The 72,089-nt window shown below is 36.3% G+C and overlaps 1 long non-coding RNA gene across 2 annotated transcripts; it reads right to left on the reverse strand.

Moving 5' to 3' along the window:
* Positions 1-8,560: 8,560 nt before the first annotated feature.
* On the reverse strand, positions 8,561-48,529 carry LOC140640337 (uncharacterized). Of its 2 annotated transcripts, XR_012037011.1 has the most exons (3): positions 48,230-48,529; positions 17,233-17,372; positions 12,990-16,632 (listed from the first exon to the last, which is right to left on the reverse strand). It is a non-coding gene; the product is annotated as an uncharacterized lncRNA (long non-coding RNA). The 2 variants fall into 2 exon arrangements; XR_012037010.1 differs by lacking the exons at positions 12,990-16,632; positions 17,233-17,372 and adding an exon at positions 8,561-11,191.
* Positions 48,530-72,089: the final 23,560 nt, after the last annotated feature.

Here is a 72,089-nt window from a genome sequence, read left to right on the forward strand (position 1 = left end):
TGATACACAAAATGACACTATAAGAATTCAGGTCAGGACGATGCTATCAGTAATAATCAAGTCAGTTGAAGGAATTTAGAAAATGTGAGATGCAAGAAAAATACTTCAATATAGCTTTGCTGCAAAATTCTCAGCTTTGCAGGGCTTTAAGGGATAAAGAGAATATAGAATGGTTAAAAAAAGAGGAATGGAAAGTCACCATTTAACAACGGGAAGTAAGGAGAATTATTTGGAATATATTTTACGATACAGGAAGGTGTAAATTGAATTCAGACTTCAAGGCTGAGCTGACGCATATAGCTGGCTATAAAGTACCTGTGTTTTTATTAATGTTCACTTCTTATAATCTAAATTAATAGTCTATATGTAGAGGAAACACTATGCAAAGGTGTTTCAGAATAGTTATCCTTTTTTTAATCTTTACAAAATCCTCTGGAATTGGAGAGATTTTAATGACTACCATTTTGCAGATGGGAAAACAGTTCAACTAAATTGACCAAGCTCTTTTGATATCACATGATGAGTTGTGACAGATCTGGAACTCAAATACAGATTTTCTGAATCTCAGATCAACACTATTCTTCTAGCACACTAGATATAATATGTTACAGACTGTCATTATTCAAAAGGAAATCAGAGGAAGGCAAAATCTTGTCAAGGTCCTAAGAGAATATTTTGCTCAATGTGCTTCATGATACAAATTAGTAGGTACACGACCTTGGCCAAGGTCCTTTATCATGGTTTTGAAACCCCAGCCCGGAGTGCACTTTTAAAATGTTTTTGCATGGAACACTATGGGGTTTTTTTGCTTTCATTTTTTAGGATATTAGATCTGAATGTATGGACACTCACACATATGAAACTGAAATGAGATGATGTATAGAAATTGCCTGGTATATGCACAGCACATATTAGGCACTTACTGTTTGAGAACATTCACAATTGTGATTATTTTCCGTTCCACAAAAAAGTGAATGCGCTATGCTTTCTAATGACCTCTTTGCTACAGTCAAATGTAATACACTTGAATAGCTGAAGTACCGCCTCCAAATCGGTGACATAGAGATACCTAACTTTCCCATTGGAATACTACAGTCAATCCAATGTTTGCTTTATTGTACATTATTTTTTCAAGGCACGATGATATGCAAAGGAACATAGATGCAACATACCTCCAGCACCCTGAAGCATGCAGCTTGGGAAAGAAATCACAAACAGAGAAGTCCCAGAGCACCATGGCTCTAGAGCAATTGTTAGGCCACAGAGAACATGTTTGGGCCAGACATAACTGGACAGAAGGCAGCACGGAATCACGGCAGCAGAGAGATTTCCCATGTTTCTAACATTCTTACTGCTTATAGCAAAGGGAAGGCAGGGGGAAGCTGATGCCTCTGACCCTTCCTGGTACAAGAAAGGTTCAGGTTAGAAAGGAAGCCCCCAGATCCCAGTCCATCTTCCTGTTCATCCCTGAGCTGAGATCCATTAAGCCTTTTCTTTGCTAGCTTCCAGAAAACAAACGAAATGAGCCTCTGAGGAGGCTCTCCTCTAGTGGTAAACTTCTAGGGCAATTTTATTTCACATTTTTTATGTTGTTAAAAGGAAAGTGTTTGCTAGGGAGACAGCAAAGCTTGTAGTCTTGTTTTTTTTTAAAAAGACCTTGAAGAATAATTAACCTACACTGTTATATGAGTTTCAGGTGTACTAATATAATGATTCAACATTCTTATATATCATTCAGTGCTCATCATGGTAAGTGTACTCTTAGTAGCCTTTATCTATGTCATCTAACCCCCACACAGCTCCCCTCTGGCCACCACCCATTTGTTCTCTGTAGTTAAGGGCCAGTTTTTTTGTGTCCTTTTTCTTTCTTTGTTTTGTTTCTTAAATTTTACATGTGAGGGAAATCATAGGGTATTTGTTTTTCTCTGACTTAATTCAGTTAACATTATATCCTCTAGATCCATCCATGTTTTCACAAATGGAAAGATCTCATTCTTTTTATGGCCAAGTAATATTCCATTATATATATATCCATAGATGTTTCATTACATATATCCATAGATGACTGGGTAAGGAAGAAGATGTGATTGATACATATATATATATCAATTATATTAAGATTATATGTATAATCTTAGTACAACATACTTTGGAATGAACACAGTGATATTCTGCTATTTCATCTCTTAGAGGCCAGATTTTTGGGATGTTAGAAGATCTAATTTGGAATGTTTACCAATTTTTATGCTGTAAACCACCTTCGTTTACTAATTTCACTATCCACATGATGTCACTGAATGTGACATTGGAAGGAGCTGCACATAATGAATTTGTGCTAGCTGAGAGGAGCTAGCTTTACCAGGCAACCTGGTAAACACATACTATGTAACCAAAACTGGTACAATTTTGATGGTTAAAGATATACTGTTAGGATTTAAAATGGGACAGCAGATGCAAATCGATATGGATCTAAACAAGAGGAGACATATAAATGCTACAGCTCCAATAGAACACAAGCATTTAGAAGGTATTCAAAGAACCTTCCCTTTAATATAACCTTCACCCCTAGGATTCCTTTGGTTTGGTTGGTGTGGGAACTCTGTTTAAGAATTTGATGATTTGTGGGACTCCTGGGTGGCTCAGTGGTTGAGCGTCTGCCTTCGACTCAGAGCATGACCCGGAGATCTGGGATTGAGTCCCACATCGGGCTCCTCTGCCTGTGTCTTTGCTTCTCTTTCTGTGTCTCTCATGCATAAATAAATAAAATCTTAAAAAAAAAGAATTTGATGATTTGTAATTTATTTTTCTTCCTGGATTTTGAATCTCAAGTGGACTTTCACATAACAAAAAAAGACTTGGCTTCCCCCCCCCCCCCAAAGTTCCCGATGAGATTTTCTTTTAATTTTAATACTTAGTTTCCCTGGAACCTCAAGGTCAGTAATTCTTACAATCTCTGGTTGTTCAATTTTGTTTCAAGCTGTGAAGTACCCTGTAAATTTCCAATACTGCTAAAAAAAATCCTCATTTTTTTTCTTTCCTTATATTTCCTAAAGTCTGTTTCTATGGCTAATCACCCCAAACATAATCGTGGTGTTGGGATGGAATAAAATGGAAGGAAGTATGTCTATACATTACTGACACACTGTGGTACACATATAGTAATGTAGGAAACACAACCCAAATAATCCCTCTAGAACTCCAAGCAGTTCTGGGAGCAAGAGTGTGGGTAGGAAGTTCTTCAAAGCAAACTTAGTTGCTTATTTGTGTAAATTGTTTTAAGCAGGCAAAACCAACAAATGTCCTTTCTGGGAATAATTTTTCAGACCAAGGTTAAGCTACAGATGTTTGAAGACATTTGTCAAAAGTTACAAGACTAGATGACAAAAGAGACAAAAGAACTTCAGACCTAATCTCTGTTCTGAGCTCATTCTTTTTTTTTAAGATTTATTTTTATTTATTTATGATAGAGAGAGAGAGAGAGAGAGGCAGAGACACAGGCAGAGGGAGAAGCAGGCTCCATGCCGGGAGCCTGACATGGGACTTGATCCTGGACTCCAGGATCATGCCCTGGGCCAAAGGCAGACGCCCAACCACTGAGCCACCCAGGGATCCCCTGAGCTCATTCTTCTGAACATTCTTGCACACACCTAATCACACTTCTTAAAGGTGCCTAGTAGGGCTTGCAAGTGGTAATGACAAGCTAATTTGTTTGGCAAATATATCTCATGGCCTTAAAAATCAAGCTCAATTATTTTCATTTTAATTTGTCTACTGTTTAGAAATCCACTTTTCTAAAACCGTATGAACAAAAATTCTGTGATCTTTTTTCTCAATGATATGCTCCAAACTTCAGCAAAAATGTAGTTAGGGAAGGAGTTAAGCTTTCGTATACACTCACTAATGTATTTAACAAGTATCTACTTATCTATTATTATTGTTATTACTATTATTATTAATTATTATTATTTTGGCTAGTACTTATCTTAAAAATTTGGACAAATCTATTAACAAATATTTGAGAATAGATTGTAGTGAGAATGTTTACCCCTTAGTAAGGAAAGTGGCTGACCTTTCATTTTCCTTTTGAAACTTCTTCAATACTTACTGGAGATCTTCCTGAATCAGGCAGATTAGAACAAACAAGTTGTCATTGGTAAACACAGCTCCATTCCAGATGTCCTTTCTGTGTTCACATGGACACACCTTATCCCTTCACTGTCCATGAGGAGGAGTTCTTCCTCAGTATTTCTGGTGGCCCTCCCTCTCTTGAACCAGGGAGAGAGGCTTGCCTAGTTGTGGGTGGCAGCTATTGATGGAATTGGTTAGATCCATCTAATAAAGTTCCTGAGCATGAGAAATTATTTCTATCTCTTTTCCCTCTTTGCTTATATAGTAAGAGGCAGCAACCACAGTAACTATGAACTGTGTTTGTTCTACAAAATCAAACTCTCACAAGTGGACTTCTACAAAAATCTAAGAAAAAGAGAAAAATCTGGGAACTTTGAAGCCCATTTTTGTTCTCAAGCCACATCTACTAACTTTCCACTAATACAACCATTATTTTCTCTATCGGCTGCTTCGTATGTCTTATTCTCAAGTTCAGAATTCCAATGAGGAACTAGTTATTTTCTCCATATACTAAGAATGCTTGTTTTTTATTGCAGTGGAGTTGTTGGACAAAGTTTAAAGTATGCACACATGGTGCTGGGTCTTAGAAGCAGACAACATTGCTGTATTTAATTACATTAGGAGCAATGCTAAACTGTACCCTTTGGGTTCTTTGGTGGCAGTGTTTCTGTTGCTGTGTTTGGAAGAATTGGTTTGAAAGGCTAACTTCTAACTCATATTGTTCTGCTGATCTTTTCAGACATACAAATCAAAGTGAAAAATAGACTGAAATGCATTACACAAAAGGGATGAGAAGAAAGCAGAGTATCAGCAGTATTATCTCATAAAAAGAATGCATTGAAAGTAAATTAGTTGAATTCTTTATATTATTTTTTAATTTATTTCCTCTATAATAAAGTTCAAATTGTCAATGAAGCCTTAGCATAGCTGATAAAAATGAGGGAGACAATAATTGAAGAAACAAAAGAATCTGATGACCTCTGTTACTTAAGTCCATACAAATCAAAAATAATCCATAGCAATTTGCTGTTTAGTTGTTTCCTCTGTGATCATTAGTTTCCAGAGATTACAGGTACAAAACACACTTTCAGATGTAAGCAGCATTTAAAATACAAGGCTAGAGTTCACATTCATAATGAAATCTCAAAACAGATATGTTCTTATCTCACATTCATGAACTTTTTCTTAGGATCACACAAAACAAGTTTCTCCTCATGGTCACAGGTAATGGGACTGAAATTGAAAAACTTTTTGATACCAAAAATTAATTTTATACTTTCAAGCTATGTTAGTATATTAAAAGGCAAATATGTTCTTTGTTTTTCTGAATAATAGTGATATTACTTTTTATTATTGTAATTATAATTAACATATGTATAAGTTATTAGACATTTTAAAAGACAGAAATGTATAAAAATTATCATCCTAATTCTCCTGAGTGTTTACAAAGGTATTTACATGTGTGATTTTAGTTTCTACTTATAAATAAATAAGACCTCTAAATTTGGTATAATGATCCTGAATTTGCTAGCAAAATCCTGAGCTTAGAGAAGTTTAGCAACTCTAATAATTTTACACATGTTGAGGACATTACAGCCAGGGTCAAATCAGTCATATTCTCATCAGCCAAACAAAATTGTTGTTTACATCTTAATGTGCTTCCTTCTTTGTGTGTGTGTGTGTGTGTTCTAAATTGAGGTAAGAATATATAGGGGTACTTGAGTGGCTCAGTCAGTTACGTGTCCGACTTTGATTTTGGTTCACATCATGATCTCAGGGTCATGAGATTGAGCATCACATCAGGCTCCACACTTGCCATGAAGCCTGCTTCAGATACTCTTTCCCTCTGCCCCCATTCCAGCACACACGTGTGTGTTCTTTCTCAAAAAATAATTAAACCAAAAGAATATATATACATTTATATATAACATAATGCTTATCTCTATAAATAAATATAAACTATTTTTAAAAGCAGATTGAAATTCCCTGGTGGTCTGAGCCATCATTTATTTGCCCACATCTTTATTATTAGTTGTTTCCTCATTATTTCTCATAAACAATACTGTGGTGAACATCTTTGCACTTTAACTATTGTTCAATTCTCTCAAATTGAAGTAGATGATTGGATCAACCAGCACCAAAAAAAAAACCAAAAAACAAAATATTTTAATATTTACTATAAAATGGATGATTATGAAAGATAATCACTGCCCTCCTATGCCTAATACAAAATACATACAATTATGAACTTGACCAAACTGGAGAGTAAGAAAATTCCCAGAAGCTAACTTGACAATGAATCATGAAACCAGGGAGATCAATGGGAACTTATTTTAGTGACTGTCAATCCCCTGTGGCCAATGGGGTAGGTTTTATGGACTGTAAACATAGAACAAAGGAAAAAGTTGAGGCCCCTTATAAGGCAGGAAGTTGTAACAAACATCTCTGTTTAAACATCAGACCACAGAGTGATACCCTCGTGACTCACCCTATTAGAGTCTGTGCACAATTTTCATGCTTCTGTGTGATTTAGAGAGGAGAATGTCTTTGCTGAGAATTCCTAACTATAAGCTAACCCTCATAAGGGTTTTAAAGGAACTATTCACACTGCTTGTATGGCCCAAATATTCACGTTGATACTTAAAATTAGTTTAGAATTGCCAGTGCTCCAAGGAAAGCAGTGGAGTGGAAGCTCTCAATCTCTCTGCTGGAATTACCTTATGGCAAGGCTCAAAGGAATTCTTGAAGAAAAATTTTCATAGGTCATGAGCTCAAAATTAAGTAGTACTGCATCAGAGAAAATAAGGCACCATAGAAAGAATCAGTAAGCGGTCTGATATGTTATATGTTATATATATATATATATAATATGTTATATGTTACTATAAATTAAGTATGTTTAGTATATTATGAAAAGGGAATCAAAAATGACTAAGCTCACAAAAAAGAATCACTAGTAAATAAAATATTGTGTAAAATAGATAGGCAGACTAAGAAAATATTCACTCGTAGAAGTGGCTTCAAAAGTAGGACATTTAGAAATGAAATTTTAATTAAAATTAAGAATTCAATGGAGACATTTAAAAACTAATTTGAAAAAAGCTGAAGAATGAGTAGATGAGAATTGGCCTAACAAAATACCTCTTACATGCAGTATGAAGACACAAAGATCTTGGCTGAGATCTCAAATCACAGAAGATAGTCAAAGTTAAAAAAACTTATTTTTTTGAGTACCAGAAATAGATAATACATATAGAGAGGGTCGTGAGACACTGGCGACTGGACTCAGAGATGGATCCCAGCCAAAGTGGAACACATCAAGTATCTCTAGAAATTTGGAATTGGAAAAGGATCCCAGTATTGATCTCTTGTTTCCCAGAGCATGGAAAGGTACATTTGGAAAGTGTTGATAGGTATTTCCTCCCTGTAAACTAAACAAACTCTTGTCTCAAGTGTGTTACTAACTAATCTAAACTTCAGTTTACTGAAATATATAACCAGGGTAACAATCAACCTCATAATGCTTTAAAGTGAATTAACAGGAGGGTATGTATAAATTACTTGGCATACAAAATGATATATTATAAGTAATCAGTACATCTTGGCTACTTTTGTGGCTGTTGATTGATTTGTTCTTTATGAAACGTTAGAGAGAATAGGAGATAGCAAAGCAACAGAGATAGAGAGGTTTTCCTAAGTTTCTTAGAGCAATCTAGACCTTTGGATTCTTTAGGACAACGAATCTTGTCCTATTTTATTTCCTTAAATGCACTCAGGTGAGCTTCTGTTACTGGTCATAGATATGCTCCAAATAATAATTATAAGTAACATTAAAAAGACTATAGTTTAAACCTCCCTGAAACACATGCTGTATTAGGAAGGTAATTTTCAACATCTAAATGAAAACACTGGGTACTCCAAACAAAGAAGCTTCAGCTCTGTGATTCACCCATATCAGGAGTTATTTTATTGTAAAATAATCTGGTAGTCCAGAGGACTGACTCAGAGTGGGTGCATCCCAGAGCACCACACCTAACCTTCCTAAGTCACCAAACAGGCATCTTGGTGCAGTCTACCATTAGTCTGAAGTCTAGACCAGTTGGTGGAAGCTACCCATACTCTTCCTATGCTTTCCTTTCCTATTCTAACTTGCTGAAAGAAACCATAAATTTAACGTAGAACTCAAGCACTTTCTAAACAAATGATGATTAAGCAAAATATGAATAGGCTATTGACATCTTGATTGACAGGATGCATAGGTATCGGAATTGTCGATTATATGATAAGTAACTTAGAAGGAAACTCAAGTGAGTAAGTGGGTAAAAACCAGATAGTGCCTCATTGGGGATTATAAGCATTACAATACATGAAAAAAAAAAAAAAACTAAGCACACTTCACATTAAAGAGATTTTTCATGCATTCACCATGGCAAGCATTGAAGTTTACCTTTATTGACACATAAAAAAGTTATTTAGACTGTTGCGACACATTATTTCTTGCTGCCTTTTTTTTCTTAACGACTTTCCTAAGACAATGTTATATAAATTGCTACTAGCAAAAAAACACATTTTTAGCAATAGATAAAAGATTCTTGGCTGCAAGAAGCAGATATTTCAACACCTGCTTTGGGCAGAATACATTGAATTTTATGCCCTCTATTGTGATGCTAGTAATGCTATCCCTATTGTTTCTCCTTGGGGGACTAAAATGCTAATATATTAATTTTTCAGACATCAATATTAGTTTAATGAGTGAGGCATATTTGCAAAACTCACTAACAAGGTCCAAACTGAAAACATCTTTATACAACCACAAAATCAGCAACTCAAAGCTTTAAGGAATTTTTGAACTTTACCATAACATAAATCATCAACTCTCTTTAGAATCAAAGTAAAAAAATATAAGGAGATGGGATTTTTTTTTCCACATTGGTTGTTTTGCAGTAGGCTCAAGGCCTAAGACTTCTACATAAGAAAATAATTCTATTAGAGAAAATAACATTTTCTTTTAGAATTTCATTGTAAAAAGTTATATTTTATTAATTAAAATATTAATAAATAATACTACGTGCTAGCTATTAAGCTAATTTCTGGAACTATAAAGAGAAATAATTCAACATTGCAGATCTCAAAGGCACTCTTCAAAGGAATCAGAGAGTATAGCTCATGTAAGAAGTGTTACGGGTAAGGTGGAAGTGTTCAGGAGGATACGGAGAATGAGGTGATGTGGGGTCAGCGAAGACTTCCCAGGGCAGTCAATGTCCAAACTGGTTGAATAGAAGTTATTCCTATGGTGTTGCAGAGAGTCAAAACTACAAAGGCTCCAGGTTGAGAGAGAACCTGGTGGACTCTGGGAGCTTCAAATACTCCTGCCTGGTTTGAATGTGGACATGTGGAAGAGAAGACAGGTAAAGGCCTGTCATGGAGCACATCCTGTACCATATTAAAGAGATAAGAGTTATTCTAAAAGCTACAGGGAGCTAACAAAGAAAAGCTTTAATGTGGGGAAAGGACATGTCCTGATTCGCGGAGTGACCCACTCCAGCAACGGTATCAAGAATATACTGGTGGGGGGAGTATGTGTGTGTGTGTGGGGGGGGCAGTGATAGATGTTACATTACTTGTGGCAACAAATAAGTACCCCAACTCAAAAAAGTATAAAGTGTCAATAGCAGTAGAATTTTTCTCTCTAGTATAATTCAACTTCCCAACCATGCTTAATAAATTTAACATATTGAATAATTTACAGATAATAAAGTGAATATCAAATAGAGTGCTGAAGATTCAGATCAATAATACATGCATTTATAAAGATATATTCTTTTTACTTCAAGGACAGAGTATCACTTTTACCCAAACCTATTACTATGAAAAAGCAAAGCTAGTATATTCGTTGGCCCACAACTAACAAGCAAGTGTGTGATTCGTTCTATAGAGTTGGCCTTCTTTCTTTAATTCTGACCCCAAAACCTGTGAGTAGGGGCTCTTATTCCTCTTATAATGAGGAAGAAGCTGAGATCGAGAGAAGTGTGTGACTTTCCCAGGCTCCACAGCCGATCCTGGAATGAAAACCACATCTGGCCTCAAGGACTATGGTCTTAATCTCTATGAAATATGCCCCTTCTCCTAGTGCATGTATTTGGAATTCTCTGCACACTCCTACAGTGAATTCTATCCTGAGGCTGAAAGCACTAACAGCAAGTGAGGCTGCCATCAACCAAGTAATTTGATTCTGGCTTGTGGAAAGGGTTTAGGTAATAGATGCAGACTTAGAAGCAGGTGCCATGCCTGCACGTTTGTGGCTTAATGACCAAGGAGGGCCGATGAGCAGCCATGGTGGTGATCACTGCTACAAGGGGAGACGATGGGGAGGGGGGCGGACTGCTGTGTGCGCAGGGAGCAGAGGACGGAAGCACGAGTACCATCAATATTAATGTTGGTCACAATGTGAGCTCGGTGCCAGGGAGTCTGGTGAAGGAAGCACCCACGAGAGGCTAATAGCCACATCCGATCATCAAAGGGCAGATGTTCAATGTGATTCAGATGAAAAGTGGGAGGAAATGCTGACAAGGGCACAGCTGAGGAGATAGGCAGACACACATGGTGGAAAATTGACAGACACAAGTGTCATCTTGGAGAAGAGCAGAGCGCTGGGTGGGGGGGGACTGAGTCTTCTTAGTCCTCAGAACCCACCATTTTAGCTTTTAGCCCAAACCAGAGGCAAAGCAAGAGAAAATAGCAGGCATTTATTTAAACATGTTAGCCAGCCCCAATAATTGAACAAAAAGTCAGAGCAAGTGGTCTCTTCCGAAGGCAATCTTACGGTATTATAAGAGGTGGAAGTTTCTCTGCGGATACCTTCCCAACAGCAAACATGCTCAGCGTTCATTCCTTGTTTCTTCTGTCTGCTTTCATTTATCTACAGGTCTGCTTTGAGCATCTGTGTTTTGTTGCTAAGGGAGGTTGATGAGGCTCGCAGGAATTTCTCGCAGATGCGTGCCCAAGTAGGAATTGTTAATCCGTGAATTGTAGAGCTCTTCCCGCAGTGCTTCAACCGATTTACCTATTAACACAAAAGATCCCTATTTCAAAGAATGCAAAACAGTATGTAATAGTGTGCCGGAAAGCATAAATGTGTATTTCACTGTGACCTTCTCCATCCCCTCCATGGAGTGAAGAATCTTCCAGCGCAGCTAGCATCGCCACTCAGTCATGTTGCCGTAACGAGTACAAATCACACTCCAGGCAGAGAGTGTCTTTAGACGCCTAATGTGTAGTTGCAGCAGCCACTGAACACCCGAGGCCAGACATTTGGAAGCAAAAGGGAAGTGACCATCTCAGTTATTCACAACGTAACAACCACAACCTAAATTACTACCCATATTCCAGGAAGCTGTGCAGAGACTAAGGATGCAGTGTTAGGAAGGCATAGCTTGTAGTGATGTTTAGCTCCCAAATAACTGCATTTACTTTGAACAGCTATATATGCAGCACCTTTATTTGAGTTAAATAAGAGAGGAGACATGTGGAGTGGAAAAGTCAGACTTGAACAAATACAGGAGGATGGAGTACAGAAGGCACAAAGGGGCATTCATTAACAGTAATGAAGGGCAGGGGAGGGCACTGGGGTGGCTCTGTCGGTTAGGCATCCGACTCTTGATTTTTGCTCAGGTTATAGGTTCAGGGTCCTGACACTGAGCCCCATGTTGGGGTCCATGCTGAGTATAAAACCTGCTTGAGATTCTCTTTCTCCTTCTGCTTAAGATTCTCTCCCTCATCCCCCCACAACCCTCGCACAAATATGCTCTGCCTCTCTTTCAAAGAAAAAATAGTGATGTAGGTACACTATTGAAACCAGTACAACATTAGATGTTAACTAACTAGAATTTAAGTAAAGAAGTAATTTTTTAAAAGAGAGAGAGAGAAGTGACAGTACAGATATGAGTTTCTCATATGCAGTATGTTTGTGGAATAAACAAGAAAAATACTGAAGCATGAGGAATAAAACTTCAGTAGCTGTGGAGCCTCGGTCAGCCTTGTCAACCTCTGTTGCTTATAATCTCCCAAGAGCCTCTGATTAAATCAGATCAATTGCCTCACATTCAGACGATGGGCCTCCTCACCTAGAATAGTGCCTGGCATGTGCTAAGAAGTCAACAAATGTGTGTGCAGTTAAAGAATGCAAGGAGCCTAAAAACAAGTCTTTCTATTCCATACTTATGTCTTTGTTCCTATTTTCCCCTTTAAACTGTCCTCTTTGGATCTTATATAAGCGATGCCAGATTCCTCTTAAAATCCTCACTTTTTTTAGAATGTCTTGGCAATTTTAGCCCAACATGATATACTTTATGGAATTACAATGTTTATGCTTGGATCTATTAATGTAATGAATTATAGACTATATTATGACATATTTTGTGTAGTTATTTTGTGGTGTATATGTTTAGTTTTGTGCATGTATACAGGTGTGTATTTCTACATGATGCCATGGTAAGTTTCTGAAGAGTCAGGAGCTCACTGGTAGACATTTTTACATGTCTTTAGTGCCCATCATCATACTATATCATGATATATAATTCAGTGATTATTGAAGGGATTATTCAACAGTCATCAAAGGAAGAGGGATAAGGTTGAATGAAGCCAGATCCTACACTTCTTTTCACCTACTACTTCAGGAAATGAGAAAAAGTGACCATTTGTAATTTTCCTTCAGGTTAGATTAGAACAGGAAAGGTTGATAGTAACTACAGCTTTGCTCTGCAAAGCATTTGCAATGGCATTTCTCTGTAGTAAGAGAGAACCTTTCCCACAATCAGTACTAGCAGCAATTAGGTAAGTTAAACAATGACAGGAGCACAATATTGGAGCTTGTGCTTTTGTTTATTATTTGATACATCTATTTCATCAGCCAAAATACATACATTAAATCTATACCCACCAAAGTGAGCCTAAAAAATTATTCCATATAAATCAGCAAAGACATAGAAAAAAGGGAAAAAGGAACAGCAGAGAATGTCTTCATAACATCTTGAAAATCAGAAATCAACGAATTCAGTAGGACAGTGAGACCTTTTTAACAGGGATAATTAAAAGAAACAAGCCGAATCACCTCATGGGGCATAAGAGACTCAGGTTGGACAACTCACTGAAGAACTCAGATAATCTTAGATTGGGCACCTTAGCTTAAACCCCATGGAACAGTTTTACTTCTGGTCTTCTCACAGACCCAGTGCCAGTTTACACCTCTCTATTCTCCAATACCATAGGACATCAGAGCTTTCCTTCCAGAGAAATTTGGTCTGCACCTGGGGATACCAGGCTGGTGGAGGGAGGCCCCGGGGTCATCAGAGTGGTATCACAACATACAGAAGAGTATCAGCCATGATGTCTATTAACCAAGTCAGATGGCCTCCTCAGCACACATTGTTAGGCCACCAAATGGCTGGCTCATTGCCTCTTTACATTGCAGGAAATTCATCAGACCCCAAACCCAGCCCACAGCAATCTGAGCTCACAAAAGGTTTTAAATGCTTTGCTTTGAAATATGAATAAAGAGTGACAATCACTAGACATTTGGGGAGAGAAGCAATATTAAAGAAACTGATGAAACCAATCAAAGAATGCCAAAAAGAGAACCTAGTTAAAAATAAGAAAGGGGTTAAGATGTTTATAAGGTAGAAGTCAAGAATAGGAATGTAACCTGACTCATTTTATCAAGAGTAAAGATGCTGTCCTTCCTTTTTTTTCTTTTTTTAACTCATCTTTAAACTTTGCTTTTCTTTGTCATTTGGTTTTCTCAGATAACACTGTCATTTCCCAACCAAAATTACAGTAACTTCAAGGACCTACCTTTTAAGCAGTATCAGGTTTTCTTTTGATGTACTTAGAGTAAGTCCTTTTATCTGAGCATTTCAGAGCCTTGATGGAACAGATCACCTTTGCCCAATTCCACTGTCACCTTCATTCGGACATTATTTTACTCATCCTCACCAAACTTATAAAACGCCATTTTACCAATAGGTTAGCACTTCAATTTCCAAATGCAAGGTTTACTTAGGTACTAATCCAGTGCTGACCTTTGAACTTTAAGCATAATAAGAAGTACGTTCTAATTCTGTAGGAAGGAGCCATTTAAAATATCTTCAGCAAATATTATCAAATATGGACTTTTCTCCCTGCCCAAAGCTTCTTTCACCTTCCCTACCTCCGTACTTTTTACAATGTAATACATACTTAGCTTGAAAAGCACATATAAAATAAATACCTTTTGGCTTTAAAAAGAAATTAAAAGCAGCAGAGCATGGTATCATAGTCTTAAGGCTCTGTCTAGGCTTAAAAATATGTGCTGTGAAGCAGATCATTTTTACCTCTAAAATGTGAACCAAGTTCACAGTACTGGATCTTCTCAGGTTTTATACATTTTCTTACATCAAAGTATCATCTGTAAGTTAGCACAAAATATGAAATTATTCAAGATGAGACACTGATATTTGGTACAGTGGCAGAGTGAAGTGGCTGTTCAAACCCTCCCTCAAATAATAAGAACTGGATTAATTTTGAAAACTGAGTATGTAAAGGAACTGGAATGTATCCAAAAGATGACAGAAGCCAGAAGAGAGTTTACTCTTGAAGAGTTACAAGTAGAAGGAAAACTATGAAGGTCAGAATATTAAAACAATATATTCAAATCATGACATGAGAAAAACAACTATGAACTGAGAATTCTGTAACTAGTAAATTTCAGATTAACAAAAACAGAGAGTCTGAGGCTAGCAGATAGGCCCTACAGGAAATGCTAACAGTGGAGTGTGACACCAGACGGTACCTTAAATCTGAGAAAGCAATGATGAGCACTGCTAATGGCAAATATGTGGATAACATAAAATTTTGTTAACCAAATGTTTGCTGTGGCTTTTAGTAATTTCTTTTAAAGAGCATCATCTGGTGAAAGCAAAATGTAAAATACTATTGGGAATTACTAACATGTATGTAGCAATAGTGACACAAAGTACAAGGTTGGGTAGTAGAGAGAAATATCTGCCCCCAAGTTTCTACATAGACATGAAAATGATTAATCCTACATAGATGGGAATGAGTTAAAAATACATACTTTAATTCCTAGGCTTTTAATATATATATATTTAATTGCAATCCTCAAAAATGCTGCAGAGAAATAGTTCTAGAATGCAAAAATAGGGAATAAATGGAATATGAAAGAAATACCTGATTAACAGAAAATAAAGCAGGGAAGAAGGAACAGAGAAATAAGAGAGAGACAAAGAGAGAGAGAGAGAGAAAGAGAGAAAATGAAGAGCAAAATGGCAGATCAGATAACTTTTCTATTAAACCTAAACAAACACCTGTTAGGAGTTTGTTAAATTAATATTTCTCAAGCAGAGCCCCAGGTGCTAGATGGTGAGCCACAGTTCAACAACAGACCCCAAGAGAGACTGAAGGAGACAAGTTGATGCCGATGTGTCCTGGGGAAAGTACCCGGTATACCTCCAGAGCCTGTATGCAGGGGTGAGGGCAGAAGGCAGACAGAGAGGCAGGACCTGGTGGCATATGGCCTTGTTAGAGTCTTGGGGTTCCCATGCTAGGGCTGGACTGGTCAATTTAGTCCAGAGGAGCAGAGTTTTGGGCATTCCCACAGGGTCTTTTCCAAGGGGCAGAGTAGTCATACCGTCCCTGGGAGGTGGGGGAGATTGGTGATTGCAGGAGCTGTGGGAGAAATCACATCAAGAACCTACAAACCTGTAACCCTGTGGCTGCTGTCTAGTGGATGCCCTGGCCTCAGGGGTGGTGTCAGTTTAAGGACCCGAAAACCCACTGGACAAACAAAATGGACCAGAGCCAGCAATACCATGGAGTAGCTGAGCTAAACTCTTGACAACACCCAATCAGAGCACAGTGATTTTTCAAGACTATTTACAAAGAATCAAGAGCTGATTCTGTGCTCTATAAAAAGAGACACAACTTCAATATAAAATCCAAAAAAAAAGTAAAGTAATAGCATGAGAAAATTTACACCATAGAGGTAGTAAGCCCAAGAATGTTGGAGGGGTGGTATTTATATCAAGAGAAAATAGATTGCAAGACAAGAAGAGTCACTAAAAACAAACAGGAACACATAGTAGGACAGAGGTGTCAATAAGTCAGGAAAATATGCTTTAAAATCTGCAGTGTGTGTCGAGGTGTGTGTCTGACACACCCCTTGAATTCTACACTTTAAGTGGCAACAGTATATTACACGTCACTTAGACCTCATTACAGTTTGATTCAGAAATACAAAGAAAAAAAAGATTTAATCATTCACTATGAGAAGACTGATCAGTTTGTTCTAGAGTCAAGTCGCTCCTGGTGAACAGGTGGTGTTCTCGCAGAAGGTGTTTAAGGCGAAGAGAGGAATGAGCCATCACGTGTGGAGAGCCAGCCAGCAGATCAGGACTTTACCAAGGCTCCTCGATTCCCACAATCCTGCTATGACATCAGTGCTCTTCCCCTCTGAGAGATGAGGAAACTATTTAATAAAAAATATTATAAGATCTCACACACTAGTACATGTTTGGGTCACTCAGATGGGAAAAATAACACTCTTCGTTACATCTTATCCATGTGCTGCCCAGTGCTCACCTGAACCATTTCTGGAAATATTAATGAAAAAGGCTTTGAGGGATGCCTGGGTAGCTCAGTGGTTGAGCATCTTCCTTTGGCTCAGGGCTTGATCCCGGGGGTCCTGGGATCAAGTCCTACCTCGGGATCCCCTCGGGGGGCCTGCTTCTCCCTTTGCCTATGTCTCTTGTCTCTGCCTCTCTCTGTGTCTCTCATGAATAAGTAAATGAAATCTTAAAAAGTAAAAGAAAAAGACTTTGAAAACCTTGTTCAGTTTTATTAGTTAAAGGCCCAGTGCAACACCGATGGGTAATACATGACTTTAGAAAGCAAAGAACAAACACTGCCCTTTATTTATTTATTTATTTATTTATTTATTTATTTATTTATTTTAACTCAGTGTGAAAATCTGTTGTCGATAGTAGTGTTGTGCTGGTAAATCCTTAACAACCAGTTTGGTAGAAGGGGAAGACGAAAAACCTGAGTTTGTACCTGTCGGTAGCTTCCATGGTGGGCAGACCCCCAGCATGGCCAATTGCAAGGTCTTCTACCAACGCCGAATTAGGAAGAAATGTGCACAATCCTTCTGTCCAGTTGGTGTGAGCCAGCTCCACAATGCCCCTCTTTTTAACCTGTTTAACAATGGATTGAGATTTGTGAAGTTAATTCTCTTTCACAGCTTTTTTTTTTTTTTTTTTTTTTGGTTAATAGCCAATTTCTTTGTCAGATGTTGAAGTAAGTTTAGTTTGCTGGCATCATTAACAGACTTGTAACTCATTAGCAGGTTAGTGTTACTTTCCAAGAGGGGAATTTTCTGATAACAGGTTGAGTTCAGTACACCAACAGTAGAGGTCACTTCGGTCTTCAAAACACATGTCTTTACATAATTATACGTTTATAAAAAGAACATTCCTTTTGGAAGATGTCCTTGACCCACTTTCCTTCACAGTTCTTTTCTGTCCTTCAGGAAATCCTGATGGCCGAAACGTCAGCACACCGCCCACCGAGTCTCACCACGGTCACTTCTACCTTCACCTCGGACACAGGCCACCTCCTGGGGTATTGCATCAGCCTCCCACCTGACCCCATTCTTGCACTTTTGCCCTCTTGTCCTCTCTTTGGGGGAACTGACCTGCTGCTTCCTGATGTCTGAACCTGATCTTAATACCACTCAGCTCAGCTCCCTCTGGGGACTCTGCATTGCAGTCGGTTGAAGGCAGGCCTAGCGGTGACCTGCAACAAGACACTGTACGGCAGGCACACCGTCTGTCCTCCACTTTCATCTCCTAACATTTGCTCCTGAGGTCACCTCCCCAGCCTCTCTTCCCGCTAGGGCCTTAACACTCTGCCTGAGGCAGTTTCCTCTTCCACAGCCCTTTCCTTGCACGTTTTCACATGGTGCACATCTTCATTTTCTTCGTGTCTCCATTCAAGTCACCTGCTCAGTCACATCTTCCATTGATTTTCTTTAAAACTAAAGACTGCCGGGGCACCTGGGTGGCTCATTTGGTTAAAAGTCTGACTCTTGATTTGGCTCAGGTTGTGATCTCAGGGTCTTGGGATCAAGCCCCATGTCTGGCTCCCTGCTGAGCCAGGAGTCTGCTTGAGATTCTCTCCTTCTCCCTGTGCCCTTGAGCTTGATTGCTCAAGCTCTCAATCTCCCTCTCTCTCTCTCAAATAAATAAATCTTAAAAAAAAAAAAAAAACCCGTATACTACCTCTCTGTTCCTATCCTACTCCTGCCCTTGCCCTCCTCATGCTCTTTCCCTGTTAAATTTTTCTCCACAACACTTAGGACCTTCCATTAACCTTAAGACAAACTCATTTATTTTATTAACTCACCACAGTGTTAGCTCAGTGAGGACAAGAATTTTGGTCTATGTATAATACCTAGAACAATATCCTATCAATCACAGGTGCTCAATACTATTTCTTAAAGCAACGAGTGAGCTGAAATGCTAGTGTTAAGTTCATCATGCAGTTACAGACATATCTGATCTATAGTCCTTTTTTTCTTTCATATTAGAAGATTGCTTTGGGGCTTAAGAAAAATTTTCCTGAAAAGAAATGTTTAATTAAAACAGTTCGGCTAGGAAGAAAAAGATTTGCCTAAACTTCCATTGCTGGAAATGAAGAGGGAAAATAATTATAAAAGCCTGAATTATTACATGTGACAAATAATTATGAAGACCCCTCTGTATGCTTAGATATTATGTTTAAAGAGGTTATTTCATATGTTCTATATGAACTGTTTATTGAGGTCATCAGATCTTCTAGTGTAAATACCATTTCAATGACGAATATTTCTTTAAAACCCACAGGGCTGTAGGTTTGACACTTAGGATATGACAAGATATAAAAATCCTTTATTTGTAACATCATTAAGGCAAGGAAGTGATCAGTTGAGAATGAATATATTTCCCCTTCCTGGTGAGGATTATTTTCCCTTTGTTGCCTATAGACAGCTGTATAAAACAAACTTCAAGGAGGACTGATCAATACCGTAGAGTTGCACAACTCCAGCTATCTTCATTCACATGGTATTCCATGAAAAATGTCCTTCCTTGGAGAATAGCCTCATAAACAGTGTGAATGGGGTGCTTGGGGCACCTCCTCCTTAGTGAAGTCTTGATGGAAATGGGTTCCTTTAGGAGTGAGAAGCAGCTGTTTGTGGGTAGAGCTGAGTGAGGGGTCTTGCAGTAGTGCATCAGTCAGGGTTCATCCAGAGAGCCAGCAGGAGATACACAGAAAGAGATATACTGCAAGGTATTGGCCATATGATTGTGGGGTCTGGGTAGGAAGTCTGGAAATGTCAAGGTAGGCTACGTGGAAGGTAAAGTTGAAGCTGCAGTGCACAAGTGGAATCTCTTCTTCTCCTGAGAAGTCTCATTTCTGCTCTTAAAGCCTTTCAACTGATTATGCCCACCCAGACTATCTAGAATAATGATCTTTAAAAAAAAAAGATTTTATTTATTTATTCATGAGAGATACAGAAAGAGGCAGAGACACAGGCAGAGAGAGAAACAGGCATCTTACAGGGAGCCTGATGTGGGATTCGATCCGAGGACCCTGGGATACTACCTGAGCCAAAGGCAGATGCTCAACTACTAAGCTACCCAGGTGCCCCTAGAATAATCATCTTTACCTAAACTCAACTGATTGTGAATATTAGTCACAGCTAGAAAATACTTTTGCAGCAACACCTACATTAATGTTTTGTTGATTTACTGGTGATTGTGGCCTAACCAGGTGGACAGGTGAAACTATCACAAATATAGACGAGTCTTTCTGATTGCCTTTTTCTCTTTGTCTCCTACTTCCTGCCTCTGTTTTTCTTTCTGATGCTCTAGTGTACAATACTGAATTTTTGGAATTACATATTTATTCTACTGGGAACTTTACTGTCAGCTTCTGAATAAGTTGTTAACTTCTTACAAGTTCTTACTATTACAGTTATCTGGGATCCTTAAATAAATTCCATGAAGTCATGGCAATTGTACTTATCAATATCGGGCTTCAATTCCTCATCTCTCATTTCCTAATCCAGTGGTTGTTACCCATGGGTGTACTGCAGAATCGTTCATAAAACTGCAAAAAATAATGGTGTTTCAGGCCCTCCCCTCAGACTGCTAAAACTGAAACTTCAGAATTGATGCCTGGGAATACATAATTTTTAGTAAATTTACCCCTGGAAAATTTATATGTACAGTCAGTTCTGAGAAGTGTTTTATATTTTTGATGTTGTTCATATGTGATCTATCCTGAATACACCAAAATAAGTAGCTTAACATTCCCTTCCACCTGCTTTTCCTTTCCCCCTCTCCTCCATCCGCCCCCCCTTCCATTTTTGGTAAGGATAAGAATTGTGTACTTCTTAGAGCAATCTTTTGCTTGGAATTAAACCTGAAAAATAGATGGACAACCTTTTTTTTTTTTTTTTTTTTTTTTTTTTTTTTTTTTTTTAGAAAAGTCAACAGGAAGCTGTGAGACATCAGTGAGTACATAGCCCAGGGAGGTTGTCTATCTATTTAATCCCCAACATTAGGTATGCTACAATAAAATTACAGTTCTTCTAGTACTTTATTTCCCAAGAATAATATTCAAAGGAAGAAGGTTTCAACTTTAGTAAGTAATGGGGACCTCTTATCCTCATTGATCTAAACCATATTGGGGATACATCTGTTCTTTTTAAATTGTTATTTAGTCACTATTCTCTAGAGAAACAGAACCAATAGAATATAGATATAGTTATATAGGGAGATGATATAGATATAGATATATAGATATAGATATAAAGATATATGTTATAAGATTTGGTTCAGGGATTTTGGGAAGCTATGAAGTCCCACAATCTGCTATCTGCATTCTGGAGAACCAGGAAAGCCAGTGGTATGGTTCCTGTTGGGATCTGAAGACTGGAGACCCAAGGGAGATGGTGGTGTAACTCACAGTTCAAGGTCAAAGTCCTGAGAACAAGGGAGCTGCTTGTCCCAGAGTCTGAAAGTATGAATACAGGGGCTCTCCAAGAGTAGGAAAAGATGGACATCTCAGCTCAAGAAGAGAAAGAGGAAATTCATCTTTCCATTGCTTTTTTGTTGCATTTAGGCCCTTATTGGATTAAATCATGCCCACCCACAATGGTTGGGGTGAATGTCTTTACTCAGTCCAGTGAATGAAATGCCAGTATCTTCCAGAAACACCCTCACAGACATACCCCAAAGTAATATTTTGCCGTCTATCTGGGCATCCTTTAGGCCAGCGAAGTTGACACAAAATTAACCATCATAATTGTCAATGCCTATCCTGTGTTTCCAGCAATGTCTAATTGGTCTATAGCAGGGGCAAGGTTTGACCTTTTCATAAAAACAACTGCAGATCAGAGCAGGAAAGGTCAGTGTGGCACAGTAGCATCATGATATGCATTAGCAAAACAACTGGGTCACTTCAGGGGGTTTTCTTTTATCTTGATTTTGGAGATTTGTGTTTACTTCATTTATGCTAGTGGTTTAAATGTATAAGGTTTTGCCTTACATTTTCTGAATTCTTTTAAAAAGAAATAAATGCCATGCAACACTATTTTCAAGTAGTGTTTGTTACAAGGCCAGTGATATTCATAAATAAAGCAAATTCAGAAACAGAAGCAAGAAACTTTCTGCTGGGGAAATGCAGTGTAGTTAATGACTAGTTATTAATTAACAGTCCCAGGGACCCACCAGGTTGCAATAGCCAAGGATTAGCCATTCTAGGAATAACTAGTTTCAAGCATTAATTGCTATTATAATTTATTTCCTCTGGTTCAAAAGGGACCATTGATTACCACAGTAACAGAAGATAATAGCTACTTAGTCAATTGGGTAAAGTCTTTAATAATTTCAGACTTAAACATTGCATGCTATTTTGTTAAAGATTTAGTCACTCGTTTTCCAAAAATAGACATCAGTGACTGAAAGAGATACTACCTCTGTATTTGTTGAGAAACTATTTCATTTACTGCTAAAAAGGACTACAAAATGCAAATTCTTGTCCATATGTAAAGGATGATGCAGATGATGATGGTGACTCAGGATAACAGAAAAGGCTTTTTGCAGGGAAGCAGGGAAAACTTGCAAATGGAACCAGTCATTTTGGTGTTTCCTCACAAATTAACATACAAATTGCTTCTGGTGATGACTAATATAATATTAGCTTTTTAATCATTTAAATATTTAGGATAAAAAACCAGCAACTAATGTTGACCAATTTCATTATGCAGTAGAAATACAGTAGTGTATTTTGAGTGGTGTAAAGTGTAAGCTTTGCCAATGGGAGGTTGAGAAGGAATTAAAAAAAAAAAAGAGAAATGAAAGTAACAGGATGTATTTGTTTCATTCCTCAAAAATGCCAGTCCTGAGTTTGCTCAAATTTGCTTTTTTAACATGTCCTTATTGTATTATTGGTAATGTCAAGTCATTTGTTTTTATATTATTATCACTGATTCAAGAAGACTCCATGATGAGGGACTTTTTAATTTACTTGAAACTTCTTTATTGTGTGCATGCATGCATGTGTGTGATGAGGAGAAAAGTTGAGAGGGAGACAGAAAGAGAGACAGAGGCAGTGGCAGACAGAGAAAGAGACTGCATTAAGGGGCAGATGAATACGAAGGTGTAGACAACCTTGGATAAGAAATAAATGTCTAACAATATGTGAGGCAAGAGTTCAAAGAAGAGTTCTGTCCAGGAAACTCAGAAGGAAATAGTTCTCGAGAGTCATTCTTTTTAAATATTATCTGCATTGCCAAGTATGAATTTGAAAATGATGGGCCAAGGGATATGAATAGCAAGCTTAATTTACAAAGTTAAATTGTTTCAATGGACTGTTTAAATATAGTTGAGGATGTCCACCAGCAAGAATACATTGCCATATGCAGTGCAGTTTAAAAATTAGAAACCTTTCTACAGATGTCTGAGTGAAAATATACAAAATGCACGTTTCTCTCTGACATCTTTGCATAGATTCTAACAACTCTTCTTCTCTAAAGTCCTAATGAGATATTCCTTGTAGTAAAGCTAATGCCAAGCATTTTTTTTATATAAGTGAAGTTGTGCTGTCTTTAAATTTAGTTATCACTTTTTGTTCTTTCTTTGTCAAATAAAATGAATCTAATTTCAATCCGGCAATCATTTTAGAGTTAAACAAAGCTGGCCATCCCGGAGCAATAAGGCGATTCTTAATGGCTAGAGATAAAATCTAGGCATTTTTCAAGTTATGATGTTTCCCTATCATCCTTAGTGAGCCCCACGAATTTTCTTTATCTGTCCTTTAATCAGTTGGATATTCTAGAATTATGTCCTTGCAAAATGATCTCAGAGCATAGATTAAATAATGTAGCAATAAAAAAATAGACTGCAAATATAGAAATCATTGACATTTTAAAAGGAGTTCAAAATTAGCTTTTCGTTTAAATAGAAATTCTATTTTATACAAATTAATTATTCCAATGAAATTTCAATAGAAGGCATCTACCTTTTCAGATTGATGGTTGAGACAGGTGAGGCTCTTGGCAAAATATGATAGGCAAAAAGATTTGGATTTACACAATGTTTTCTTGTTTTACATCAGGTGCTAAAATAATAATTGCAAGTGCTACCTAGAGCATGCACTATGCCTTGCAGCAGTTTTTCTAATAAGATAAAAATCTGAAGGATGATTCATTACACTTGAAAGAAGATGAGATATGACAAAATACCAGTGATGACTGGACATTATAGGGGAAAGCTATGATCTTTGTGGTGATCCTAGATTCAATATGAATCGCAGTGACATGTTTTAATATCTTACATTACACAGTACATGAAAAATGAGTATTGATACTAAGAAGAAGAAGTAAAACTGCAAACCAGTCCTCCCATTAAAATAGAGATTAATACAAACAAGTGAAGAATATTCAGATGCTTGGAACTTTTAATTTTCACGGGATATTAATTTTCATAACACAATTCAGGGACCTTTTAAAAAGTAAATTAGATTTTATTCAACCCAGGCTTTTGCATTAAATACAGTTCTATCCTTATATAAAAGGTGTCAAGATGGTTATTCCTCTTGGAAGTATTTGCATTATATTCTAAAGAAATAAAGGTTTAGGAATAGATCTCAGATGATAATCTTTCATTTGAATATATAGACTTTGAGTTAGACTCTGTGTGAGTCAATAAATTAGGAAATAGACATGGGATATTACTTCAAGGAGTATTATCTTTGGAAGATAAAATAGAAATAAATGTTTAGCTGTGACACAAGATTGTATATAATATATACTGTAAAGAGGGCTATAAGACTTTGTAGGACAAAAATATCTTTGGTTTGGGTATCAGGGAAAACATTAAAGTTGATCCAAGTCAATGAACCTGAAGCTTGTATGATTTCGTAAGTCCTTTTAAATATTCTTTAAAAAAGAATACAAAGTTATAAATACAAAATTCCTTTTCTCTCAGAGTCTTAAAAGTTTCTGCATGTGAAGGATCCTGAAGAGTAATTCTCATAACTAGACTTCTACTCCCCAGAAAACAGTGCCCAGGATTCTATTTTAAATCATTTTTATTCATGAGCTCCATTGAAGAGAAGGATAGGGGAAGTCTTGGGAAGAAGTTCTCCAATGTTTTCTTCCTTATTTGAATAAATATTGATTCTTCAAATTGATAAAGACTAGATTTGGATCCCAGTGGACTTTAAATGACAAACCTAGGGTTTTGAACTTTATTAACTAGGTATTTGGAAATAATGAAAGGTATTTTATAGAAAGAACTGCCTCTAGAGAGATACAGATGACTTAGAGATACATTATCTTTGGCTATTATTGTGATCACATGCCAATTAAGTGAGGACAAGCCTTGACTATTATGCTGACATAGGAATGGAAAAGAGGTTAGAGATCCAATATTAGATGGAAAATCCTGACTGAATTGAACAAATCATTAGGTTGGAAGCCATATATTTCTATATTTCTATATCTCTGTATGTTTATATCTATCTGCTTACCTACCTGCCTGCCTACCTACCTATTAAATAAGCCTGGGCACCCAGAGAAACTGGGAAAGAGAAGGCTTGCTCAACATGTTGACCTAGAGGCATTAATGTTGTTATATCTTGGTGAAGACAGCTGTTGAAAGTTTGGGATTTGGGAAATGCAGTATCGGAGGAAAATGAACTGAAGGTCTTTCTTTACCATTTTCACATAGGTCACTATGTGAATGGAACCATTGTGATTATGGTTGCAACTCTAATGGTACCATCAGACAGAAAATACAGCAATGTTGGTGATATTCCAGTGTTGTTCTTTGGATAAGGTTGTAATCATGATCCTTCTCATTCCTTCCTTGTAAAGTCAATTAACTGTGGGTCCTTAGTGGGGTCATTCTTTTTCACTTCAGGAGTCTTGACTAATATGGATTAGAGTTACTATAGTGTTAACATGGCACCATGGGTACATTGTAGCTAGTCAGAACAAGGTGTTTCTAAATTTTAGTGGGTGCATTATTCTGGAACTCTACTAATTATTTACTCATTCAACAAGAACATTTAGCACCTATTCCATCCAATAACTATCTAGACACTGGAGTAGAGGGATTAATAAAATTTTATTCACCTTGAGAAACATGAATCTTGGGATCCCTGGGTGGCTCAGCTGTTTGGCACCTGCCTTTGGCCCAGGGCGTGATCCTGGGGTCCCGTGATCGAGTCCCACATCGAGCTCCCTACATGGAGCCTGCTTCTCCCTCTGCCTGTGTCTCTGCCTCTCTCTCTGTGTCTCTCATAAATAAATAAATAAAATCTTTAAAAAAAGGAGAATCTTAAATGGACTCAAAAAGAAGCCAGGGCTGATCATAATAAATGTCATAAATGTGAAAGCAATGAGTTAATAATAATACATACTTACATAAGTAAATAGACTTATGTAAATAGTGTAAATGTAAAGAGTGCTATAAAAGTGAAAAGTGAGGTTGCATACTGGTTATAGTTTGTTAAAAAATGTAACAAAGAGAAAACAAAACTTTCTGACACTGCCGCCCTCCAGGCACCACCCCATTTCTCTGTTACCCTTCACAGCAAAACTCTTCCAAACTATTGTTAATATTTTAAGTCTCCCTTGTAAATTACTTTAATTTGGATTTTTTCTCACTGAACTTGAACTTCACTGAAAGAGCTGAAATGAAGGAAAGTTTATCTTGCCATATGCAGGGATTGACTTTCTTTCCCATATTATTTCTCAGAGAATTCGAAAGAAGGAAGCATCATCCTCTTTGAAATACTTGATTCTCTAGATTTATTGATACCACATTCTTATTATTTCTCCTTCTTTGTAGACTAATCTTTGTTATTCCTTTTTGCTGACTTCTTGACTTCTGCCCTAAACTGTACAGGAGAGCACTCCATATCCTAGGTCTTTTCTTATATCTAACTACAAGCTTTTCTTGGCTGATCTAAGCAAGTCAAATGGTTTTAAATCTCCTCTCCCTACAAAATAGTCTTTTGTATTCATCTCTGTCCCGAAATTTCTCTGGATCTCTAGACTGACACATTTATCCAACTGCCTATTCAACTTCAGGCTTTAATGACCAACAGGCACGCCAAAATTAATATATATAAAACAAAACTCCTGTTTTTCTTTCTTTAACATTATCTTCACTCATCTCTAAAATCTTTCCCATCTTAGTAAATGACACCACTTATCCATCTATTTGAATCAGGGCACTAGAAAGGATAGATTATTATTTTTTTCTTCTTTTTTTCCCTTATATCTCACATGCAACCTATCAGAAAACTGTGCCATTTCTATCTTTAACATAAATTCCATAGCAGAGATCTGCTCATCAATTTCAGAGAGAAGACCCCGGACCACACCACCGTATCTTGACTACATCGTTTCACAACCTCCCAAGTTATAGATTTTTTAACTCTCCTCCCATTCACCACGCATATTCTATTCATTCTTCAAATAATATGCAAGTAAGATTTCTAATGACTTCCAATTTTACTTTGAACAAAACCCAAAACCCTTGCAATGACTTACAAAGCCTATGTAATCTGGCCCTTCCCCATCTCTCTGACCTGATTCCATACAATCTATTCACCTCTTCTGGGTCCCTGACACTGTGACCCCCCCTTTTTATTTCCATACCTTGAACATGACTGATGTGTTACCACATAAGAGTTTTTGAATTTGCTGGTCCTTCTTTCACCTCCAAAAAGCCACTTCCCTTGGATCTTGGTAAGAATACATTATTTTCATCTATTAAATCTCTGTTCCTTTAGGAGAAATTTCTCTAACCACACTGAAGTAGTTCTCTACACACATAGCACTAGCCATTTACTATTTCATTATTGTGCTTTATTTCTTTGTAGTTGGTATTAGAATTAAAATTTATTTGTGCATATTTTAACTTTCCCACTAGAATATAAATCTATGAAGGCAAACACTTCGACTTTTTTATTGTGATATCTGCTGCACGTAGGAGAGTGCTAATACATACTGGATTTTCAGTAATCACTTGTTGAATAAAAGATTGGATAAATATGATGAATCCGCTTATTCAAAGTGCCAGAAGATGTAAAAAGTGCCCTACCGAATCATGTCTGTTGTCAATCTACTTTAGTCTTCAGTGGTGTTCATTGATGTGGGAGGCTTGCCTGCCTTTTAATCAATCATCATCCTTATTGCCTGACATATAGTTTCACATTTTAATTTATTTTTATTTCTCTAAAACATCATACTATGACATTATAATACACCATTGAGAAATTTCTAACTTATTATTTTTTTATTTTTCTTTTTTTACTTAGAGAATGAACAGTTCATTAACAGAAATGAGAAAGAAGGCAGTTTTCCACATGTGACCCAATATGGTTTTAGAGATTCAAAATACAATATTTTGTATTTTACATCCTAGCCTCTTCCCAATTTGCACCAGCTTTGTCAGGGATGATCTCATGCAAAATGTATTTTGTTACATATTTTGAGCTGAACATTTCAAAAATCTTCAACGCATTCCAAAATTAGTATTTATTCAGCAGGATAAAAAGGAAATACTTGCCATAGGTCTCTCCCTTCTCAAACTGTTTGGATTTGGGTTAGGAAAGCTAGCATCAATCATTGCAGTAAAACCTTCAGAATAGATTTCCTTTTCTTATTGCCTCTCTGGTCATTACTAAATAACTGAACGTGTGGCAGGTAACACAGGGGAGCGGGTAGACAAACCCAGTTTCATTTTGCTTCTCTACAGCTTTTACGTGTTATAAATGGTCCACAATTTTACTTTTCTTTCCTTTTATCTTTGGCTTAACAGACCACTCACCCTCAGAAGAATTGTCCTGAAGAAGCCAAAGTGATATTTTTTTTAAAAGAAAATGTATGGATTGCCTGCAACGGACAATTTATTTTATCTATTCCTGTTTTCTTCTCATTGTTATTTTTTAAATTAAATTTTACAGTTTAATTCTAGTGAACATCTAATGTTATATTAGTTTTAGGTGTATAATATAGTGATTCAACAATTCTATACATTACTCAGTGCTCATCCTGGTAAGTGTACTCTTCTCGTTGTTCTTTATATGTATATATTGTAGATAGCTTGGTGTGGCTAAATTTTAATGGGAAAAATATGTGGAATTTCCATCCAAAAAATACAAAGGCAAAATACAGTTTAGGATAGAAATCATAGTTCAAAGAATTATAGCACTCATGATTAAATAAACATATTTTCTAAATAAAAATACAAAGAATCGTGTTGATACATATATTTCAATTAAGGTTTTAATTAAACATAAGCATTTTGTCTTACCATAATGCTATAAAATTATATACTTGTTTGAAATAATCACGGCAGCAAAAAATATCAAACCATGTTTCGCTAATTCTTTTAAAGTAGCAGTGTAGATAAGCAGTATTCCTATTTTCAATAAACTTCTCTGTCTATCATTTTTAATAAAAGTAGAAAAGGTAATCATCTTGGGGAATAGAAGGTTTTATAATATGCCTATATCCCCACACCAGCTTACCAGTTTCCATGTTTACAATCATTTATTTAAAGTCTCTATATATTTCAGGCTTGTTAAACAACAAAATTCAACTCAGCAAATTTAAAGATCAAATTGGCTTTCTTTATTCAAGGATCTATACATCAGGCAGCATCCCATCTAGCAAAAGAAAGGAACTCCAAACACTACAGAAAAGAAAAAAAAAAAAATAAAGGTAGAGAAGTGTTAGGACAAGGAAGTCAATAACATTTTGTTATTGAATTGTTTTGGGAAAAATCACCTTCCTTTAGGAGGCAAAGGGGGTTTTCAGGCAGATGACATCACTAGTGCTGACCAGAAAATTCCAGACTTACCAGATAAGATCGCATCCTGGAGAAGGTTGAAACTACAGTTAGGTAAGGCATGAAGCCTTGGTTTGCTGATGTGGGGTTTAGCACAAGGGACTCTATTTTTGGCCTCTGGTCTCCTTTTTAGGAGACAAAATATTAACCAAAAGACATAAATGCAAAACACTACTGGATCTTCATTGTTTGTATTTTGATTTATATATGGCATTTAAAAACGTTCATCAACTATTTCCTTACTATATATATATATATATATATATATATATATATATATATATATATAATTAATGGACAGATATAATTTTATTTCATCATTCAATTTTCTAAAACCAAGGTCTACTACCTGCTGCCTTGGTATTCTCATCCTAGTCTTGGATGACTCTGCTCAGGCTTATGAAAACCTGGCATATTTTAGGCAAAATTTTGCAACTGCTAAATAATGATATCATTGTACTGAAAAATATTTATTTTCTTAATAAATTAAAAATAAATCGAATAAACAAAACTATATAATGGTGCTGTGAGGAAGAGGTAGGAAATGCTCTGGCTGAAAAACAAAATACGGAGAATACTTTCATTCTAGTCTTTAAAAAAATAATAAAAAAATAAAAGGTACTTTATGTCATATGGGGGAAAAAAACCCATCACTTAACAATAAATTGCTGTAAGAATGCTTCTTTTATTTTTCTATCCAATATGAAAATCATACTAGAAACAGATTTATAGAAAGTCACAATTTTGCCTTAAGGGATAAAGAAAGGACAAAATACCAAAGAGTCATTAAGAAAGGTTACATTTTCTTTGATCCTTTGTTAAAGTCTGTTTTAATAGGATGGAAGATAGAAAACCAGACTTTCTGCGAGAATATTCATGAAGATGGTAAAAATACCTGCTGGTCACACAGAACAAAAATAGAACAAACTATCTGGCAAGATTTAGTACACTGCACTCTAGCCTAAAAATCAAGCCTAGACAATCATTCTAGGCTTGTGTGTGTGTGCATGCATGTGTGAGCCTTTTCATATGTATGCATTCAACTATGAAGTAGGTGGAGAAATTTAAATTAGAATTTGAAAGAAATAATCTAATTGTGGATGTATTAATAAACAGTTGAGTACCTCCGAAACACTTAAGTAGATGATATTCTATTTTTCATATTTTCAAAGCTAAGAAAATTGCCTTGCTATGAATTTTGGTGAAAAAAACAGTTTTGTTATTCATATTGAATTTGATAGAATCTCTCATATGCCACTTATTTCAGTGTAGTGATTTCATCATCAAAAATAATCTCTCAAAATTTTGTTATTTTATCTTTTTATTAATTTATTAGTGTCATGAATATTTTTGTATTGTATTTTCAATTACCTTTTGAAATAAGTTCCCCTGTCTTTCCTCTGAAGGTTATATGTAATAGATTTTATATATATATGTATTTTTATATAAACAAACACATATATGCATTTTTATATAAATATATCTATAAAATATACATGCATTGTATGTGTATTTTATATATGAATTTTTATGTAACTACATGTAAAATTTATAAAAGTACGTATATATAAAATCTACTGTGTGTAGTTGGATTATTAGATGGAGTCAGGTTTCAGAACCAGGTTTTATTTCCCCAGTTAAGACATGATCAAGTAATAGAATCAAATGTCAAATCTCTAAATGGGAGAGATTTAAATTCTTTTTTTCCTCAAATCTGGACCCTAATAGCCTGAGAACTGAGGTTTTCTCCTAAGATTTAGTAGCTAACTACATAAAACAAAAGTAGTTCACAATAATGTGAGCAATAACACCTCTTTCTTTTTCCTAGGTTATAAAATGGTCTTTTAACATTAACACTCTAATAAGTTGGGATGTTTGATTCCCTTTGGATATACTGCAAGAAATAAAGAAGACCCTTTTTCTCCACATGGCAGTTTTGAGTCCAAGGGGAGAACCATTGTGGAAATTCAGATAGAGCCAGTCAATTGCTTTATTTGAGGACTTGTCCTCTCTCTCTCTCTCTCTCTCTCTCTTAAGATTTTTATCTATTTATTTGAGAGAGGGGCAGTGTGAGAAGTAAGCAGACACCCCGCTGAGGAGAACGGGGGGGGGGGGGGGGGGGGGGGGGGGGACACTAGGCTTGATCCCAAGGCTCTGGGATCATGACCTGAGCTAAAGCCAGAAGCTTAACCTACTGAGCCATTAAGGCGCCCCTGAGCCCCTGAGGGCTTCTTTTCTTTCCATTAATATATTACAGAGGGTTTTCCCAGAGGACCTCCAGCCACTTGTGTGCCTTCTCTGAGGCATTCAGCGGCCACTCTGCTTTGCTGTCTTTAGCAACTGCAATGGAGAGCATTTCAAGGAATGTTAATACCGTGCCTCTTCACACAGGTGACTCCAATTTCTAGAAGCTCTTTCTTTTGCTGCCAGCTTTGGGGACTCCATCTCAACTGGCAATGATAACTGGACATCTTGCTTCGTGCTTTGAAGTGTAAACGGTATTTACATGGCTAACAGCTTCTTGAGTGGGATATATTCACATTTGATAGAAGTGATGCTGATTGGCATGTGTGTCCTAGCTCACTTAATCTTCATGCAACCCTGTGAAGTAGATGCTCTTATATTCTGCATTTCAGAGATGGGGAATTGAAGCTCAGAATGTTATATAACTTAACCCAAAGTAGCAGAGCTTTTTTCGGATTTAGGATTTAAACACATGAAGTCTGGCTCTGGAAGCAGCTATTATGTTGCCCAGTTAGTTAGGAAAAAAATATATTGTTTGGTTATGTGTCTTAGAGTCCAGGAACTGGGAACTGGTAAGACGGAAATGCCACAGATCCAGCTGAGGAGCAGGGAGCATGTAAGAAGCTACAAAGTCAGGGTGACTTCTATAAATTAAAGGCAGGTCTGGGGTGAGATTCTGTGATGTTTATGTATTTACATTATGATTCCAGTCCCATAGAACCTGGAAAAATAAATTCCAGTTATCCCAAAGTTTCCTCTGTGTGTATGTGTGCATTTATCCTGTATATCACAATTCCCAAGTATTCCTGGTCACAGTCTGGTAGAGCTTTCAAAGAATGCTAGCTATGACAGATTCAGAATAAAATCCCCAGATGAACCTAATATTGCTTAATAGTAATGGTTATTTGTAAATAGCGAGTAACTAGGTATTATCTGTGAGCAGATCCTTTTACGTATGATTTCCTTTCTTTCTGACTTATTTTATGAAACACATGAATACGAATGGCACTGTTGAAGCATATTTTTTCAACTGAGTTGCGTATGTTTATAGAAGAATAACCAGAGTGGATGAGCATTTTGATTGGAATGTTTCTATTCTGGTATTTACAGCAATGAAGTCTGCCGTAAAGATCATCACATTTTCCCCTTGCCCGTGCTGCCAAAGAAGGCCAGCCGAAAATTCCTTAGAGATGTATGCTTTTGGCATTAGGAGACCTACCGTCTTTGAAAAGTTTGTAGCTTCAGAATAAAACCCTAGAAGGTTACATTGCATTTTCTTTTATTTCTCTCTTCCCTCTCTCTCTCTTTTTTTGGTACCAAAGTTTACACATACACACGCACACAGGTGCCCTCATGCACCCAAACAAAAAAATCCCCTGAATGTGTCTTCTTGTACCTAAACTGCTATACCAGTAGCATTACACTAGAGGGCAGTGCAGCTATTATCATTTTGCTATTCCAGGTCTCTCTCTCCATCGAATTTTCTGGTGCTATTGTAGAATATAGAAAGCATACATTCGTTGAAAATAAACTGCATCCATTTGTTTTAAAAGCACTTAGCTTGTACCTGATGGTTAATAGATGTGAATTGCTTGGAGCCCTGATGCACACAGAGCGTGAACATTCATGAATTTGGCAGATTTTTTTTTACAGAAAGGGGGAGGGTAGACAAATATGAACTAAATTCTTTCATTTGCTTTGATACCTTAAGGGGCAAAAAATCAGAAATAATGAAGAATCCTTAGGAACAAGCTGGTAGGTATAAGTATTAGTTTACATTTAAATGAAAATAGCTCAGGAGAGAAGAAAGGATAGGTTTCAAATACTTTCCAGCATCTCCTTTGAAATGCAAAAGAGCAATTGGTATTTATACTAATTTAGGTGGATGCCTCTGATTCGCTGGGTCCTTCTCAAGGATTTGTTTCTATTTACCTTGGCCGTGGGCATTTGGAATAGGAGTTGGAGGCCCGGCAAAGACTTACTGAGGCCTACTAGTTTTGATACCACCTTGAGGGAAAAAAGAGCCAGGGTGACTTGAACACCCTTCAGGAAGGAGAAGCGGGCAGAACAATACGTTAGGACATTATTCCCTTTCACTGGCAAAACTTAAAAGAATAAATTTATAAACATAAGGCACCAGAAATAAAAACATCCTTTCGTTCTATTTCCTGCAGTGACAAGAGATATATATTCTAGATTGTAGACAGAGCTGCCTTGGAGATAAATTGTCTGATTTCAGCATCTCAGCAGTGGATAATAGATTCCCCTCAGAACCACATAATTAAAAAATGACATTTCTGCTACTTTGTGCCAACCCAGTACTGTTGTTGCCCCTGGCTTTGGGGCTGGGGAGCCCTGCAGGGTACAACCAAACAAATTTTGCATTATTCAGTAGGACAATGTAAGGTCTTGTTAACAAAAAAAAGTTCCTTCTAGGGGGACCAGAGTACTTTATTATATTCTTCTCTACAAATTGCTCGTTCTGCTCTTCGTTTTTCAAATCTTGCCAACAAGGAAAGGGTATGAACGATGAGATTAGGACATCCACTTATTACAAGTTAGCAAGATGAAAGACAGCATATGTGACTAGCAGAATAAATTAAGAGCTGAATTTTAGCACTTTCTTTCCCCCTCCAAGTAGAAATTCACAATCAGCCAAAGATAAGGCCAAATGCTATGAGAAAAATATGCAAATCAAAGTGCTTTTAAGGTCCATATCCTTAGGTATCTTTTAGATGAGAGGGTTAATCCTTATACCGATTTTTTCCCCCCCAGGAGCTTCTTGAAAGGTAATTGACTGCAGTCTGAGCAACAGCTCTTTACCGGCCAGTCAGTTCACTGTTTATCTCCAAAAAAGTGTGCGTGCTAGACAAGTCTCCAATTAACAGTCACTAAAGTGTAAATGGATTTCCAAATATCATATAGCCAGTAAAGAGTGAAATCAGGACCAAGAATGGATCTCTCGATTCTTACTTCAGGTGTTCAAATAAATGCCAATATCCTGCAGGGGTCTGTCTTCATTTCAAATAACAAAAGCACAGATAAGAATATTCTTTTTTTTTTTAAAAAAAGATTGTATATAGTATTCCTTAAATATATATAATGCAATGAATTTGAATTTTGGAATTCGAACCCCAAATTCTGAAATTTTCAGAATCCTCCACCCAGGGTTTCAACCCTAGTATCACAACTGATTGCCCTGGGGCCCTGAGGATTTCACTACTCTTCTGTGAACACTTCTGTGTTCTTTTGAGTAAAAGTAAATTACCTAGACAGGATGGCCTTTCTCTCAGACTTACAAAAAACATGTGAAATGCTGTGTCTAACTGCCAACTTCAGAAAAATAAATAAATAAATAAATAAATAAATAAATAAATAAATAAATGTAAAGGAAGATGACTATAGATTTTAATAAGTGTATATAATGCCTTAGAAGTCACCGAGGCCATCTACAGGCTAAGAATAGGTCTGGGGAATATGATATCCCTGGGACTGCCATTTTTCTTGCACTTATGAATTGGGTAATTTGAAGTGCTGGCAATGACCGTGTGCCCTTCTCAGAGAGATGTTGTGAGGGTTATGGGAGTGGATGGGTTTCATTTTGGGCCAGTAGCTGATGTGTAGTAAGCTCTCAGGAAATATACAGATACGAAAAATGCTTGTCCTTAACATTTAAAATCCATCAGTATTCATGACTTTCACTCAATATATTGTCGATTTAGAAAACAGACTGTCAGGTTTCAAATTCAACTGCACTTACTAGCTGTGTAACTTTGGCATTGATTAAACTCTCTGTACCACTGTTGGCCTTTTTTCCCTCCTAATATATAGTGGTGTATTTATTACAACCTTTGAGAAGGTAAACTGCTCATCAAAAGCATACAAGTCTATTTACTAGTTCATGTACTGTAAGAACTAAGGAATATGACATTCTGTTGAAGCATAAGGAATGGGAAAAATGATGATATAAATAAATTTACATTAGATGAATGTTCCTTGTGCCTACAGGGAGATAATCTTGCTGTCTTCTTGAGCTAATGATAGGTACAATGCCAGTGTGGTAAAAGATGAGTGCTATGGTTGAATGTGTCTGTTCCCCAAATTCATATGTTGAAATCCTAATGCTCCAATGACGGTATTAAGAGGAGGGGCTTTTGGAGGGGTGCTTACAACACAAAGGTACAGCCTCAATAATGGGATTAGTGCTTTTATAAAATAGACCCTAGAGAAATCCTTTCCTCTTTCACCACATGAGAACACAGTGAAAGGTTTGTGACCTGGAGAAAGGCCTTTACCCAATCATGCTAGCACCTTAATCTCAGACTTTTAATCTCCAGAACGGTGAGAAAAAAATTCCTGTAAAAGATAGAAATATAATAAGTTTTATATGTATACTTTTATTTGTAGATGAGAAGTATGGAAATGATAACTAGAAACTATTAAGATCAGTTACTGAAAAGAGAAGATGAAAGCAGAGTGGAGATATGAGGGAAGAGAAATGGATAGCAAGGATGTGAGACTCACTCTTATGAAAGTTCTGGAAAAAGTTCATGGTAATGTTTCAAGTACCCCAGATATAGACAAAAATTTTAAAACCATGAGTTTCCTTTGTTAATTATGTCTTTTGATGCACAGAAGCTTTTAATTTGATGTAGTCTCACTTGTTGATTTTTGCTTCTGCTGCTTGTACTTCGCTGTCAAGTCTAAAAAATCCTTACCAAGACCAGGGTCAAGGAACTTCTTCTCTATGTTTTCTTCTAGTTTTGTGGTGTCTTTGTAGCAGAATTATAATAAAGTAATGTGCAGGACATGAGGAAAAAAGAAAATCATCTTTGGGCCAACACCACAGTATGACAGCCAAAGGCAAAGATCATCAATGATTACTAAAATTAGTGAACAAAATTATGATGAATAGGATATTTGCTGGTTGCCTGGGTGGCTCAGCAGTTGAGTGTCTGCCTTTGGCTCAGGATGTGATCCCGGGGGCTGGGATGGAGTCTCACATTGGGCTTCCTGCATGGAACCTGCTTCTCCCTCTGCCTATGTCTCTGCCTCTCTCTCTCTCTCTCTCTCTCTCTCTCTCTCTGTGTCTGTGTGTCTCTCATGAATAAATAAATAAAATCTTTAAAAAAATAGGATATTTGCACAGCTGTAGTGTAACTAACACCCTAAAAAAGGAAGTCTTCATAAGTACTAAGGTCATAGAAGACAGAGAGAGAGAAAGAGTGAAAGAGAGAGAAAGAAACTTTTAGAGATTAGAAGAGATTAAGGAGACATCAATCAAATGCAATGTGTGGTCCTGGATTGGATAGAGAAAAAAAAAAGAAAACTTTCACGTGACAGCTCAGGAAATTCAAATCATGTCTATAGATTAGTAAATGGGAGTATACCAAATGTTAATTTTGCACTTTTGATAATGTACCATGCTTGTGTAAGACGTTGACTTTAGAGAAAGCTAAGTAAATGAAATACTGAAATTCTATTATTTTGTAACTTCTCTATAAATCTAAAAGTTTTTCAAAATAGAAAGTTAAAAAAATAATATTCTGAGGATACAGACACTTCAATACTTAGAGTTTAGTTTAAAAATTTTTAAAAAGGGGAAAACCTTTAGGAACAAGCTTAAGTTTATAAGTGACAGATTTTTAATATATGTTTGGAAAAGTAATATAATGGCAATAATAATGTTTATCTAAGTTAATTACAAGACCAGTATAGTGGGATTCATGCCTTATCTCAACTTTACAAGATAAGTGGTAATGTTCTTCCCATTTTAAAAGGGGTCAATTAGCAATTAGAGAGTTAAATCATGTGCCCAAAGCTGGGTCCAAGTTTGTTCTCTATTCAAGAAAAGAAATTTTTATTTACTGAGTGCCTAATAGGATTGTCACTTTGCATACATTATGTCTAAGCCTCATAATGCCACTGCAAAAACTAATGCCCTCCTTTAAGAATTAGGAAACTGAATTCAGAGAGGCTACACACTAGTAACAGGGAGCTTAAATGAGCATATTTGTTCTGCTTCTGTTCTGTATAAGCTTCACTGCTACCTTCATCTGATTAAAAATCTGTATTCTCCCTTTATTTATCACATTGAATCTACATCTAAAAGGGGTTAAAAGAAATGTTACTTTGCCAGGTCATTTTTATTAAAATGAAAACATACTAGATCCCTGTATGGTCATGATTAAATGAATAATATGGGTTTTTTTTTTTTTTTTTGATTCTACAAAGTAAATGGAAGTAAATAGTATTATTCCAATAAGGCTGAAGAAACACACATGCCCACGCATGCACAGATACACACTTATACACATTCACACACATCTGATCTAAGACAACTAAACAGAGGTTAAACCTTAAAACTTCTCCTCATTTCTTTATAAATCCCTTTCCGTATACTGTTGGTGTCTGTTCCAGTGGCAAGCAGTGTGCTTGGCCCTGAATCAGTGACTAATTTATGTAAGGAGACTAAACCTGAGCCTTGAGCTCTGTTCCATTTAGAGAGTCAAACTTTTGCTTCTTTCTGGTGCACTTGTGTGCCTGTTGGGCCTGGAATTTATTTACATGAAGAAATAGGGACAGAATTCTCTAAAGGGCAAAGAGGGGTAGACAGAAAAGCTTGCACTAGTATCACAGCCTCAATTATCAGTGTGAGAGGGGATTTAGAGTAGAGTATTGGGTTTAATTTTCCCTAGTGGCATCCCCAAAGGAAGAAGAATCACATTTGGGACCCGGTCTGGAAGGATTAAAGGTAGGAAACAGTGTTAGGGAAAGATTAATAAATTGTTTTCACTCTGTGAGGGCAAAATAATAGAAAAGAGAGTGAATCACCATCCCCACAATAGCTTGTTCCTCTGAGGCTCAGAGCATGCTCTGCATGTTGACATCTTTGTCTCCAGAGTTTCAGAAGCACCTGGTTGTGTCTGGTGGAAGTTCTTCAGAGAAAATGCAAGAGGCTACTATGGAGAATCCTCACCAGAGTGGGGACAGTAGAGGCCCCTCCAAGAAATATTGCCTGTGGTTGTCAGAGGGGGAGGAAGGGAGAGTCAACATGCGAGAGAGGTGATGCAACTTTCCATGATAGGAAACACAACCTCTGGAGATTCTTCAGAAAAAATTTGAGGGAAGTTATATGAAAAATTTCTGTGAGAATTCTTCAAATAACTTGTGGGGAAAAATCCAACAGAATAAGTTTTATTATCCTTAATGCATTCACCCTCATGGTGACCTTGGAAAACAAGAGATATACTGAATATTGAGTTGCTACCATTTTATTTAGAAAGAAAAATATTCCTGAAAGTATTTGCTTTTTAAAAGCCAGTGAAATTATTTCTTCCATGAATTAATATATGCTAAATGGTTTTTAAGAATGACCCCTGAAATATCTAATGGCTTGAACCAAAATTAAACGCTAAGAGCAATTCTGAGAGGAATGTAGTAGTTTGGCCAAGCAAATCCATGGACCAAATCGGAACAAGGTTCTGTTATCTCCATGTGCAGCTTCCAGAACTGCCCTGCAGGTTGCCCCCTTCTTGGTAGCCAGAGAGAATAAAAGGGGGTGGCACACGGAAGGATTTTATAGACCAAGCCTGAGAGTGGCACATGTCCCTTCAGCTTGCCTTCCTCTGGTGAGAAAACCCTCCTGGTGCCACATGGCCTGCTGGGGAGCCAGTGAATGGCATGTGTGTGCCTGAAAAGAAGAGAGGACAGTTTATGGCAAAGATCCAGTAGTCTGTGTCACACTCGACAGGGCATTCTTTGAATTTGTTTTCCAACAAGTTCCGCTAAGCCCTGTGAGGAATGAACCCTTACTACAGGCTTGCAAATAATAAATCCTTGCTGAATCAATAAATGAGTCACATTGTCTAAAATAAACTTCATTTTTTAAGTGATTAGTAAAATGCCTAAGTGGAAGTTAACCATTACATTTCATTCTGCAGAGAGATTGTTCAGTTAAGACTCACATCATTTGACCATATGATCCATTTATTCAGGGAACACTTATGAAAAGTCTGTGATGGGCTCCTAGTTTAGATACAGGGAATAGAGCAGTGACAGAGACCATCCAGTTCCCTGCTCTGACAGTGAATGAATAGTGACATATATCCATTCCTTCTATAAATGATAATAAGAGCATTGATTATGTTTAAGGCATTGTCTTAAGTGCCAGAGATATGAATGAATATGAGATACAAAACTATTCTCCTTCAGAGACCTTAGGTTCTAGTGGGAGAAAGGAATTATAGACTGACTAAATAAGTAAATCCAAGATGGAAGGCTTCTGTAGTGTGGTGGGAATCTTGAGGCAAGAGGAGCCCAGCAGGTCCATTTCACAAGGTGAGGTCAGGGAATATAATGGTGTTGGAGTCTCTGAGTGTGGAGGTGCTGCAAAAAGCTAGAAGTGAGCCACGCTATGACTAGGGGACCCAAGTATAGCAGCAGAGCTAGGGATCTCCACAACTCAGCCCATAGTTGGATTGGAGGAGGTCATGCTGGCACCCATATTTAGAGCATCTTAATATGATTTGATGGTAGAAATGGGCTATCAGATCCTCAACTGGAGTGATAACAGAAAGGATGCCTTATTCATGCTGTTAAGAAGGACAAAAGATGAGGAGGCCTATAGAGTTTTATTTCTCAGAAGAAGAGAGTGCAGAAGCTGATATTACAGCTGATTGGATTAGGGCAGCATTCTTTTTTTTTTTTTTTTTCAGGGCAGCATTCTATCCCCAGATGAGTATCCAGCCAGGGTGAGAGGCTTCCTGAAGAGCAAATTATGGATGGGGAAATCGATAATCTTGGAATGGTGGCCCCGGTAATGATATCTAGCCTTCTCCTTCTTTCTTAGGTGAGGTGAAGTGGACATCAAGGAAACAAGGTCATTAGATGATGGAATGTTCATTATGGATGTTCATTATGAAAAGAAAGTAGGAACTACTCAGACTTTGATCCAGGTACCTAGACCTTTCCCAACCACCAATCAGCCCACCAAGGTTGAGGATGAGGAGATAAGTCCAACCAAGTTCACTGTTGAAATTTTTGACCTGAGTACCAGAACCACTAAACATACCCTTACTGACAAGGGATACGGTAGCAGCATGTAGACCCAGGCCCCTTTCCACATGCCTCCATGGTATCAACCACTTCATACCCATTTTATGGAAGTAGTGAGTGAGACAGTCCTCCATGGGTTTCTTGAATTCTTACTCATCTCTCTAGGTATGTCAAGAATGCCAGGACTTGAATGCCCTTAACCTGGGCCATTTCTCAGAGAGTTTTTTTCTAGGGAGCAATCTTGAAAGATGAAATGATGTCTGCTTCAGGGACAGAGAGCAAGTTTGTCTACTGCTTGTTATAAAAGCAGTGGCTTATGCTAAGTTAGAGTTCCTTGGCAACGATGAAAATCCACTACATGTGTAACAATTCTCTCACTCCCTCCACATGGTGGGACTTAGTGGCAAGTGAAATAGCACAAACCAGGAGTTTTGTGTCTTCTGACAGCATGAAAGAGATGATACAGGTTAGGTTCTTGTAAATGGGGATAAAATCAAACCCCAGATCCCATAAGAAATCTCCTGATGGAATTCACTTTTGGAGAAGTTCTGTTTGAGATGTTTAACAAACATCCAAGTGGAAGTGTCTAGTATATATGGGGATATACAGTTTGGGGATTCAGAGAGAGGTCCAGGCTATAAGTAACATTGGGAAGTCATTGGGATATATGTGTATTTGAAGCCCTTGGATTTAATAAGTTCACCAAGAGGGTGAATACAGTTAGGTAAGAGGAACCAGGCCTGAGACATGAGACACTTCAACAAATCCCAATAAATGCTATGGAGTCAGTACTATTTTATTGCTGTGTCAAGCAAATGACACCAACTTCTCAGAGAGAGGTAGAAGAATACACACTTTAGAACATGACAGTCCTGCCTCCAAAATCTCATCTCATTCTGCTTAACCACTAATATTATTGGATATATTTTATTTGTTGAACACACCTACAACTTTTCCTGGCCTGTCTTCTTTCCTTATTCACATTCTTGGGCCTGGAATACTCTTCTCATCCCACTTCTAATGACTGAGTCCTTCTACTCTTTCAGATTTCTGCTACCTTGTTGTCTCTTCAGTGAGGCCCATTCCAACCACTTCACACCCAGTTATGTTTTATCAAACCACATATTCATTTCTTTTATTGTGTGTGTCATAATTTATATTCCTATTATGTTTAAAATCTTATATTATTTGATACCTAGCTACATATTTATTTATATACTGATAATGTCCTGTATAATGCTTCATGAGGACATGAATATCAATAGTCTCCTACTCTACTACACTCCCAACATCTGATCCAGTGCCTGGTCCTGGTGTTTGGAAATAGCTCAGTAAATACTTGGAGAGTAAATCCAGGACTTGTGAAAATGTCAACCCTTTAATTCATCTGAGCTTCTATTCCCTCATCTGTAGAATTATATCAATTTTATAGTTTTTGTGAGAAGTCATTAACCTTGTTTATATATACTGTCTGACACGTAGTAGGCCCTCAGCAAATAAAAAATATTAATCACTTGGTATTAGAAGATTGTATTGGAAAAATCCACTGAAGAAAAACATCATTTATTCAAAAGGAGAATTCTCTCTGCTTGGGAAGAGAAATGAATGGTTAGACTAGTCTATGAGTGAATAAAAGGCACATACAGAAAAAAGACTAATAGACAGATTGAAACTTCAAAGACTGGGAGATTGGAAAAAATCCAAAATAGAGCTAAAGAAACTAGAACCAAAATGAGTAAAGATCTAAGCAACAAAATGAAAAGAACATTGTACAAGAAATGTCCATAAATCTAAGGAATGTTTCTGGTTCAGAGGGAGCAAGAGATCAGCAAAGAAGAAGATAGGTAGTGAGGAATGACAAAGATTGCTCTTTGATAGAAGCAGCTGAGCTGTCATAAAATCAAAAATAATACTTTCTCTTCAGGATAATAAAAGAGAGGGATGGGGAAGAGATTCAGAAAACACAGGTACACTCTCCAGAAGCGTTAGGCTTTGAAAACTATCAATCTTGGGTCTAAATAACTGATTAAAAATTAAATGTTACATGACCTTGACTGAACTCTCAGAAAACTTCAAATTTCATAAGAAAGAAGTCAAAATGTTGTAGTGATTAGTTTAGGAGAGGCCTTTTAAAAAATATCCACGAATAAGGTAAATTTTTCACCTTTAAATAGAGAGTGCTTGGGAACCCTAATATATTAAATATATATTTGGGTACATGTATACAAGCATAAATATAGAGCATAAGGGATAAAATGAGAAAAATGAACCAAGACTATTTTTAAAAGAATGGCGATAAGACTCATGTACACGTATTAAACACAAAGGAAATATTTAATTATTCTTGTTACAATTTTATTATAACAACTTACTTATAAGTATTATAAACTATTCTTTGTATGGAATATGTATACATATGTTTATAAATACATATGTGTATATATAAACTCCTTTTGAGGACAAGGGTATCTGGCTCAGGCTGAAATTCTGGGACCTTGAGTTGGACTCTACAATGAACAAGGATAGGACCTCAAATGACAGAATATAAATTATTTTTTTGGAAAAATTTCATTATGGAGTGAAACTTCAATGTCATATGAGGTTTCAGAATCAAAGTGTCTTGGTAGAGGGTGAGACGCAGGTAAAAGGGAGCAATGGAAGTGGTAGGAAGGGAGCAATAGAGCCAGGAGGTAAAGGCTGAAAACATTTCTTCAGTCATCAGCAGGTTAAATGGTCAATACATTTATTATCCTAGTTTGGGATGAGGAGGTGGCTGTTAAGTGACATGGTGACTGAGAAAATGAAGACTTTGTGATGACTTGACTTCAGTTGCCAAGCTTGCTTTGACCTATCGTACTGGGTTTGTGTACCCTGAAAATTCATACGTTGAACTGCTAATTGTCAATGCGGAGGTATTTAGAGATGGACGGAGACTTTGGGAAGTAATTAGGCTATGAGGGTTGGGCCCTCATGATAAGATCAGTGTCTTTATAAGAGGAGACAAGAGAGTGCTTGCTTGCTTCCTTTCACTTTCTCCTCACCACGGGAAGCTACAGGAGAAGAGGACCATCTGCAGACCAGGATGCTACAGGAGAAGAGGACCATCTGCAGACCAGGAGCAGGGTATTCACAAGGAGCAAAGTCAACTAGCACTTTGGTCTAGGACTTCCCAGTCTCCAGAACTGAGAGAGATAAATTTTTGTTGTTTAAACCATCCATTCAATGGTATTTTGTTATAGCAGCATGGTTCCAGGAAGACAGCTTGCTACTTTAAGAAAATAAATTACTGATCTTTGAAGCAGGTATTTCAGAGTAGTATAATCTGAGTGGATTCATTTTCCTAGTATCTATCAGGTCAGGTCCCCAAGGCTAATGACCTTCTAAGCATCAAAAAAAAAAAAAAAAAAATTTCAACATGTGCTTCATTTGTAAAGAAAGTGTTATGCCCCTTTGACATTTTCTCCCTCATTCCCAGATAATAATCTATTAGTAATAGCATTGAGTGGTATGCAATAGGATTCTGAAGTAGCTTTAGTGGAAATTTTATAATTCTTTGTAATGTTGACCTACCCTCTTCACACACTGCTTCTTACAATAATCAGGTACAATAACCAGATCAGGGGTTAGCAAACTATGACTCATAAGCTAAATTTGGCTCACCAGCAGTTTTTGAAAATAATGGTTTTTTTGGAACATAGCACACCCATTCATTTTTGTATGGTCTTTGGCTGCTTTTGTGATGCTGATTTGTTGTCATCAGAGTTCCCAGATAAAGTTGCCATTGTGGGACATGCTGTTCCACAGAACCACAGCTGATGGGGTAGATTTTCTGTAAGATTTCCTTTCAAAACTTCATGATGTCTCTTCCTGCATTTCATAAGCATATGTATATTTTTAAAATTACACATTCTAAATTTCTCTGAATATTTTCACAGGTATTTTGAGAAAGACCATAGGCATAAGATTAGTCATTTTGCCTTCTGGAGTAATTTCATCAGTCTTATTAGATTCTGATTTTTAAAGAATCTTCTAGAAATTGAAATTTTGTTTTCACACAGAGATACAAAACATCTTTACTTCATCATCAGTATTCTTTTTTTTTTTAAGAGTTATTTATTTGAGAGAGAGAGAGAGAGAGCCACCTTGAGTGAGGGAAGGGCAGAGGGAGAGGGAGAAGGAGAGAGAATCTCAAGCAAACTTCCTGCTGAGCACAGAGCCTGACCTGGGGCTGTATTTCAGGATCCTGAGATCATAACCTGAGACAAAATCAAGAATTGGACACTTAATCACCTGAGCCACTCAGGTGCTTCTCATCATCACTGTTCTTTAACTGAAATGTAAAAATGGCTCATTATTCCCTCAATCACTCATTAAGCTCCACTCTTATATTCCACCATTTTTTTCAGCTGCACACATCTTTGAAACATTATGAGGACTTTTACTCCCTCCAGAATAAAGCCAAAATTGCTTTATTAGGCCTTAGGGGCTTTGCCTTGTGTGGCCCTAATTATCTGTCCCATTCTGCACCCACACAGTGCTCTTGCCTACATCATGAAGGTTTTCTCATGCCTTGAAGATTTTGCACCTTCTTCTGTTTCCTCTGCTCCACAAACCTTGTGCATCTCTGCATATGCAGTAGCCATTCATCATCCATTTCTTTATTCTTTTCCATTCATCAAATATTTATTAAGCACCTGCTCTGTTTTGGGTTCTGTGCAAAGCATGGGAGGAATGAGATAAATAAATATGCACAATCTCAAGGAACTAATAATCCAGAGGGAAATCCAACTGCATAAACATTTAATTGCAATGCAGCATCGGACCTAAATTAAGAAAAAGAAACATACATTTTTGAAAGCAAAAAACAAATGTGCATTATGATACTTTGTAAGAAAGATCCTTGTGCAGGATCCAAATAAGGTCTGGATCCTGTCGAAAGTGGCACCAAAACAGTTGATATTACATCAAAGTTGTCTGCATGTATAAATCTGATTTTCTTTAAATTCCTACCATTATTTCCTGTCCCTCACTTATTTATTTTTTTAAAATATTTTATTTCTTTCAGAGAGAGAGAGAGAGAGAGAGAGAATGAGTGGTGGGGTAGGACAGAGGGAAAAAGAGAAAGAAGCAAGACTCTCCGCTGAGCAGGAAGCCTGAAGCGGGACACCATCCCAGGACCTTGAGATCATGACCTGAACTGAAGGCAGACATTTAACCAACTGAGCTACCCAGGTGCCCCTCCTGACCCTCATTTATAACTAACTAATAAGTATATATGTTCTTGGATGTTAGCTCTCATCTCCCAAACTGGTAGCTCCATATCTGAACTCATCATCATATCTACCAGACATGCTCTTTTTGAGTGAACTTTCTTTTTTTTTTTCTAAATTCTAATCTGTAACATCATATGCTTCTTTTAAATGATGTTTATGCATCCAGATAATTTAAAATTCATTTACTCTGAGACCCCTTGCCTAGTCTCTTATACTCATTCATAGGTTTCTAATCTTTTCACATTATTGATCACAATGTAATTAGGTACTCCATTAGTTATTTAATAATTTACATTTGATCACCACCCCCCATAATCCCAGGAGACTACAGCTGTTTGTAGATGCATGAAGAGTAAACCATTGTACTCCTAATATATGGCCTACTCTCTGGCACATGATAAATATTCAATAGATAAGGTTTAAAAAAAATTTTTGTTGTTTATGGAAAAAATAAGACATTAGTCTGTATGTGTTATTTTCCTTGATCTTGAAGTTACTTTCATAAAAACCTTGCATTTCAACATTTTGTTCTGATTTTTAGGAATTTAAATTGCTAGTCCTCCACTTCTAATCTCTTTGATGCAGAGAAGTCAAATTACATCACTTGAACCACTGCTCAGATTCACCCTATTAGCTTAAAAATGTTCCACAATTCCACATTGACAAAAGAGTGACATCCAGTCTCTTGAGACTGGTAATCAAAGCCCCAAATATTTTTTTTCCTGAATATTTTGCTGTAGTTCCCAGCCATCCTTAATGTAAGATGTATATGAATATTCTCCTTTAGAAATATTTCCCTCTAATCAGAGTGAGTTAATACATCTTTATCTTTCCATGGGTAAAAGATATACCCCGTGCTATACATTACATATCTCACAGAAGTGGGGCCTTGCAGACCTATACACCACATTATCCCTTCCTGAAGCCAGAGATGATTGGATAAATCACAATCAACATTCTATTCTTTCTCCTCAACTGGGACAGAGGCTCGTTTGTTGATAGGAGCTCAAGTTGAAAGATGACAGGAGGCACCATTTTGGGATGGTCATAATGGACCAAGGAAAAGGATAGCTGAGGAAATGAATATGAATATGCAGAAGAGAAAATTAAAAGAAGACACAGGAAGAAGCAGAGATGAGCACTCATTTTCCCTTAAACAGAAGCAAGGAAACTTCTCCTTGATGTCCATGTTCTTGTTCCAGGTTCTGGTGAAATCCAGACACACTGCTGGCAGTGGCTTTGATGTGCTACTGGGCATTCTTCCACTAAGTTTTCCTTTTTTGTAAAAGGCACTTAGCTAGCTTCTGCTGCACTCAGGTCTGATGTCCTTTTGCTAAGGCAATACTCTAAGCTTTTGGTCTATGTACTTTTGCTTGACTGATTTCCTCCATAAAATGCTCCCCTACTGACTTCCACACTTTTCAGTTTTAGTCATTCTTTATAATCTCCCTGATTTATTATTTTTTTTAGGATGACTTAAAACTAAAAGGAAAAGTCCATTCTGTGTCCTCCGAATTCCCCAAACATACATTTTTTTTTCAGAAAACGGATAAAGCAAACACTTAAATCCTTTAAATGCTTTATGTAATGACAAGAAGCTTTGAATACTAATTTTTCAAAATCTAAGGAAGAAAATATTTTGCAATCCAAGAAGTGATAAAATAAAAATTATGAGCATGCTTTGACTTCTATTAAAATACAGGCAATATGAAAAAATGAATGAATGACTCTTTCAACTGTACTGGCACATTTCATCTAAAACACGTATAATGGTAATTAAGATGTTTAAAATACAAATCATAAAGGCATTGTTGCCATAGCGTCACATTAGTACACATGTAGTTCTCATCTCTCAAGATTGCTTTCTTTAAATGAACTATTCTTAGAAAAAGTCCTTTGAACTTATTTCCTGATTGAAAGTTTTATACTTCCTATTTTCTAGTCTTGTGCTTATTTATCTTATCATTTTCATAGATCATATGCCTGATAAAAGCAGTCTGATATCGAGAGATCTTTAAATTCATTGGATCATACAATAATGCTTATAATTGTTGATCTTACCATTCATTGCCTTCTCCTCATTTTCACCGTCATCAGGACCACGAACTAAGTTAGTACTCTGTGCTGGTCACTGGCTGATGGTTTCCCTCTATCAGCTCAGGAGGTCTTTACAACCAGAGGATGAAGGAAGTATGATTTCCTTCTACTCTTCTGAGTTCTTAGCTGAGATCTCTGTAATAAAAGACAGATTGACAAGAGAAAACCAAAAAGAATGTATCAACATGAATATTTCATATATATGTGGAAGATACGCAGGGAAAACGAGTAACTCCGGGAGTTGGTGTAGATTTCAGGATTAGATACTGTCATAATGGAGAAGGAGAAGTGGGGGGTAGGCTTTTTAAGAGGGATGAAGGGATTTTGGTGAAAGATGAACAGGTGGTCTGTGATGCCCTTAGTAAAACAGATTGGGAGGTATGACGCTTTGTGACAGAGTGTGTCTGGTGTGGTATCGACTTCCAGCCTTTTCTCCTTTGATGAGTCAGTCTTCCCTGGCAAACGAATATCCTGGGGGGAAGATTTATACAACTGAGTTTCTGCTGGAGGATCTGTCTTTAGGCAGAGAAGGGGAATTCAGAGAAAGCCTCCTCTTACACTGGCTGTTTTACAAGTGCCTACATCTCAAAATAATGTGGCGAAGCGACGTATTTTTGGGTGGTGGATGTTACCATCCTTCAGAGGAATGTTCAGGTGCTAGAAAGGTGAGGCCACACAGAATATCACAGCGTTTTAAAACAATGTTTGATGTGACCAACCTCGGATACTACCTCCTGGAGGGAGTTAAAATAAATTCAGGTAGAGAAATCCAAGTGATAGCGCTTCATCGGCAGGAATGTGAGACAGAATTCGAAGAACACAGGCTCTCCTGAACCTACTGTCTCATCACCAAACCCTGCACCTGAACTGAAAGTATTTTGTGTAACAGACTTTATTAACAGGTGATAGCTAGGAAAACGTGTGTCTATCTGCTGTGGTGATACTTCATGACACACACTGCGTCTTTCTGTGGGAATCGCATGCTTCATCATTTGGGTGATGCTCATATTTAGCAAGAGGATTCAAACAAGTCTTTTCTATTCAGAGCAATGTCAACACGACCACCTGGAATCCCATTCTCTTGGCTTTTATTATATTTCTGCTATAGCATGTCCGGGCCTTGAGAAGTCTTAAATTTCCCCAGAAGATTGGAGCCAAACCCAGCATCAATTTAGGACCATAGCACATTCACGTTGATTCCATGTTCTTTCCTTTCAAATCACTTTTTCCATACTTTTTTTGAGGGTGCTCTTGCTTTTATTTTCTAAAGGGAAAGTAAATTTCTGAAACCCTGAGTCTAATTGCTGGCTATAAAGTAACTATGGTTTGCTTCTCCCTCCACAGCAAAAGAGAAGGGCCAAACGTATAATGTGTAGGGCTAGGGGAGGGCTTGGGCAGTGAGAAGGTGGGTTGCTGCTGACCCCAAGACTCAGGAAGTCAGCCACAACCACGCAGCTTTCTGGACCAGGCAGACATCGTTGTTCAGAGAGGTTTTTGCTGAGGTGACATTCCTGCAAACCAAATGGGCTCAAGTTGCCTGGAAAGTAATGGGATCATTGAGAAGCCAAAAAAATAAAGGCTTTTAATGGAGTAAGAGTTACAGATGCCGGATGGCATATGGAGTAAATTGTGAAGAAGTAATCATGAGACTTGGAAACCACAGATTTAATAAGACTCCATTTGCACCATACATACAAACAGAATTAGAAATAAACCCCATACGTTGGCATGGGCAAACTAGCATAAGAGCATTTACCTTAAATTATTTTTATTTATTTGTTCATTTTTACAAAAGGAAGAATAAATGGTACTCATGCACTTATAAACAAATGCAGTTGTAAAATAAGTATAATGCTTGAGAAATAATTTTTAAGATTATTTTTCCTTTCCCTTTAAAATACTTTAAAATACTTTTAAAATACTTTAAAATACTTCACAGCTCATATGAATCTACGTTTGAAAATTTTGCATTATCATCAGGAGAAGTCATGCTTTCATAGCTCAGGATAACTTTTTAAATTTCTATTTGTAGCATTGGAGCAGAGAAGAACTAGCAACGTTCGAAAGCAGAATGTTTCTCTGTTTGTGAATTTAATTTAATTTTATGTTTCACTCAGCATGGTGCATATAGAGAGTGATACATTTAACTTCTAGTTTCCCAAATATTTTCTCTTTATTCTTGTGTTTGGATTTCTTACACTGTGGGTATAATACCACTTGAGCTTCTTTTCAATGCAGAAATGTGGTGGTGGGGTGTTCTATATTAATCCCCAAATTACAAACAAAATATCCAGCTCTAAATCTGAGTTTACTGGTATTTTCATTTTTCCATTTCTATGAAATAAAATGGAATTTAATATAAAACTGGTTACTTAAAGAACATCTTTTAAAACTCCATAGTCTGTGCTCCAAGCAGTAAAAACTAATGCAGTTTGAAATTAAATTATTTTACTCTCCATTGGTGGCAATTATATTAAAGATTGAAACGAATAGTTTTTGGTATTGTTAGTGTGCACAGTTTGTCCATTTTCCTCTTCCAATTCTGAATTATATTAATTTGGAATTTGGGACACTTAAAAAATTACCAAATAATATCTTGCATGTGAAATTAATATATGTTTTATATTTTACATTATGATCCATTAATGAACTCCTGTGTATACATTCTTCATTTAAGCTACTCATATTCTAAGAATAAGCACATGAGCCTGACTCTTTTCCAGGACTAAGCACTATCCTGAATATTATGTTTATATTTTCATTCTGTTTTATAAATAATGATTTTTACCACATATATATAGTCTTAATATATTGTTTAATTATATTTAATTTAAAAACTCATAAAAAAGTTGTCATATTGCAGATAGTTATCAGTAATTGCTTTGATTTACCCCACATTGTTTCTATGATCCATTTTGCAGCATGTTGTGGCAGGTTGTTTATTTTCACTGCTATATATATTGCTTTGAATGGCTATCCCAGAACTTATTTATCCATTGTCCTGATGATTAATATTTGTGTTGCTTTCAGCTTTTGTTTTGTTTTATTTGGGCTATTACAAACACTACTACTATAAATCGTAGTTTGCATGTTTCTTGGTTCGTGAAATGGCTTTCAAACTTTTCTGATAGTGATCCACAGCTAGAAAAGTTTCACTTTGTGGCCAGGAAAACATTGGGGAGAATTGTGCAGAGTGTGGGATATCATCTTACTTGCAAGCTAATAAACTAGTCTGTTATTATTTCATGGATGCTGGCAGGAGACACAAAACTCTCGAGTCAGAGATGAAGGACCTCATTACTCATGGCAAAAGCAGTAGCCAGAGCTTCATGTTTTCTGGCATCAATTTCCTAGACCTCAGAGTCCCACAGGTGTGACACAAAGGGTTTGTGATGGATGCCTGAACATGCAGTGGGCTGTGTTATGGGAGAGAAACATTGAGCTTGGGTGATCTTCCGCTTACATGGTAAGCCTGCACTTTGTCTGGGGGGAGACATTACCTCATCCCTCAAGGCTGTTCTCTGCAAATTCCACCTTGAGTAGTGGCCTGGACAAAGAATGGGCAGAGCTTTAAATTCTTAGCATACCTAGCAGGAATGTACACAGCCACCAAGGCCCAGGTGGATTGCTTCTTCCAACAAATATGTGTCAGACTAAAACTCTTACCCTTAAAATGTTAGGTGAATATTGATCTTTTCTTTGCCATTCTATTTTATTTTCTAAAATGTCGTGTATGACCCCCCTAAAAAATTGCACAACCCAATATGTTTACCAAGCAACCCTCAATTTTAAAAACAAACAGGGCACCTGGGTGGCTCAGTGGTTGAGCATCTGCCTTTGGCTTGGGTTGTGGTCCTGGGGTTCTGGGATTGAGACCCCCATCAGGTTCCCCACAGGGAGCCTGCTTCTCCCTCTGCCTGTGTCTCTGCCTCTGTCTTTGTGTCTCTCATGAATAAATAAATAAAATATTTTTAAAAAATTAAAATAAAAAAAACGCAACCAAACAAACAAACATAAATTCTTATGTTAAGTCACATGTCTGAGAGTATACTTGCGGGATTATATTTAGCCTTAAAATGATTGTTTTGTGAAGTCATCTGACCATTATTTATCACTCTCTTCTTCAGTGAATGAATGTATATTGAGTGTATGAATGCTCCCTTGCTGCAATCTTCACCATTACTTAGTTTTGCCAGTCATTTTATTTTTTGATAAACCAAATGATTTGATTTTTATCTAATTTGGCTACAATTGGCATTTGAGTAATTATTGAGAAATAATAATAATATTAATCATTACTCAGCTTTGTCATATATGTATAGGTCACATGCATTTCTTCTTTCACTAAGTGCTTACTCTATGAATTTAGGCCATTTAAAATTTAGATATTTGTTCTTTCTTAATTGATAAATTATTTTTTTCAGTTTTGCTCATATAACAGTCAATATCTTCTGACTGTTTGAAGTTCAATTTTTTCTCAATTTCTGTTTTCTTTATAAACAATATACTTATATTGTAATGTTTCCTATGTTTAATTCATAGTTTGTGATCTTTGTCACATACAAGAAATCCTGCTAGACCTTTAGTGATAAAGATATTTTGATAAATTTCCTCCAAGGATTTTAAAACTTTAATATTTAAATCCTCAAAAAAATTTAAATCTTTAATATATCTAAACCTATCAGATCATCCAAAAAACTGTAACGAGGAAGAGGTCAACCTATGACATATGTCAACATATGTCTTATGAATCATAAGACATTATTGAGGAAGAATTGATATGATCTAAAAAAAATGAAATATTCATGGAATGGAAGACTTAGGATGCAAAAAAATCAATTATCTCCAAATTCATCTGTAAATTTACTGAATTCCCAAGGAAAAAAAATCCCAATTCTTGTGGAATTCTTTTGTTGGAATTTATAAGTTGGCAGTAAAACTCCTATGATCATTCAAAAGGCCAAGAACAGCCAATGCAATCTTGAAGAAAGAGACCAAAATAAGAGAACTACAAGTCCCAGATAATGAGGCTCATTTCAAAGCTACTATAATTAAGATGATGTGTTATTGGTGCAAGATTAGTCAAATCACCCTAGAGAGTAGACTAGGGTTTAGAAATAGACTTAGATATATATATAGGTACTTGATTTACAGTGAAGGTGACACAACAGAAGATGAAATAAAAGACAATAATTTCAATAAATTGCACTTTATCAATTGAATATCAAAAAAGAGATTTTGATCCATTCACAATATTAACACAAATTTCAGGTGGATTGTAGATTTTAACGTAAAAGTTAAAAAGTAAATCTTTCATAGGAATATAAAGAATATGTTCATCACAGTGGGATATACAAAGATGAAAAATACTACACAAAACTCCTCTGATTGTGGGGTGGCTCAGCGGTTGGGCATCTGCCTTTAGCTCCAGGTATGATCCCGGAGTCCAGGGGTCGAGTCCCACGTCGGGCTTCCTGTATGGAGCCTGCTTCTCCATCTGCCTGTGTCTCTGCCTCTCTCTCTCTCATGAATGAACAAATAAAATCTAAAAAAAAAAAAAAAAAAAAAAAAAAAAAAAAAAAAAAAACCTCCTCTGATTGCAAAGGAAAAAATTGACAAATATTATTTGGAAATTAAGAGACTATGTTATCAATATACACTATACATTTCAAGGGAAGTAAAATGGCCAGCCATAGAGTGGGACATTTGCAATGCCTATGACTAAGAGAAGATTCATCTCTAGAATATGTAAAAACAAATTGCTATAAATCAATAAAGAAAATAATACCTGATTAGAAAAAATGATTAAAAGAATTGAACAGAAACTTCACAAATGAGGATATTCCAATGGTTGTAAATATTTGAAAATATATTCAACTTTATTATTCATCCAGGAATTTCAAATTAAAGCTACTATTACACATGACAAAAGAAGCTATAAATAGAGTGAAAATACTCTGTTGGTGAGAGTATGGAGCATTTTCTTGAGTACTGTGTAGAGAGCTTTTCTTGCCCATTACTTTCTATAGAGTCTTCAGACTACATAAAATCTAAACCATAATTGGAATGATCTATGGTAAATTTTATAATACATTAATGAATTCAACAAATACCTATTATTTATTTATTATCCTGATGCAATCATCAAACCTCTCTGCCTTTCCCACATTTCTCAGGGATGATTTTTCATTTCTATGTCTGCTACAATTTCAAACTCAGACTTGCATCCTGGCATCTTTATGAGTCTTCCTCAGATTACATTAGTTCATAAAATCCTGTATTTCTGTGTACAGGATATATTTTTTCAGCTCCTAGGATATATTTTTCCTGGCATAACTCATGGCTACATTCTAATAGGTATGTTCTGTTTTTATTTTTTGTGTGTAAATTTTGTCAAATCAAAGTAAATGTTATTTTCTTTTTATCTCCCTTATGTCACCTACAGGGCCTTGCATAAAACTGAGCCTAAAAAATATGTTGAACATTAAACTCAAAATGATGTCACTAAAACTAATTTCCAGGCCAATTACATTTTTCTGCCATGATGGTTCAACCATCCAAGATTATTATGCTCTTCAGTGGAGTCAGAACGATTTGTCTGAAGGCCGATAATACTCGCCTTGATCAAGTGTTCTTGTGGGTGGTTTAGAAACCATTCCTTGCTTTGCAGATGTTATTTATCACAGAGTTTCCTCTTAACACTTCCAATGTTGAGGATTTGATATTAGTGGAGTTGTGGAAGTGAAATTATTAGGGTGTCCTTAAAGTCCTTTTCCATAAATGAATGATTTATTGGGGCAATGAAAGAAAGGAATAAGTTTGCCTGCTCAATATAGCCCGTCATTTTTGATGAATGTGACTCACCTTTCTGTAAGAAGTCCAATTTAGCCCTGGTACCATTTCTTGCATTTTATAGAGAAGGAAATTGTGAAATATCTTAGAAATGTAGCCATGGAAGGAACAAACGGAGGTTGAAAGTTCAAAATCTGAACTACACTGGATATAACATAAAGTCAATACTGTCCAATGTCCAGATGCCCACAAGATAAATTTAGACTTTTTCCTTTTGAAGCAATATTTGCTTGGTGTTGACTACTGGGGTAGCCACATTTCACTTCTGTTGTCTTCAGATTAAAGTGTGGCTTTTGCAGCATAACCTTCAGTGGTTTGCTGGACTAGCTTGCAACAGCTCGTCAGTGCATTGTATACATTTCTTCCAGACTCTGTGTTGAGTGCCATTATGTTAATAGCTTGAAATTGGCCACGGTGAGAGTATTTACGCCATGAAAATTGATATACCTACCAATCAGGGCTTCTATCCTTCCAGAGATCCACTTGTTGAGCATATCTCAGCACAACACTACACTGCCACCTTCACAAGGGTGAATTGCAGACACCTCTCTCACTTGTTCTCTCACTTGTTCTTGGGTAATTCAAGGTATTTTTAAATTAATTCATCTTTGGGGCACCTGGCTGGCTCAGTGGGAAGAGCATGCAACTCCTGATCTCAGGGATATGAGTTCAAGCTCCACGTTGAGTGTAGAGACTACCTGACTAAATAAATAAAAACTTAAAAAAAATTTAAATTCCATCTTTTACAAAATAAACTTACCATCAAACATAGAAGGAATGAAATATGGAAAAACTCCAGGAGACCTAGACTTTTTTTGAATGCTATTTCTTATGCTTCTGATGGAAGTGATCTCATCAGTAAACTTGAATCTGATGATACCCACATTTTAGGACTATTGTGGCTGTGTTGCATCCAAATTACAGGAAATACATGAATAAACACACATAAAAAAGAAAAAAAGCCTGAATCCGTTAAGAACATAGTCCTCACTTCTCATAGCATTGTCCTCACCCCTTTATGCTATTGCAGAGTGTAGGGTGTTAATTCCATAAATCCTGTCCAACCTATTGGTAGTGTATTGAAGGAATTGATCCTCTTCTGGTATCTCAGCTATATCACTAAATAGTTTTAATAATTGTGTGAGTCGGGCATTACACTTAATCCATATAAGCCTTGGCCATTTCATCTGTAAAATAAGAATAACAAAACTTACATACTTTTTAATAAAAATTAAATTTAAAAAATGCTCTTAACATCATCATCCCAGAGGATGTCATCTAGTTGTTACTTAGCAGTGATGAACTTGTTTTGTTATTGTTAAAATTATTTTTTAATAATATTTTTTAAAGATTTTATTTATTTATTTGTCAGAGAGAGAGAGAGAGAGCACAAGCAGTGGGAGCAGCAGGCAGAGGGAGAAGCAGGCTTCTCACTGAGCAGGGAGTCTGACATGGGACTTGATCCCAGGACCCTAAGATCATGACCTGAGCTAAAGGCAGATGCTTAATCCACTCTGTCACCCAGGCTTCCCTAAAACTATTGATATTATCATTTCTGCTACTATTACCACTTTTATTATCATCAATTTGTGATGTTGTCTCTTAAGTATGTATTTCTCTCAAAAAAATATGAATAGGGGCCCCTGGGTGGCTCAGTGGGTCAAGCATCCAATTCTTGATGTCAATTTGGATCCTTTTTTAAAAAAAAGATTTATTTATTTATTTTTAGAAAGAGAGACAATGCAAGTGCAGGGGTGGGGCAGAAAGAGAGGGAGAGAGAGTCTTAAGCAGACTCCACACTGCATGTGGAGCTCATCATGGGACTTGATCTCATGACTCTAAAATCACAAACCTGAGATCAGGACCTGAGCAGAAACCAAGAGTCTGGTACTTAAGCTACTGTGCGTCTAGGTGCCCCTCAGCTTGGGTCTTGATCTCAGGGTTGTGAGTCAAAGCTCTTTGCTGGGCTCCACGCTGGGTGTGGAGCCAACTTTATATATACGTAGATATAGGTATGTAGAGATATATAGGTATAGATATGATATATATATGTGATTATTACCTTTTATGAGTAAAAGGAGTATGATGTATCTTCCTTTCACAAAGCATATTTAGTCAAGTGATACAGACAGGCTATTGTCAGAGGAGGCCCACCAGTCACTGAACTGGCCAGAATCTATGTCATCATGCGGTTGAGTGATATTAGGACATGAAATCCTCCTAACTTCACCCTTCATTTCCAAGTAAACTACAGGAAACAAATGCTAAGGTCCCCCTTCCCTGGATATTATATCATGAGTATTGTAAAATGAAATATGATGTGGCTCACTTGAAGCTATTGGGGAAAATGCCGAGAGTCCTGGGAACTGAAGTGGGTATGGTGCCTTACCCGTCCCTCAAGGCTTCATGTTTATCCTTCGTCTCAAGATTTTTTTGAGGGCCTTATTTGTGTAGGAGGAGAGAGGGCCTAAAAAGCTTCTCCCAGTCATCAACATTCTCTGATCACTCACTTAATTGATCTCACTCCTATAAGGCTTGCTATATTTTCCTCTTGTGGAGATCAACATATCTTCCTTACCTGTTACTTCTTTCCCACAGCATCTAAACTCCTAATAAGTGAAGTTTCAAAGTTTTTTTCTTGCTAAAGTTTTCAAAATTTTCTCCCCAATTTGCCAAGATCATACTTGATGCATCCTATAAGTTATCTCTCCTAATAGCCCTCTATCACAGGAATTATGTTCTTGATTTTTTTTTTTTAAGTGAGGGCCGGTGATATGACTTGTTCATGATCACCAGCCCTTTACTGGTACAGGAAAGATTTTTATAAAGATTGATTTGTTTAAAAGCACCTGCATTTTCCACTACTGTTCACTAGCCCCAAAGGCAAGTTTGGATAAAATTAGAGGATCCAGGCAACAATTCTAAATAACTCAGTTGACTCTCTAAAGGGTTGTAATTAAAGTTTCTTTCTTCTGAAAACTCTTTGTGAAGCAAAGAAAAAAAGCACATTGGACAGCTGGAGCTGATAAAGGGTGTCCCCCAAGAGAGAAAAATCCAGACAAAAGAGACTACTGGGAAAGGCAGGGTCTGACAGAAGTAGGTGAAAAGAATATTGTTCCTAAAGAACGAGAGAAAAATAATTTTTTTTGAGGTTTGGAGCATTATTTCTCTCTTTGCTCATCGAAGGATCTTTATTCTCATCTGACAAGCAAGAATTATTTATTCTTAGGGAGAAAGTTGGTCTTCCAGTCTCCCATTCCCTACTTAAAGTTGGTGTATTGACTTGTATTCCCAAATCCAGATGTTATGACACAAGAGTGAAGAAGAAGAAGCCGTATGTAATAACATCGCTAAGACCCTCCTAAGACCTGAAAAAAAAAAAAAAAAAGAAAAGAAAGAAAGAAAAGAAAAGTAGGCATGTCTTTTTTCTACTCTTGTTTAGGGGTCAGAACAGCCTTCGGAAATAATGCTAGTTCCACCCTCTGGGTGGGGGTCTTCGTGAAGAAAGGAAGCAGCTTCCTTCATTGGTTTTGAGGTCCATTTTTGTTTAAAATTGATGATTGTGCCATATATATACGTTCTCGTAATTCCTTCTTTTCACTGAAGCCTTCCTTTTAGCTTTTCTTGTTAACGTGACTGCAACATATTTGGAAGAAACTTATCAACTTAAATGTGTACCTCGTTAATCGGCTTCTTGATTTGCTCCCGTTTGCTCTGCAGACCAGAGATACAGGAAGGGAGCCCACCTAAGAGGTTTCTTTGTAGTAGAAATAAGTAGCTTGTTTTCCAAATTAATTTTTTGCTCCCCCTGTGATTTGTCCCTCCTGAATTTCTGACCTGGAGGGATTAGAATCGAGTTTCTTATTATATCTACTACAAAATGAATTTTATAAAATAAGGTGTAGATTTTCACTGGAACCCAAATTAGATCAAGCTCTTGGTTTAGCATTTCTAAAAGGAGAGGGAGGGCAATATAGTTACTCCTGTACACTCTGCAGTCAGATATGGTTTTCAATCCTCTTATAACTACAATATTGGGCAAGTGGTAGATCCTGTCTAAACCACAGGCTTCTCATCTGGGAAATGTTGATAATATCAGTCCTTAAGATAATCCACAATAATCCTTATAATTTTTTGTTGTTGTTGTTGTTAAAGATTTTATTTATTTATTTATTTATTTATTTATTTATTTATTTATTTATTTATGAGAGACACACAGAGAGAGAGAGAGAGAGAGGCAGAGACACAGGCAGAGGGAGAAGCAGGCTCCATGCAGGGAGCTGATGCGGGACTTGATGGGCCAAAGGCAGATGCCAAACCACTGAGCCATCCTGGGATCCCCCTAAGTGTGTCTAAATGAAGCTAAGCATTTTGAATGTCCTTATGCATTTCGTAACACATGGAGCCTGGTGCAGTACCTTGTACAAAGCACACATTAAATATGTTTCTTTGCATTGTTCTTCCCCCTTTACCTCTTCCTCTCCATCCTTCTCTTCTTTCTCTTCCTACTTTTTTGTTCATCACCTCGGTATATTGGAATTTTTTTTCAAAGCATATGGAGCACGAAGAATATAATTTATATTTTTCTATTGTTGTTAATGCTATTGAAGTAAGAGTATAAGGCTCAGACTTTCCTCAGTCTTCGTCTCCAGGCACTGAATTATTTTGCCTTTCAGCAATCACCGACAATTGTATTTTGCTAAGTAAGTGAAAGAATCTCAGGTAAAAGAAACATCTCAGCTCTTAAAATCCACTCTTCAAGCAAAGGAAGTACAACCTGGGGCAACTGCTTTTTTAATAGTGCTAAAATATTTTAAGGGCTATCAGGATGTCAGCAGGGATACACAGAGCACGGTTGTATGACCTAAAAGAAAACTAGTGCATATTATATTCAAAACAGTAGAGGTAGAATATTTATTTTGGTGAGAAGAGAGTGATACTTATCCTGTATGCTATTACTGGGATAGAGACATGGATTCCATTCCAGGAGGTTAGAAAGCAACAGAAGGGACAAAATCCTGACTGTATGATAGCAAGCTTTCCTTTACTCTCCATAGGGAAAGCTGACAAGTAGAATTTAAATTCTGAAACCTGTAGGTGATGCTTAGAGGATCACAGGCTGGCATATAAAATTCACTTCTCCCCCATCTCGTTTTCCCCCCAATATATGCGGATGAGTGCTCTAGATAATCTCTTCCCCTGCAATGTGCTTTATATTGAGTCAGTATGTTTTGCTTAATGAAAAGAGCCTATGATTTTCAATTGTATGAAATGTATTATATTAAATGTTTCAACTATTTATAAGCCTTCTTAGTGAGGAATTTTCTTCCTGATTATCTTTGCAGAGCATATTTCTGCTGGTGCTTTTCATAGCCAGAGAGGAGAAACATACTTTCTATGACTCATTTCTTGAGAACTTCCCTTTTTACCTTATTCATGTGTAAACACACTTCCCTAACACATTCTGGTGCACTGGAATCAAAATGCAAATGCCACCTAACAAGTGACTTAGAATGGACTCTTGCACCGTCTACCTTGCTCAAGCAGTGGCCTTAGGTCTGACAGGATTTTTTAATAAAGAGAGAAAAAAAAATACTTAGCCATGTGAAAGCAAAGCCTGAGGAGGATCAATTTACCTCAACATAGCTTTCCTATTAAAAAAGAAAGAAAGAAAGAAAGCTGACGCCCCAAGGTACAATGTCATGGCAAAAGGAGGGAAACTGTTTCTTCTTCAGCTCTGTAAACTTCATGATTCTGCTGTCAAGACCCCTGCAACTCAGAAATCACTGTCTGTGATAGCTCATGAAAATGTATTTGGTTATAAAATTGAAACAAAAGAATAGTGGGCTTCCTTATCTATTTCTAATCAAGACAATTTGGCATGAAGAATCTGAGCATTGAAGAGGTTAAGATTGTTAAACCTCTCTAAGCCCAGGCCATCCAGTCTCTAAAACCCATTCAAGGAATTTCTGAGGGTATAGGAAGAGTATAGGAACATCAAGGAAAATCTCCTGATGTCAACAAAAGCAAGAACCGTCAATACTCTGAAGAATTGCAAGGCAAATAAATGGCTAAGAAAGCAGGAAATGTTGGGAGATGATCCTACTATTGGATGTTGCTTTCTACTAGAAGTGCCTGGTGATACTTGGATATGTGACTGGAAAGACTGAATAATTAAGCAGACCTTTTCAAAGTTTGTGCTGAAAGAAAAAGAAAGAAAGAGAAAAAAGTGGGGTCCAGGGCTGGCCTAATTTATACTTAGTAATACCAAAAAACTGTAAAAATATACATCATTTTAAAATAATTATGAAATGTTTATAAAAAACCAGCCGTATGTTAGGCCTTAGAGTAGTCTTTACAACTTTTTTTTTTCAAGTTTTTATTTAAATTCTAGTTAGTTAACATGTACAATAAAAAAATAAAAAAAAATAAAAAAAAACATGTACAATAAAATTGGTTTCATGTAGAGAATGTAGTCATCTATCACATACAACATCCAGAGCTCATCACAAGTGTCCTCCTTAATCCCCATCACCCATCAGCCCGTCCTCTACCCTGCTGCCCTCTATCAATCCTCAGTTTGTTCTCTGAGGGTTAGGAGTGTCTTATAGTTTGCCTTCCTCTTTTTTTTTTTTTTTTTCCTTTCCTATATTCATCTGTCTTGTTTCTTAAATTCCACATATGAGTGGAATCATATGGTATTTGTCTTTCTCTGACTATTTCTCCTGGCATAATACACTCCAGCTCCAACCACATTACTGCCAATGGCAAGATCTCATTCCTTTTTATGGCTGAGTAGTATTCCATTGTATGCGAAGGCCCAAATGTCCATCAACTGAGAAGGTGTGGTTTATGTATACAATAGAATATTACTCAGCTAGTCTCTACAACTTTTAAGGAAATGAATTATCAACAGTCAATAGGATGTTCTTTGACCACAGTGCAATTAATAAAGCAATCAATAATATAGGAGATAATTAGTAAACTAGTATAAGAAATATACTCGCAAATAATCCATGTATCAAAAGAAAAATTTAGGGGGGCAGCAGTAAGCCTTCTCAGTTCTTTCAGCTTCTACCTCTGCCTTTTATGCCATGCACCGTAAGAGTATCCCCATACATTCATAGTTTAATGGTAAGTCAAGGATTTCAACAGGGTTTATATGAATATTTTGTGGATCCTCCTTTCTGTGTCTCCTTTCCTTCTAGATTTCTCTCCTAATTTTCCAGTTTCTTTAGTTCCATTCTTTGTCCTCTGTTAGAGAGTGAACTGCAACTTTCTGCTGTTCTGGCAAGTTGGGTTTAAGAGTGCTTGCTGCAAAATGCCTCAGTTTCCCCAGGGCAATTCTCATCTTTTAACTGTCAGCTTTCTTCCAGATTATGCATGCTTTCCTTTTGATTATTCTTTAATACTGTTAAACCACCTGATTTAAAAGAAAATATTTTGCTCTGATTTTAAGATTGTCATCCATGGAACATTAGCCCCACCAAGCTACTCTGCCATTTTCTAGAAGCCAGAAGCTAGGGTTCATTTGTTTTTATTTCTATAATTTGGATTTTAAATTGATAATTCCATAAATTTGTTGTATTTGGGGGGTTAAGTTCCCATGTTTCAATAACAAAGAGACCTTGATCTGTTTCTCTGGTTTGAGCTTGGTGGGGGATGATTTTTGCCACTTCGTGCATTTTGTAATCCATGAATCTCTTACACTCTCTTACTCCTAACCTTATAAACTAAACTTTATTTTGTGGTACAGAGAACTAGGCTTGTTAAATTATCATTGTGCTCAAATAGACCTCTAATATTAATGACTTACTTTCTTTGCTTTTCATATTTCAAAGGGAAAGTAAAATATATCTGATTGATTTTATTGACAGAATATTATTCAAAACCAATTTTTTTTTCTTTCAACATTATAAGAAAGAAAGAAGACAGACTAGGTAATAAATGGTCATATTAGATCAATATGTAGTTCTATGATTTGTCAAGAATTTGTCATAGCCACTGAATTCCTGCAACCATGACTTGCAAATGTCAAATATCCAGAAGTCACAAATTAAAACTGGCAGATCAATAAAATAGTATTTAGCAAAAGTTTATTATGTATATAAAAACAGTTCATGAACTGAGAGCTTTCAATTCAAAACTGATATAAAGCTCAAGGGCATGATTACAAGATGGCTCATAAGGCAAAAATTGAGGAAGTGGTTTAACCTTTACAATGGGGATTTCCAAATGGCAGGGGATTGATTAAAAGCGATTATGTCATACCATTTTAGGAAGATAACTTAAAGTTTATTTTATGCTATTCAGAGGCATTTATAAGAAATCACTTAAGTTTTGCTTATGTCCATGAAATAAGCTAGATTTTGTTTTGTTTATGTGCTTAAATGGTTTTGTCTGCTCAGGAAAGTTTCAAATCTGGTCTCCATTTTGTATTTAATTTTAACACAAGACATTAAAATGCAGCATTAAATTAGGCTAACCATCGTTTAACCACTGTTGATTCTGATGCAGTTGGGTTAAAAATAGCATCTTTCAGATAAGACAGTATAGAATTTATGTGATTTTTGTCAGTAGTCATAGGAAATGAATCATATGCTTCAGTGAGGATGGCAAACTTGGTATTACTTCATATAATTCAATTATGCTGAAAAAATTATCTGTGTTTTTATATTTATATTTTCAAGAACGATGATTGTGGTAAGTATTTTCAACAGAGCTCTTGTAAATGGTAAATGACAAACAAAAAAGGTTTATTTATTTATTTATTTTTTTTTTAAATTTTTATTTATTTATGATAGTCACAGAAAGAGAAAGAGAGAGAGGCAGAGACACAGGCAGAGGGAGAAGCAGGCTCCATGCACCGGGAGCCCGACGTGGGATTCGATCCCGGGTGTCCAGGATCGCGCCCTGGGCCAAAGGCAGGCGCCAAACCACTGCGCCACCCAGGGATCCCCCAAAAAAGGTTTAATAGAGCCAATTTGTTTTGTTTGCAGTGTTTTGATTGTGGGATTTGAAGACTATTATTATTAACGGACAATTGTGTTTCATGCATTTATTTTCATTTAGAAACTTTAAGTGTTTAATATAATTTGACTTAAAAAATAATTTGACTTTGTCTCAGAATAGAATAATTGAATACAAGCTATTAGAGCTATAGGCTAAATGTTTCCATCCTCCCCAAATTCATATGTTGAAATTCTAACTCCCAGTATATTGACATTTGGAGGTGGACTTTTGGAAGGTGGTCAGGTCATAAGGATATAGCCTTCATGAATGAAATTAGTGTCCTTATAAAAAAGACCTAAAGATTTCCTTTGCCCCCTTCTTCCACGAAAGAACACTAGAAGATTAATCAGGAAGTAGGCTCTCACCTGACACTCTATCTACTGATACCTTGATCTTGGACTTCCTAGCGTCCAGAAACTTGATAAATAAACTTCTGTTCTTTTTAAGTCATCCAGTCTCTGGTATTCTGTTATAGTAGCCTGAATACACAAAGTCAGACATTAAAATGATTTCAGAAAAAAAAATATCATTTCATTCTCGATAAAAGAGTATATTGATTTAAACTAGAGAATTAGAATGTGGGAGACCATTATTTCATGCTTTAAAAAAATAAAACATTTTTCACTCTGAAACACAGTCAGATTCATGTTAGTAGTTGTATCTATATAATAAACAGTCTTATTGCTATGTGCTCTGGTGTGAGTCAACAAACATCTGATGTGTTTGAACTGGTTGTTATTCCTTATAATAGTGAGTATTTTGTTAATCATTGACACCTTAGTTTTTGAGTTTTGGCCTCTTTTTTAAAAAAAGATTTTTATTTTTCATTTTTACTTGAGAGAGAGAGAATACAAGCAGGGAGGGGGGCAGGGGCAAAGGGAGAGGGAGAAGCAGACACCTCACTGAACAGGGAGCCCAATGTGGGGCTCTGTCCCAGGACCCTGAGATCATGACCTGAGCCAAAGACAGACACTTAACAGACTGAGCCACCCAGGCACCTAACGGGTTTGGCCTCTCATGTTGAGGCTGGACAGGGCTGCAAGTGAAGAACCAGGTAGCAAAAAAGAGGTGATTTAAAATGACAGCTGGGATCCCCAGAAGTGAATTTGAAATTATAATCCTATTTTTGTTCCTGTTTTTTATTTCTTACCAAAAGATTGATCTGTAATAGTTATGGGAATAAGTTAGTTAGTATGGCTTTTGACAGGGCACTCTAAACTCCCCTATGAGGATTGCTGTGGAAGGCATTTCCAACAAAATAGCTGCCACTGATGGAATTATTAAGCATGGAGAGAAGGAAACTAGTATTACAAATATATTGGCATATATTTGGTTTTTAAGGGTTTTTTTTTTAAGCTTTTCCAACCTCTATATTACTTGAAGGATCACAAAACATAAAGAGCAGAAAAGCCAGAAACAGAATATGTCCTAAGGAAACCAACTAACACATAATTTCTCTATTCAAATTATAGTGCAGAACTAGCTACATTCTCTATAGAGGATCATACAAATGGCATAAAGATGAAAATAGGAACTTCAGAGTGGAGCAAATCTGCCCTAGCAGAGAAAGAGGCTGAAGGCGGGAGAAATTTTAGCAAGGAAATCATATATATATATTTTTAATCTTTTTGGGCTAGTTGGAACAAATACACTAGGATCTGAACTTCTCAAGAACACTTGATTTATTTTTGTGTACTTGGTGCCAAGTTCAAATATCTGCCTCATAATTTATTATAAACACAAATTTTGCAAATGAGATGATAGCACCTCTCTCATGTTTATTGTGAAGAGTAAATGAGTTTCTTTATGCAACATTTCTTCATGTGTGTTCCCTAGGCCACCTACAAACATCAGTGTCAAAACCATAAATTTGAACCCAAATCTAGTGAAACCGAAGTTCAGACTAGGGGTAGAATTGGTTCCTGACAATGAAAATCTTTGATAATTTGTACAAGTTATTTTTAGGCACACTAAAGGTTAAATTAGATACGATGCAGAAAACTCATCAGTTCAATTGATTTTGTATAAAATATATATTAAATACCTACTATGTTGACCTTTATAAAAAGCAAGGGAAGCCCTCAGCTCTCTAGGAAGTTATAATAAGAAATAAGAGGCATATAAATATAAATTTAAAAAATAATATATAAAACTACATAGGATAAATAATAGAATGGCAGAGCTTTTCAAGCTAAGTGCAATGATATTATTTATTTTATAATGATTAAAATGAAATAAGGTATCTTCCAGATTGCCTTGGTTAAGCCAGGCTTCAAAAAAAGGGTCAAGATTTCAATGGTGTTTTTGTATTCTCTACTTAAAGCAGTGCTGTATGAAAGCTAACAATAAATATTTTTAATACTAATTTTCATAGCTTGCCTGTAATAACCTATTTGACCTGCACTTCTTCTAGAACTCAGTTAGTCATATTACTTCATGTACATGGAGTGAAGATTAAATACACTTTATAATTCTTACCAAACATGCACTTTAATACTCATGAGTGGTGAATCCTCCAAAATTTACTAACTCATTTGTCTCAATAGGCAACCATGACAATTTGGGAAAACTCATTTGCCTAACAGATTTCCTCGTTAGATTGTTTTGGTTGGTGACACATGCATTTGAAAGTGAGGACGTTATTTATCTCTCTAAGTCAACACAAGGAGAGGAAATCAGGAGGAGTGTTCTGCTATCCAAGAAGACAAAATTAATTCCAGTCTATATTTTAATTTAGATTAACTTCATAACCATCCACAGTGCTGTTATTCCTCATCTTTCTTTCAACTCGTCGGAGTGATTGCATTTCTTTTTGCATAAACTTTGCATTACATTTAATTCTGTAATCTCAGTAGAAGCAACATATCTTTTCATTATGCACCTTTCACCGCTCCCCCAAAATTCTCCACAGAGATCAAGTCAAATAATCATAACAAAAACTAATCAGCCTCCACTTGTGAGAAAGAAAGTATGTCAGGGAAAGTAAATAGAAGCAGTAAATCAGGAGACAATTGAGAAGGAAAACAGAGCACAGAGGTTACTAAATAATCCTGAAAGAGGTGGGATTACAAGCATTCGCCAAATTAACCTTTGCCACTTTCTATGATGACGTTCTTTACTGTTCCGATGCTTTGAATACGTCCTGCCTTCCAATTAGAGTGGGTGGGGTAAATTTTTCTTTCTCTTCTCTACACAAAATTCAAAGCAGAAGTAATCATTATTCTGTGTTCCCGTTTTGCCCTCAAGTCATAAATGCATGGGGAGAGAGAAGAAGCCTTTGTTTGTCTACAGCTATTGCTTTTTTTCCCCCTTTCTTTCCAATTCACCTTTTAAAACGTTTCTTTTATTAAATTAATGATGGGGCTTATTATAGCTATTTAGTATATTCACAGGAGTTTTCAAATTATATTATATCTTGTTAAGGCAATTTTAGGCCATTATTTTAAAAACAAAACTTGAGAGGGTGTAGTATTAATTGTCATGATTAACAGTTATAATTAAAAACTTATTATTTACAGCTTATTGCCATTTTCTTTAAGTCACGCTAATTTGTAGGCATTTAAAATTAACTGGCTTTTATTACATTATGAGGATTAAAAAAGGATATATTGTAATTAACTAATTTAATTGTCCATTTTTTCCTTAAAGGAAAAATACTTTCATCAAGTGAGAAATATTTGTTTTCTATATTATCCAAGATATTATTGTTCTTTCAGTTTTCTTTTCTCCTAAATTAAAGTAATAAAGCCACAGTATAAACTGGAATGATAAAAAAAAAAAGACTATAAAATAACTATTGAAGGACAAAAATGACCAGTTCATTCATTAAGAGTTATTATTACATGGCATCAAGATCATGAGGCAAAGATTTTTGTGGCATCGCTGTTCTGTTAGTTATTCAGGTACAGCAATTTTATTCCATGATTATAGGTTTTATTCCTAAACCATTGACTAAGGGAAGGATTAAAGCATGAAAGCGAATGGCTCAGCAACAAAAACTTATGGGCTCAACAAAAACTTATGGGAGTTTTTATCTTAATGTCAAAAGAATTAGGTTAAAATTTGTTGCTGCTAATTATCCAACTGAACACTATGAGTCTTTCATCCACTTTTCTCAAGCATATGATAGAAATAACATGACCCCTGCAACTAAAATCAAGAGGCAAATGGAGAATATAATCACACATAGTTCATACCTTTTATGAGACACTATTTCTATCTAGACACTATTTCTATGTAAAGGAGTTTTACTAGTTAAATATATATTTACTAGTTAAATATATATTTCAACAATTTTCTTTTAAGAGAATAATGAAGTCAGATTAGATTGAGCATCTTGCTGGACAATTTTAAGATCTATACTGATAACTCTTTCAAACTTTTATAATGTTTCAAAGCCTGGTAAAAAGTACATCAGAGATAGTGGGTGAGGAGGAAAAGTATAAACACAGTGATGAGTATTTTGTAAACATTTAAAATTATATAGTAGGTAATAAAGTGCAACAGCATAATAAAATAGAATATCAAAGAGAAAGTCCTGACTAAATAGATTTTATTCCAGGAATAAAATGGTATTTAATTACTAATAAATTTATTAACGCAGCTAGCATATTAATAAAAATTAGGACAAAGTCATCTTATTATTTCCATCGAGTCAGTATAGGAGCAGAAAAGGCATTATACAAAAACCAATATGAACATTAATTTATGTTAAAAACACTCAGTAGGAGCACCTGGATGGCTCAGTGGTTGAGTGTCTGCCTTTGGCTCAGGGTGTGATCCTGGGGTCCCAGGATGGAGTCCCACATGGTTCCCCGCAGGGAGCCTGCTTCTCCCTCTGCCTATGTCTCTGTCTCTCTCTCTGTGTCTCTCTCATCAATCAATAAATAAAATATTTAAAAAAAATCACTCAGTAAAACAGTATTGTTGGGTATATCTTTCACACACACACACACACACACCTACATAAAAAGACAAAAGCATCTACATAAACTAAAGAGGGGAAGTTTATTTAATGGAACATACTAGATAGAAACTTCTCTACCAAAATCATCAACAAGGTAGGGATAGCCACCATTTCCAGGAACATTTAATGGTTTATAGGAAATACTAGCTAATACAATTAGACAATAGGAAACTATTAAAATTGTATGAAGTAGAAAGGCTAAAACTGTCTCTATGTGCAGATGATATAATTATACATTTAGAAATTCCAAAAGAATCAATGAAAAAACTATTATAAACAAACAAATAATTTATTAAAGTATCAGGCCCTATAATGCTGGAGCCAGTTTGTACAGGCTTTTAATGAAGATTGTTAAAAGTCCAGGAATTTTCCAAGCCAGTGGATGGATCATTGAAAGTTTGAAATTAGTCACAGCAGAATTATTTATTCTACAGAAATTAGCAAAATCTACAAATAAGCATACCATTTGTAGCAGGTAATAAATCAGTACACAAAAATCAACAGCATTTATATCTATTGACTAAAACTAGAAAGAACATGTACTACAAAAGGGGATTGCTTTTAATACCAAATTAACTAACTAAAAATAACTAAAAATGAATCTATAAATCTACAAATTAAAAAATACCCTAAAAACCAGTGTGAGTAAAGCCAAAACAAAGTAGCAAAACTTGTTTTTTTTTATTGTTTATATATTTAAGATTTATTTATCTATTACGTAGGAGAGATGGGAGGGACAGAGGAAGCCCCTGCTGAGTGCGGAGCCCAATGGGGTAGGGGAAGAGAGGAGCTAGATCTCAGGACACCATGAGATCACAAACCATGAGATCATGACCAGAGCCAAAACCAAGAGCCCGATACTTAACCAACTGAGCCACCAAGGCACCCGCAAAACAACAAAGCTTTGAGAAACACACCATGTTCTTTGGTAGGAAGAATCAAGAGTGAAAATGCAATGCATGGAAAAAAGAAAATATTTGCAAAGGATTTACCTGAAAAGAAGCTAATATCCAGAATATATAAAGGACTTCTACAATTCAACAACAAAAAATAAACAACCTGATCAAAAAATTGGTAGAAAACTAAATATTTCTCCAAAGATATACAATGACCAATAAGCACATGACCAAACTCTCTATTTCCTAATTATTAGGCAAATGAAAATCAAAACCAGAATAAAACGCATCACACCCATTAAGACAGCTATCATTGAAAAAAGGAGCAAACACTAGATCCAGAAGACAGAATGAAAATATGATAAACTTACATTGTTTCCTATTTGACTTTAAAAAAAAAAGTGTTTGAGCATGGTTTAAGAAAAAGTGGAAAGAAACAGAAAACTCATAAAGGGGAGTGAGTATAAAAAAATTTGTTACAAAGTGAGTAGCAGCCAGATGAGATCAAAGCACTGGTAGGTTAAATATATTCTTGACAATGAGACACATTTCTTCCTTTCAGGTAGGAGGGAACAAGATAAAGTTTGCCTGCATATATTCAAGAATGGAAGGAAAAAGGAGACTTAGAAAAGCTAATGATGAAAATTTAATACAGCATGAAAATACCTCATATCAAACTAATATATTGTGTTAGTGATTTACAATTTTGAGTCCATATTTTGAATTCTTTGTGTGTTTTCATTCAGTCTTCACCCTCACTTGATTCTTTAGTGATAACATTTCCAAATGATAAGGAAGAAAATTTGGAATCCTGAATCCTGTAATAGAAGCTGTAGAGGAATCATTTGAGCTGACCAAAGTAAAGACACCTGAATACCACCAATAGATCTTGACAAATGGGAGCAAAGTTATTAGTTTACCATACCCAGATATACTAGACTTAGGATTCTCATCCTCTCCCATTGATTGATTTGATTGTCCAATTCTTCTATACATTGATAGCTGAATAAGAATTCTTACACTGGACCCCTATGGGAAACAGTTTTACCAGCTAGAGTACAGTCCTTAATACAGATTCTTTTTGTCTTTAGTTTTACAGAACCCACTCCCTTCCAAAGTTAGCAACATTTTCTCCCACTCAGGTTACTGAAGTTCTTTTATACTTTTGTAATACGGTTAGATTGTTTTGCCGTATTCTGCATCCCATCTAGGGGTTCCCTCAAACCTACAAAGTGATTTATAAAAAATTTTGCACATTATAGTTCCCTGTTTGTGCTATAAAGATCAATTGACTTTTACACATGCATCATTTCATATATCTGAAATTACAGTATCACATGGTTTTCTCCTGTGCTTCATCTGTTCAGCCCTCCCCACTCTTGTCAGTTATGGATCAATTTATTATCTCTACAGTTCTGTTTTTTCCAGAATGTTGTATAATGGACAGCATACGAGGTATAGCTTTTTCAAGCTGACTTTTTTTCACTTAGTAACATGTATTTAAGGTTTCTTCGTATTCTTTCATAAATTAACAGCTCATCTTTTTAATATCAAAATAGTATTTAAAGGATATTTTGATTGCTTCTTGCTCTTGATGATTATAAATACAACCGCTATAAACATTTGAGTACAGAGTTTTTGTATGGACATAAGTTTTAAAGTCAGTTGGATAAGTAGAGAGTAGTGTGATTGCTGGATTGTATGGCAAAACTGTATTTATTTTTTTAAAGAAACTGCCAAACTATCTGCCAAAGTGGCTGTACTATTTTGCATTTCTAATAGCAGTGGATAAGATCCTGTTGCTCCACATCCTTGCCAACAATTGGTATGGCCAATTTAAGGAACCAACCACTCTCACTGATCTAATTGTAGCACGATAATTAATAACCTGAGACCTACCACCTACTGCAGTTTTAATAATTTTTTTTTAATATTAAGATTACATCTTCTCCTGAACCACTTTGGAAAGAATTGTTCTCTTCCCTGAAGATTTTTGCAGTGGATTCACTGGTTCCTTTACCAGCAATCCATTTCTGGGTTGCCCACAATTTTTCTGAGCCACTCCTTCCTTATTTTCTTATTTTCTAATACTGTTATT

The sequence above is a fragment of the Canis lupus genome, chromosome 9 (genome assembly GCF_048164855.1).
Source record: "Canis lupus baileyi chromosome 9, mCanLup2.hap1, whole genome shotgun sequence".
In the NCBI taxonomy this organism is placed as follows: domain Eukaryota; kingdom Metazoa; phylum Chordata; class Mammalia; order Carnivora; family Canidae; genus Canis; species Canis lupus.